The sequence below is a fragment of the Corvus kubaryi genome, unplaced genomic scaffold (genome assembly GCF_017639235.1).
Source record: "Corvus kubaryi isolate FWS band 111438036 unplaced genomic scaffold, C.kubaryi_AGA036_p1.0 37334, whole genome shotgun sequence".
NCBI lineage: Eukaryota > Metazoa > Chordata > Aves > Passeriformes > Corvidae > Corvus > Corvus kubaryi.
The window spans coordinates 16872188-16942397 of NW_024581108.1; the positions used below are offsets into that span (position 1 = coordinate 16872188).

Here is a 70210-nt window from a genome sequence, read left to right on the forward strand (position 1 = left end):
TGAAACATTAAGACAGGATAAATCTTAACACACAGCATCAGCCCCAGTGACTCTGTGACTCACAGTAGTGGTGGTCCAACAGACCACACACGCTGAAGATGGAACTGGGGGTATAAATGTAGACTAACATCTAGTAGCTCCCAGTGCTAGGCAATAACTAGCCCTGCCCAGAGCTGGGAAGATCCACAAATGTTTCCAAGAAGTTGTAAAGGTTTCATTGCCCACTCCTCACTCACACAGCACATGTCCATCTGCTCAAGGACCTCCAGCTCTTGGTACCCAGTTTCTACACTGCCCTAGGGCAAACACTTTTCCTGCTCACCTGAAACCTCCATGTCCCTTCCCACGGACGGGGGAAGGGAGCAGAGCCTGGCACTGCCATGCCTCCTACTGCTTTAACCTCTGCAGTCTGGAAGATGAACTTGGCCCTGAGGGCAGATCTCCACGAGAACTAGAATAAATTAGTTGTAATACTGGCTTTCAGGGGTAAACTGAAGCTCAAAGAGCCTGGGAGAACAGCTGCCAGGCCACCAGCATGCTGGATGCAGAACTAAAAGAACAAAAGGGAAGCAGACAGCTCCCACCCACTGTGAGGGAGCAGCTTCCCCAGCAGTCACTGCTGTACAAGAGGTGCCAGGAACCACAGGAACTCAGATTTTGTGTAATGTAGAAACGTGGGAGTCCCTTTGGAAGCACCCATAGTCCTGCTGTGCAGGTCTGTTGTGACACCTGGTGGCCAAAGGCACCCCTGCAGCACCTACCACCAGCCTGCCCCATTCTTCTTAATCCTAGATGAATGATCTAATTTCCATTGACCTCATGTGAGAGCAGGAACAAGGCAAAGGAGCGTGGTCAGGACACACTGAGCATCTTGGCCACCCCACAGTCTCAGCAGCAGCTCTCAGTTCTCTGTCCTGTGCTGTAAGCTGCTGTGCAACTTTATCTCCTTACCCCACTTTTGTTTGAGCAGAGTGCAGCCTGGCAGGAGCGAGCATTGTGGAGCTACAAGAAGACGTGGAGAAGAAACTCATTACAAAAGCCTACCAGACCCTTCTGATACATGAGAGCTTGGCCAGGGTTCCATCACCGCAACCACATGTACAATCCAAGCTAGGTCCCACCCTGCTGAATACCCAACCCTCCATGTTCACTGTCGGGAGCCAGGCTTCACACATCTATATATTTATTATATATACACATCCCGTGGGGACAAGGGAACTCTTCCCACTGCATGGTTTTCTTGAACAATTATCCATGCTGCTTGGTCAGGCTGTGACATCACTCTTCCCACGGACTCATATCTGTGTCAATGGCCACGCAGTTATAGGCAGCATAGCGCAACTTCTCTTCACATACCTTGGCTCTAGGGATGGCAGGAAGGAAAAAAAAAATATAAGGAGGAGCTGCCATTGCTGCATTGGCCAGTTGAGAGGACAAGATGTTTTCTGACATGGAGGATATGCTTCACCAGGGGCTCACACAGAGAAACCCAGCAGCCACGTGGGACAGGCAGGGGACATAAGTGTGGCAAAGTGATGGGGCCTCATGGGTCAGCTCCAAGGTTAAGAAGAGAGCCCAGACACAGAGTCCCCCAGACACAGGGAAGCACCAAAACTTACGTGGCATAGTTGGGCAAGAAGAGAGTGCTGGAGCAGGTGGATGACTCTGGCAAAGCGTCTGTTGTCTCTGAGCTGTGGAGAAGGTGACAGACTGGTTAGAACCAGCAGGCCAGCAAGGTGGGGAGCCCAGACAACACACCCCTGTGGTGTGGGATCTGTTAGCCTTGCAGCGTACAGAAGAATGGACTTACCCCATCTTGTCTGGATAGATGTAGATCCGTGCTGGAAGGCGGCTTCTGCCAGTGACAAATCTGAGGAAGCGGCTGCGATCCTCTGTGAAGGAAAAGCAAAGACATCAGCAAACCCTAGAGGGATGTGAGACGCAGTACAGCCGCTTTCAGGTATCTCCAGCATTAGCAAGCAGTCCCTTCAGCCTAGCTCCTTGCTTTCGTTGAGTGGTTTGCTTCCCAGCCAGCAGACAGGAGCTGTCATGGCACAAGATATGCAGGGACAGAGCAAATTGCTCACCATTGGTGAAGTTGTTGAGTGCTTCCCAGAAGTACTGAACACGGGTGTCCTGTGGCTCAAAGTCCTCAAACCGGGCTGTCAGGATACAGAAAAGGAGTTTAATAAAGATCTGAGCTCCTCCCTCTTTGGCAGTGCAGAAAGAAACCCCTGGGTGCCTGCAGGATGTGACCACATAGACCCCAAGGTCCAAGCAACATACATAGTCAGGCCCCTCCCAGGAAGCACAGCCAGATACGCATCTCGGCTCCACAGGGGCTCAGATACTGGTGGCCTAGGGATGCCCCAGCCTCTACTCTGAGGCCCAGCATGGAGTCAAGGGACACTCCTACCCCCATCAGCACCCAGCTAAAGGCAAGAAGTACACAGGCCCATATTCTCATTGTAAGAGGCCTCGCACACTTCTTGTGCCAGCACAGACAGAAGACAGTCTTGTTTTCAGGAAGAGAGTTTTCAGCAAAGCCCTTCACTTACTGAGCCTCTTCAGGGCATCAACTGTGACTTCAGGGTCTCCACAGACCTTTTTTTCCAGCTCCTGCCATGTAAGGAGGTCAAGAACAGCTTGGGGTACCACCTTCAGCAGCCCAGCCTGCATGGCCATGATCTGAAAAGGAGACAAGACAGGTAAGCAGCATGTCTTGCCCATTTCCCGGACTCATGGTTGAGCCTAGGGACTCTTCTGGATTCAAGCCATGTGACTGCTCAGCACATGCTCCAAGGAACCTGAAGAAAGGGGACACAATCCCAGAGAGTTGCATCCCTGATCATTCAGAAAGCCTGCGTCAGAGCCGTGAGTAAAACTCCCTATCACCCATGCTACTAAAGCCACTTTGCTTCTCAACAACTCCATAGGCTCCAGGACATCACCGAAAGGGTTGGATACCATTGCCCTAATGAGCACAGGGACACTAACCATGGTGCATTTTACCAGAAACAGGCTGTGGGCATGTCTCTGGGAGCCAATGACCACCCACACGGTGGGACAGTGTCACCTGCTCCTTGCTCTCCTCCAGCCGAGCCTTTTGCACCAGGCGGATGAACTCCTTGCGGTCCTCGTAGCGCACAGCGGTGTTGCTGCCGTTGGGGATCAGCTCCACCATGCGCTGGTCACTCAGCACTGTCGTGTAGGTCAGCTCATTCCCAAATTTGAACTCAAAGGTGTCTTTGTCCATGACTTCCATCACCTCCAGCAGCTTCACCTGTCCAGGCCCCAAGTAAGTGCATGTTAGAGAGATGGCCAGTGAGCAGTGATGTGCCCAAGTCCTCATGTTCTCCCTTCCCAGACAAGTGACAGTGACACAACATGGGATATGCTGCCCTAACGCTGTTTAGCAGACCCTGGGCCATTGCATGCTTGAAGCAGCAGTCAGCATGGCTGTATCTCTATAACAGCATTTGGTGCGTCCTACAGCTAAAAGTTGCCCTTTGTTGTGTTTATTTGACATATCATAGGAGGAAGCCAGTACTTGAGGACAGGGACACAAATCACTGCCTTGCTGAGTGCCACAAGGAATAGCATAGGCACAGCCTCCCAGTCCTCCTCACCAACACTGAGTCCACAGCAGGGAAGTCTTTGCTCCAGCTGACCTCTTCCCCTGTTAATTGTTTCCATACAAAGCCAGGAAGAGCCAGGACCTGAAGAAAACCAGACATTTTATTGAATTTGTGTCAAAATGAGACATCCCAAAGATGGAGATAAGACTCAACAATGCAGACACAAAGGATCTTCCCTACTTCCTCCTCCACATGCAGAGCTCATTGTAGCTGAGTAAAGACCAGACACTATCTCCCAAGCTCTCAGCAGCATCCCCCAAAACTTAGGCTGTGAGTTCTTCAAACTTCTTGGCCCCAAATACCTCTTGTCCCAGTGTGTGACCACGGAGCTTTCCCATGCTCCTGCTGGGACAGGCTGCAGAAGAGAGCTAACAACTCCCTTTGTAGCAAATCTCCTCACAAGGACAGGGTTGAAAACTTACCAGAAACTCCTTGCCCCTCAGAGCTGCTCCCATGATCTGCCCGATCCACTCATACTTCGGGAAGTCCTTACAGGAGGGGTTGGGGACATACATGTCCCTGGCTTCTCCAGTGCCGTTACCCTGCAGGAGTGGGAGGCAAAACTCCAAGTCATAATTTCAGCACAGCATGAAACACCACAGATCACTCCTGCCATGCCCCTGGGCACTTCTCACAGCAGAAGTGGGCTAAACCCCCATCCCCCTTGGCAGTATTCCCAGTGAGAGACCAGTATCCAGGCACTTATCAGCATATTCTAAAATGAAATGCCACAAAGCAAACTACCCACCCCTCACAAAGAAAAGCTCTGGACTCACAGAAGTAGGTATGTCCCTGGCATGCAAGGGGACAGGGACAACACTGCATTGCCAGGCATGCAAGGGTTTGCCCCAAACATCCCGATACACAGCACCTGGTTGGACGTGCGCACAAAGAAGGGCAGAGGCACAGGGGTGTCTGCTGAGCTGGGGCACAGCTCCTCTGACATGTCCGCCAGGCTGTCCCGAAAACCACCACCTGCAATCCCAAAAGAAGGGCATTTTTAGTGATGTGAACTCCCCATGTGCTGATCCTCAGAGATATGGAGCAAAGATGAGGAATTCTGGCCCAACCTGGGCCTGGATTGAGCAGAAGGCTTCTGTTAGAGCCTTATGGCACTGGAAAAAGTAAGACAGGAGAAATAACATCACTGCTTGGCCTGTGGAGAACAGCCAGAAGGGTCAACGGCACTGGTAAAACTGCTGTTAGTGACTAATGGAGGTTTAGTCCACCTCCCACCAAACAGCACTCCTTATCTGGGACATAACCAGGGGTGGCAGGACAAGGCAACCTGCCTTTCCTCTCTCCTCCATGGGAATTAACACTGGGACCAAACAAGAGCCCCTAGAGCAACAGTCACCTCATCAACCCCCGACTGCTCCAGAGGAGCCCTGGCCCCCCGCAGCCCCTACCTTGGTCGATGATGCCCTCTGCGATAAATTTGCACTCCCACCACTGGTCATAACGCAACGGCCACCTGTGGAGAACCAGGCATCGCCTGAGGTGCTGCTCAAAGCCAAGGAGGTGCTGGGACAGGCACAGCAGGAACACCAAGGGACTACGGCGGAGCAGCCTGGCCTCAAAGCAGGACAAGATCTCAATCTCCAGAGACAGCTGCATCCTCAGTAGGAAGGTGACACCTTGGGGAATGGGCCCTGATCCCATGGCTGAGCTGGCTCCTGTCCTACAAAACCCTCTCCAGAATATAGGACGTAGGCTTCCCAAACACCCTGCTGTGACAGGACATAGCTCCCAACACTGCATGGTGCCTTCCCTCGCCCAGACACTCCTTACCTGTAATCTAGAGGCTTTTCAAACTTGTCTGAGGGTTTCAGGCCTTCATATACCTGCAACAAGCAGAGACAATCAAGGTTGGTATCCCCTCTACAGGGGAACTAGTGCCAGGTGAAGGCAGGTACACCAAGCCTCACAGCAGTTTGGGGTGCTTGTGCACACACAGAACCCCAGATGTCTCGGAAGTGGGGAGAGAATGCACACAGGAAGATCAGCACTGCTGTAAAACCACAACACAGGACTTGTATGCAGCTACTTGATTGTTGTCACACAAGAATTCTTTGCTGCCTTTTCAGTGCAACAAGATTGTTACACTCTCCATTAACAACATGCCACAGAGAGCATCCAGGACAGAGTACAGATTTCAACTCAGAGATCCCAAATCCCTCCTGGATGTTATTCCTGGATATGGGACCATCAGCACATGTAATTATGGAGCCTGTGAGTCATGTGAAGAGGCCTTGAAGGCTTGGGCTATCTCCAGGTCCAAGCTGTCCCTTCCACCCATCTTTACGCAGATCATTTTGATTTTGGGATGCCCCACTCTCCCCAGAGCAGCAGGGACCCTTGCAGGAGGGACAGTACCTGGGTGAAGACAGCATTCTTGCAGCTGGGGTCCAGGGCAGGGTTGTCCCGGTGCTCCATGGCCAGGCGTCGGTTAATGTAGAGCCTTGGCATAAAGTTGGGCTTGCTGGTCTCCGAGTCCTTCAGACACTGGGTAATGAGAGCTGTGCGCTTCTTGGACAGCAGCAAGAACTGCTTGATGTGCTGCCAACAGGGATGCATAAAACATGTCACCTGCTTCCTGCTGAAGCCATTGCACCTCCAGGTTTCCCCCTCTCCCAGGGCCTTCCCACACAGACACATTCTCATTGACAGTATTTGCTCCCCCTCTGCCTCTGAAAGACTCTGCATTCTGGCTTAAGGCAGATAACAAGCTCAGCCCTCAATCCACCAGCTGTCATCTGATGCTCACACTCCAGTATTGCTTAGACTCTCCTTTACCCTCACTCTTACCAGAACACTGATCTTACTATCCCTTTTAGTTGTAATCAAAGCCAGCTCCTCTAAACAAACAAGAATCCTCAAATGCTTTGGGTCACATGTTGACCAGGCACAGGAATTACAGTGCTTTCTGACACTAGGCCTGGAAACACACAGAATGGGTCTATCCCAAAAAAATCCAGCATGTGCATTCTTGGAGAGGATGTAAGGAAAACAGACAACTGGAGGGATGAACTCAGCACTATGCAAAGGATGAAAAGCAAAAGCTTATTAAAGCCAGGAAAAATGTTACTGATAAAAGCCTTGATGTTTGGACAAGCCAGCTCAAAGCTGCTGGCAGGAAGTGCAGGAGCAGAGTGTCCTGGGCTGAGATCTCGGAGGGGATGTGCGTCCAGCTTGCATGCCCAGTGCTGCTATGGTCCAAGTCCCTTTGAGGGTGAAATGCTCTGGTTTGAGTCCACTTGTTAGCCCACAGCTACATGCTTCCACATCACCAGTTTAGCAGGAAAATAAACAATGTCACCTTCCACAGTGTTAATGACCTGAGCTCAGACAGGTATTTCTCTCCAGCTGCCTCCCTTGCCACAGCCCGAGCATCATCATCCTGCCAGACTGAGGCCCCAACGAGACATAGAGCCAACTGTTCACCTTGAGTTTGCTGAATGTGCCAACAGTGTGGTCCCAGGCTGGCACCAAGTGATGCAGGACACTGTCCAAGAGCTTGATGAACCTAAATCCCAAAGAAGAAGGTATTGCAACAAGGAACGATGGGGATCTGCACAAGTCTATTCCAGACCACACACCCCTGAACACAAGCAGAAGAATAACTGATCCAAACCAAACCCAGCACAGTTTTTTACATCATGGAGTCTTTGGTACTAAATTCCCACTCCCTGCACTGAAGGGATCTTGCACCCTTCACAACACACTCTGCATGTACCTGCCCCCCACACTGCACAGATATGTTGTGCTTTTGACACACAAGACACTGTGAACCTGAGCTACAGATCTCCTCTGAAAGCATAGGGGAGCTACCCTAGAGAGCTCACTTTGTTCCCAAATGACTGCTATTTTCTCCAGTGTCCAGGATGTCTGTCTCAAGGGAAGTGTCACAGTTTTACGGCTTCCAGTCATGTACATGCTGGAGATGGCATCAATCCCTGCAGGCAAAAGCACCTGTCTGCTCCCCTCCACACAGTACCTTTGAATGAGCACAGCCCGTCGGTACAGCAGGTCAGGGTCAGTCCCTTCCAGGCGAGGGTAACGCACCAAATTGGGCAACTGGAACATGTCAGCACTGAGCCCCAAGTCCCTCTGCCGGGAGGATTTGATTTTGATGCCTCGGATACGAACATCAATCCCATCATCTGCCAAGGAAGACCATGGATGATACGCTAAGATCACAAGAAAGAAAGCCTTAAATAAAGTGGGGGAAGTCTATTAAGCAGAAACAGTAGGAATGTACCAGCTCCACAAGCTCTGGGGCTGGGCACCAAAAGCCTCAAATACCTCTGTGAAGAAGAAGCGGGGCATACAGGAAAAAAATAATTAAACAACTGAAGGCAGAGAAAGATAGGATGAAAGCTGAGAACCTGCAAAACTTCAGATCTCCCAGGAGTTTCCCACGGTTCTTTTGCATCTCATCTAAAACAGCCCACACGGAGAAGAAGTACAAGTCACAGAATAAACCCTTAGTGTACAGTATCTTACAGGTGCATTATGGATGGGGCCACAAGAGCCAGCCCTACCTCTGCACTCCACAATCCTGATCTCGATGACAGGCAGGTGTGTTGTCATGTCCTCAAGGATGCACACATCCCCAATATAGCTCCTGTAAACACAGCACAGATGAGGACTGATGGGCTGCTCCCTCACTCTTCTTGCCAAAATGCACTCAGACACTTGTAAGAGAAGAGGGTTTGCATCCTTTGAAATGGGAGCCTATGGCAAGAACTCAGACCGATTGCTTACAACACAGGTGAATGCCTGAACCTCCTGGTGACTTCGGTTCAGGTACCATGATTCTGATGTGTCCCACAATCGAATCAGGAGAGCCCTGACGACTGGACCATGCCATTTTGGGCAGAGTGAACCTGCATCCCAGAGAGCCTGGCTGGTGCTGCATGACTGCTTAAGGCCAGTGTTCAGCACCTTGGGCCCCTGCAAGAGCCATGACACTTTGTGCACCTCCACACACTCACTCATCAATGCCGACGTCATTCAGTTTCTTCAGATTGTCCCCCTCGCCCCCATACACAGCGACCCGCTTGGGCATGAAGTTCTCATCAGTGGTATCCACTGTCAGCAGCAACTTCCTGCAAAAGGAAGCAAGACATGAGAAGGCAACTGCATCTGAACACCTATCACTACTCCCCCTCATCACCTGGTCACACTGTTACCAAGCTGGGATTCCCAGATACCTGTGACAATGCTAAGACCCCTTCAAGCCCAGAGCAAGAGTAAGGGCTGAGGGGCAGGGAGCACAGGGCAAATTTGGGCCATGACACTCACGCAGAGAGGGAGAGGCAAAGCTTGCCCCAGTCACAAGCTAGCATGTACAGCAGAGATGACTCACTTGACAATGGTGCCTTTCTTCATGTTGAGCCGCACCCAGTGCTGGCCCTGGGATCCATCACTCTCCCAGTATGTGTCAGCATGGCTGTCGGTCAGGCATGACACATTGAAGTCCTCCTGGAAGAGGGCAAGTGAATGAAAGAAAGATCAGATGGGGGTATGATTAACTTCTCTTTAGTGGTTATTTTTATCATGAATCTTAGTGTCAGAGGACGTCACATTGGCTCGTTCCCCTTGCTGGGCTGTGGGTAGACACTGGGAGCGCAGAGCACATAGGACACTGGGGCTGACCTTCTGAGGTGCTCTGGGGTCTCACACACACAGCACAGAGTATCAAACCCGCCCCAAAATCAGCTTAGCAGCTAATATTAGTATTGGCTTCTCAAAACACTGTCATTCCAGGGGTTACACTGCACAGCATGCTGCATGATGTTCCCCAGGCTCTTTTCCCATATCCTCAGAGTCCAGTCCAGGCAAGAGCAGCACAGCAAGCACTATCCACGCTCTCCAGCCCCACGGCACAGTGGGGCTGATGCAGCCTCATCCCTTTAACCCACCGTGTAGGACGAGACATCGATGCTGTCCACATACTGCTTAACGCTGCCCAAGTTCTCATCCTCCTTCCCAATGTGGTCATACAGGAAATGTACCAGGTCTTCATCACATTCGTAAGTCCATGTTGGGGGCACAAACCTAGCAGGGAAAAGAGATTACTGGGTCTGGAGAGCCAGAAGTAGCCAGGCTAATGGGAGAAAAAAGGGAGGTCCACATTGTCTTGCTCTGTTTACTGCTTTTTGCAGGCATATCTAGGACAAGACTGTGCTAGATATGCTTAGGAAGACAGAGTTGCCTGTCTTACCTCCTCTCCCCCATGTCTGCAGGAGACGGCTGTCTGGGCAGCCAAAGAGAGAGAGCAGCTTGTCCCCCACCATAGCAGAAGCCAGGACACAGTTCATACCGAAGCTTCTCTACTGCGGCTTCATCCTGCTCCATGGGTCTGGGCTTTGCTCCAAGGCGCAGGGAGTATGTCAGATCCACCACCTGTTCCCATCTGAAACAACGGAGAAGTGGAAGGAATGAGGAACAAGAAGCTGGTGATCGAGGAGTAGCTGTAAGGGGAAGATTTGGGTTTAAGACCCCACCGTGCTCCATCCTCCATCGCCTCCAGCATCATCCGCTGCCCTTTCCTTTCCAACCATATCTACTCTTTCCACACCCCGATGGGCATGTGACAAGCACAGCGCCCGAGCCAAACTCGGTTCACTCCACATCCGGCATGCCTCTTGCCTCACTTCCATGAAACCTGTCCAAGCAGGCCGGGGGTTCCCCAGCCTAAGGCAGGAGGGGCCGTGGGGCAGCATCCCGAGCCCGTATAGGGGCGAGCACCTCCGCGCTCCCGGGGACCCAGCGGGACACCGCGGCGGCCCCGTACCTGATGACTGGTTTGTAGTCCACCCCAAACAGCTGCTGCTGCCGCTGGATCCGCTCCGTGGACTCCACGGGCACCAGCCGGTCCCCGCCGTCGGCGTGCTTGCACACCAGCACCCAGCCCTCCTCGAGATCGCAGCCGCTCCGGTACTCCTCCAGCTGCTCCTGTGGGGACAGCCGGCGGTCAGGCGGGGCCGGGCCGGGCCCTTCGCGGGCCGCCGCACCCGCGTTACCTTGCTGAGCTTGACCCAGAGCCCGGCGCCGTTGCAGTACTCCTCGCCGGTGGCGCGCAGGCAGCCGCCCTTCCGCACCTCGATCGTGGCCCGCGCCGCCCGCTTGCCGCCCCGCGCCGGCCCCGGGCTGTCCCACACGCTGAGCAGGCTGCGGGCGGCGGCGGCCGCGGCGGCCGAGGGGTCCTTGCAGATCTTGTACTGCACCTCCCGCGGCACGTAGCAGAGCGCGGCGGGCAGCGCCTGGGCGCGGCGGAAGCACTCGCTGCACTGCAGCAGGAACCGCAGCCGGCCCAGCACCTGGTGCGGCGCCTCCCCGCCTGCCCTCATCGCGCTCCGGGCACCGGCTCCGCGCCGCTCCGGTTTACGGCCGAACCCCGCCCGCCGACAGGCAAGATGGCGGCGCCCGGCGGGGCGGACGTAGGGCAAGATGGCGGCGCCCGTGTCACGTACGGAGGAACAAGGCGCCGAGCAAGATGGCAGCGTACGGAGGGGCGGGAAACGGGGCAGGGGGGCGGGGAGAGATGGCGGCGGGAGGAGAGGCGGGAGTACGTCGAGATGGCGGCGCCGGCGGGGCGGGACGGGGGCGGGACCGGGTGGACCGCGCCGCGTCGGGAGGCAACGGAGAGGCCGGGGAGCGGCGCAGGAGGATGGAGGGTGGCGAGCGGCTCCTGTGAGTAACCGGGACCGGGCAGGCCTGCGCTCCTTCCTAGTGTCGTGATGGGGGCAGGCACCGAGGCCTGCACGAGGGATACTGGTGTGGCTCTGGGAATGGCGATCTGGCACTATGGGGGCACTGGGTAGTGCTATGACCAGGATAGTGCTTTCGTGCTGAGATTCTGTACTGGGGACACTGGTGTGGCTCTGGGGACACTGCTGATGCACTGGAGTGGCCCTGGGGTTATGGTGCTGGCACAAGAGTCCGGTACTGGGTCACTGGAGAGGCTCTGGGCGGGTGTTGCTGATCCTGCACTGGGAGGGATCACCAAGGCCACCGGTGTGGTAGTTAAGTCACTGGTCCCAAGTGGAGATTTTGGGGACTTTGTTCCCATAGGCCCCGCGGTTGCCGGGGTCCCCCTCCCCGGGGCAGGCCGGGCTCCAGCAGCCCCGCGGCGGGGAGGCTGGGGACGAGGGAGCCTGGGGACGCGTTGTCTGGCACAGACGGGGGGAGAAATGCAGAACTGCCCGCCCCGCTCGTCCCAAATCTCTCCTGGCGGGAGCAACTGGTGGCCCTGATAACTTAATCTCGCGGGCCCTGGGCAGGGCATCGCCTCTTCCCGGGGTGGGGGGCCCGCTGTCCTTTGCAGGAAGAGGTCCCGGACTGTGGTGGGGAGAATTTATCACGTTTGTCACAGCTAGGCGCAAGCCTCTTCTGCGGTCAGGGAGTGGGGACGAGCCGCTGACGCTGGCACCCTCTGCCCCAGCCGTGGGGGCCTGGCAGGGCACCCAGAATCATGGGTGACAGTCTGTACCTGCTCTTTGCTCCACAGCCCCAAAGGCTTCCCCAAGCTGAAGAACGACACGTTCCTGCGCGCGGCGCGCGGGGAGGAGACAGAGCACGTCCCGGTGTGGTGCATGCGGCAGGCGGGGCGCTACCTGCCAGGTGAGCGATGGAGGTGTGCGGGGGGTGGCGAGAGGGCATCAGCAAGCAGCCGGTAACATTTGTGCTGATCCCTTGTAGAGTTTCGGGAGACACGGGCGTCACAGGATTTCTTTGCCACTTGCCGGAGCCCCAAATTGTGCTGTGAGCTGACGCTGCAGGTGAGCACCACTCGGGGGTCTGTGTGTCCCCTCTCCCTGCCCAGATGGGGAAAAACCTTGGTTCTGGCCATCCTGGGTGGTCTCAGGAAATTGTGCAGCCCCTGGGGACTCCAGTACCCCATGGGCTTGACCAGGTCTTCCATGGGGAGGGAGTCACAACCCCTCACTAACATTGCTTCTCCTGTGCAGCCACTAAGACGATTCCCCCTGGATGCTGCCATCATCTTCTCTGACATCTTGGTGGTGCCCCAGGTGAGAGCCATGGGGAACAGCAGCTGGTAATGGGGCAGAGTTCAGGGCTGCCCCATTCTCCATCTCCCCTGTCCCCAGGCGCTGGGCATGGAGGTTGCCATGGTCCCTGGCAAAGGACCGACGTTCACAGAGCCCCTGAAGGAGGTGGAGGATCTGCTGAAACTGCGACAGAAGGTGGATGTCACCGCGGAGTTAGGTTACGTCTTCCAGGCCATCACACTGACACGACACAGCCTGGAGGGCAAGGTGCCCCTCATCGGCTTCTCGGGGGCACCGGTAGGTAATGTGGCTCCTCCGTGTGGGTTCCCCTGATGGGCTCCTCTGCTTTCCTGGGGTGACACCAGCTATGGCACCCCCAGCTGTGGGTGCTACATGGGTGCGTTAGGGGGAGCATTCAGTGCAGGAGCAGCTGTGCCCCAGGCTCTGGGTTGCTCGCAGGTCCTACGTTCACCACTGTGACTGGGGCTTTGTGTCTTCTTTCATCTCCATCACCCTCCTCACTTCTCTCCTTCCCACAGTGGACGCTCATGTCCTACATGATTGAGGGTGGTGGCTCCACTACAATGGCCAAGGCCAAGAGCTGGCTCTACCGTCACCCCGAGGCAAGCCACCGGCTGCTGCAGCTGCTGGCCGATGTCATCATTGACTACCTGGTGGGGCAAGTGGCTGCTGGAGCGCAGGTGTGTCCTGGGGCATGGGTACAGGGCCAGGAAGGAGGGCAGGGACTGGACACAGGGACCAGAGAGGGTCCAGCATCTGGAACGAGGAGGAGAGACTGAGGTGCTGCTTTCCCAGTCCCATGGAAAAACGGTTGAATCACCATCCCTGGAGGTATTTAATAGACAAGTAGATGTGGCACTTGGGGACATGCTTTACTGGTGGATTTGGCAGTGCTGGGTTAACCTTCAGACTCAATAACCTTAAAGGTCTTCTCCAACCTAAAGGATTCTGTGTCCCTGACAGGCACTCCAGCTGTTTGAGTCCCATGCAGGGCACCTGGGCCCGGAGCTGTTTCAGGACTTCGCCCTGCCTTACATCCGAGATATTGCCCAGGCTGTCAAGAGCAAGCTGAAGGAGGAGGCACTGCCCCTGGTGCCCATGGTGAGTCAGGGCTGCCTGGATTGACCCTGACGTGTGGGGGCTGCTGGAGAGGGGTGCATCCCCTGGTACCTGCTTCCCTCAGTCCAGCCTGTGGAGAGGGGTCTGACTCAGAGCAGCTGCTGCCCATCTCCTCCCTCCCCAGATCATCTTTGCCAAGGATGCGCACTACGCCCTGTGTGACCTGGCCCACGCCGGTTATGAGGTGGTTGGTCTCGACTGGACCATCCGGCCCCAGGAAGCTCGGTAAGAGTCTGGCACAGGGCTCAGGTGTCTGGGCAGGACCCCAGGCCAGGTACTCTGGCCTCCCCCTCTGCCCTGAGCCATCCCAGGCCTGCACATTGCTGCTCTAAAGGTGGGGATAGTTGGGCTGCCATGCTACAGCCTCTAAGGGCTGCACTGAGGGGTCCTGGGTGTCCCGTGGTGGGGTCTGCAGGCACCAGGCTGTCCTCAGCCTCTGTAGCACATGCAACAACTCACCTGCTTCCTCCCTGCTGCAGTGCACAGATAGGAAAAGATGTCACCCTGCAAGGGAACTTGGATCCGTGTGCTCTCTATGCACCCAAGGTGAGCCATCGCCAGCAACCAGGGCTACTTCCAGCCTGTGTTAATGGCCTTCTGCCTCAGCTTCCCCACCTGCAGTGCTGGCTCATGTCCCAGCAGTCTCCCAGGCTGGCTGGGGGGGGGTACTAGTGGGGGTGAAATACCCTGGCCTGGATGGGACTGATGCATGGTTTCTTACCATACCTACAGGAGAAGATTGGCGAGCTGGTGAAGAAGATGCTGGAGGGTTTTGGGACCCAACGCTATATTGCCAACCTGGGCCATGGCCTCTACCCTGACATGAATCCTGAACATGTGGGTGCCTTTGTGGAGGCTGTGCATGCTCATTCCCGTCACATCAACAAGCACAGCTGAGCCTGGGATCTTGGGGACAAGACTCTGGTTTGGGCACAGTCATCCCTGTATTGTCACAGGGCTCACTCCAGGCGGGGTTGCAGCATTAAACCAGCACCTTCTCCACAGCAGCCGTGTGGCTCTGGCTGGGTGGATGGGGAACTGGATGGCCCTGAAGGAGATGGGCAGTCATGGCAGGCTGCTAGAGGAACAAGTGAGGTGAGGGGGAGCTCCTGAACCCCATCCTGCAGGTCAAAATGGGGAAACAGGGATGGCAGTCATTTGGGGGGGATGCCTCTCCCTGCCAGGCTGCACAGTGTCCATGCTTGAAACAGAGGATGTGAGCCCAGGGCACAGCAGCCATCTCCTGACGATTGATGTGCTCAGCTCTGCTAGGGAAAGTGAGCTGCCTGAGGCTGGCAGGGTCACAGCTTGGGAGCTTGGAGCTCACAACCCACCACTGGCAGAGGCTCAGCATCAGCTGTCCCACAGTCCTGCTCAGGTTGGAATGGCCAATGTGGCATAAACACAGGGTATGTGTTTATGTGTTTATCTCAAGGGGCTGGGAGACCCAGCAGGACTCACCTGGGGGAACAATTGGCAAAAGTGGCAGGAGAACCTCTGACACACCACCACCAGCACCCTGCCACACTGGCTGAGATGGCAGCAGAGGCACCATGGCACTCCTCCAGCTCCCAAAGCCTCTTTGGGACCATCCCGCTGGTCCTGGAGTGTTCCCCCATGGACACCTCCTCGTCTCCTCTGATCCTCAGAGCCAAGCTTGCCTGGGGATCAGCAAACCCTGCAAAAGGCAGCCCCAGAAGCCTGAGTTGCAACTCCTTGCCACCCCATCCCACACTGCAGCATGCTCACATGGGCACCAACACTGCTCTAGCTGGCATGGATAGGGCAGTGTCTCCAGCATGGGCAAGGACCTGCTAACGCTGTGTGTGGCAGGGAATTGCACTCAGAAGCAGGCAGGGTGCCTTGTCTCTGCTCTGTCCCCCTCCTTGGGGCACAGGAGCTGGGTACCACAGGGGACTGCAACACTGCTCTGTACAAGTGTGACCCCCTGACCTCAGAGAAAGGCAGGAGAGAAGCAGGCGATAATGTTCATCCCTTTTATTATTAAACATCAGATGAAGAGGTCGCACACACACATACACGCACGCACGCAAAAAAAAAAAAAAAAAAAAAAAAAAGGAAGGAAAAAAAGAGAGAAACAGACTGGTTGAAGACCACTATTTCGGTGGCAACAGAGACCGAGTACAATCGGGTTCCTGGCCGGAGCGCGGACACAAGTCACTTGCCAAAAAATTAAACCAGACAGCAGATAACTAGCGCACGTTCTCTAACTACAAGTCGCCGCCCAGACCGGCCCTGGTCCCCCCAGCCCTCCCAACCCGCTGGCAAAGAAATGAACCAAAACTGAGAGCCACTGGCCCGGGGCTGGAGTGTGCCCCCGGCGCGGGGCGAGCCGGGAAGGGCCGGGCGCTGGCTGCACCACAGAGCTGGGAACGGTGCGGGAAGGCGACGCGGCTGCCCCTCCCTCCCCCGGAGCCGGCAGCCCTGGTGCCCGCCCAGGCACTCGCACCCTGCACCCGCCCTGCGATGGGCTCGAGTCCTCCATCGCCAGCGTCCGCGTGTGTCCGAGCGAGCATCGCCCCGAGTTCCTTCCTTCGCTGTCCTCCAGCGCTGGGCAGCTGCTCCTCCATCCGTCTGTCCGTCCGTCCCAGGGCTGTGAGTCGAGTAGATGTTCGCCTCCCCCCCACACCCTTCTTGCTGCTGACGATGCCATGGGAACCTGAGAAATGTTCGCGTGCCTCCTCCTCTTTTTGTCTGTGGTTTTGTGTGGGTTTTTTAAATAATAGTTATAATAATAATAACAATAATAATAATAATAGCAATAATAAAAATAATCGCCCCAGCCCACAACAATTTCAAGTATCCCCCAAATAAAAGACAGAATTATAAATAATTATAACTTTACAATTTAATAATTGACACATATACTATAGTATTTACAGTATCATAAATGCTTTTTTTTGTGTTACTTTTAGTAAGCAATCCCTGAGAACAGTTACTTTTACTTGTTTTTATTGAAGTATCTTCACAAATAGAGGAGTTTGCATGTCTCGGGCGGGCAGGAGAAGCGCTCTGCAAAGCCATCGCTTTTGGTGACGCATGAGGTTCTAGTGTCGCAGGTTTCTTTGCTCGCTTTTTTTTTTTTCCTTTCTTTTTTTTTTTTTGTTAAATTCCCCACATAATTGTAAAGATTTTTCACTTTGCAACCTTCGTATCCCTCCAGCGACCACGTCCTTCAGGAAAGAGGTATTAGATTTCCAGGTTAGCTTTTGGTATTGGCAAGGGAGGGCAGGGGGCTGAGTGAACCATCCTTTTTCCCCGTGGTTGCCTTTTGGTTTGTGCCCAAGGAATCTCTGGATCCTCTCAGTGTGTGAAATGGTTAAATCCAAGAAAGAGTAACACTAAAAGAAAAAAAAAAAAAAGAAAGAAAACAAACAAAAAAAAGAAACAGAAGACCAGAACAGAGCAGCCTCTGCCGATGGGGGGGAAGGTGATCTCCACTTTCCTTCCTTCTTCTCTCCCGAGTCCCCGTGCTGCGGCCAGACCCTGCCAGTGAGCATGGCAGGAGCCGGGGCTCACCCAAACCGTTCCCGCACCAGCAGCATCAGTTTTTTCTTGCCTTTGTAGATTTGTTTAAGATTGTCAATGAACTGGGCAAACTGTATGTGCCCATCCTGCGCCAGGAGGAAGGTCTCCCTGGCCTTGCTGAGGAACTCGATGAACTCCCCATAGTGCCGTGGGCTGATGTGGGTGAGCCGGGAGTGGGTGGTGTTGATGTAGGCGCTTATCGTCGCATCCAGCAGCTGCCGCAGGGGGGCTTTGTCGGTGGACATCAGCTTCCCCGAGTTCCTGCGCCCAGGGATGCCGGCCAGCCCTGGTGCCGTCATGGTGCAGCGGCGAAGGATGTCCGAGAGCACCGTGGCACAGTGCACACTCTTCACCACCAGTGGGATGATGGCTGCCAGCTCGTTTTTGCCCAGAGAGTGGCTCAAGGCGCAGGCCCAGAGCACATCATTGATGGCCGGGTGCGTGTCCTGGTTGTAGGCCAGGTTGAGATGTGTCATGGCCAACGAGGCCAGTTTGAAGGCTCGGAGTGGGTAGCCCCGGTGTTCCATGTAGCGGGCGATGGTGAAGAGCTGGGTGTAGGTCATGCCGGTGGAGGCGGCGTCAATGACAATCTGGTAGGCAGTCTCGAAGGCGATGTGGTCCTTCTCGCAGAGGGTCAGGGCGGACAGGGCGCAGTTCTGGGGGTCCTTCATGGCACACTGCAGGGCCAGGGTGCGGGCACAGCTGGCCAGCTCTTCCCGCTGTGGGTAGTCCAGGCTCAGGCGCAGGATGGTGTTGTGGGACATCACTGTGGCTGCCACAATGCTGGTGGCTTCCGTGGGAGTGAACAGTGAGTACCAGCTTTGCAGGATGCTCACCAGGGCCCTCACTCCTGCAAGAAAACACAGGGGTCACAGCACAGCCCTGGAACCTGGCTCAGTTCACGGGGCTCCTCTGAGACCCGGAGACAGGGCAAAACCAGCCCACAGCACTGCTGAGCTGTTGCCTCTCCCCCAAGAGGGACAGGGCAGAGGGGGACAGGCAGAGGCTAACCTGCTGCAGGGCACAGAGAGCACCACTGGCCTGGCACAGGTACAGGGCACCCATCCCAGTCTCAAAACCAGCCACTGCTCCAGTCCCAACCCTGCCAGCTGGTGCTCTGAGGTGAATTCAGTTACCCAGGAAGAAATGAGACACCCAGGAGAACTCAGATGCTCAGGGCTAGGCATGAGCCAGGGATATCCATGCCCAATCCCGCTCCCACTGCATGCAGGCCAGATCCCCCCAGCGCACATGGAACTCACCCACTTCGGTAGCACACGTCACCAGCCACCTCACCATCTCCCGCCGCCGCCAGTTGAGGGTGGACAGGGTCATGCGCATCACCTGCAAGGCAAACTTGGGGTGACTGGCTGCCCTGCAGGGCTCTAGTGAGGCCACCCAAGAGAGCAGTGCTCCCCAAAAATCCCTCTGGTTCAACTGGCTACCAACTCCCTGGCACTGCCCCACCTCCACCCAAACCACAGTGAGCACAGGCGCTTCCCAGGGCTGAGGTCCCCTGCTCAGGACCACACAGGGATCAATCTACTCCTTCCATGGGGGACACCCTGCTTGGTGGAATACCATCACCAGCACCACTGCCACAGAGTGGGGGGCAGAAGGGCCACCAGCAACCCCCGCATCACCCCATACCTGGAGCCCCAGTTCCAGGGCCACATTGAGCAGTGTCGTGTCAGAGTTGCTGTCGGCTGGCGTGGCAATCTTGAATGCGTCCTGAGCCAGCTTGAAGATCAAGGAGGAGGAGTGGATGTTCTTCTGGATGGCCTCCAGCACCGTGCGTAGGCGCAGCATGTCCCCTGGGCACAGGCAAGAACAGTCAGATGGCTCAGGCATCCCCCCAACTTGCCCTGGAGCCCCATCTCTTGCCTGCCCTTCACCATGGCCAGCCCCTCTGGACACACACAAGGACACACAGCAATGTTGGATCAGGTCCTGCAGTCCAACAGTTGAAAATGGAGCACCCTCCCCAGGAAGTGATACACCCTACAGCATCCGGCCTCACTCAAGTTCATCCTCTCAGAGAGGACAAACAAACCTGAGTGATCCCAGACACGTCCTGTCTTTAGCAGACATCTCCAGGCACCTGGATGTTCCACCCTGGCCTCAAGTTTGACAGCTGTACAGCAGCCTCTTCCCAGAAAAGGAGGGGCTTGGGGAGATGCCTAGTACTGAATGGCTGCAGAAACATCAGTCTTCATCCAAGAACATTAGGAAGAAGAGGAAAGGCTGTTTGCTGCACACGCTGCCTTGCCCAGCAAGTCCCTTCTGCAGGACTGGGCTGGGGTCACCCAGACTTGCTGCACCTTGGTCCTCGATGTCCCAGGTCAGGCACACAGCACTCACAACCAAGACAGGCTGAGCTATCCCCAAAGAAGGGGGTTCATGGCACAACACCCAGGCATATTAATATCATGATCCTGCATCTAAGTTGGGAAATCCTCCTATCAGTCCCTGTGGGACACAGTGTGGGGAGTGGGACCTTTGAGGTGTGTGCAGACCACAGGTGCCAACATGCCACATTAGGTTCCAGCTTTGTTTCTACTCCCAGTCACAGACTGAGCAGATGAACTTCATCCAAAGACAACCAAATCGTGCACAGCCGTGTGAAAAACCCAGTGCTGCACCTGGACACACGGAGACATCTCGGGTGACTCATAGCTAAAGATAACACCTGCCACCCACCGCAGCCGCTTGCACTGCCACCAAAATCCAAGCCTCCCTAAAATGGCTCGTGGGGGCGTGGACAAGAGAGGCTGCAGGATCACACTGGGACGTGCTGCAGCAGGGGAACACCTGAGGAAGGGGACGGTGGGAAAAACAGATGCAATCCAACAGCCCTACATCCCCAGCATAAAAATCTCATCCCATTAGGCACTGGAAGGGAGAAAAAGACCTAAAGGATAAGCCAAGTGCCAGCTCCTCATCAGGGCACTGCAAATCAGGGGCAGGACATCATCAGCCCTGGTAAAGCAGCCTAGAGGAAGAGAATGGAAGGAGAGGAGAGGAGAGGCCGCCAAGGCAGCAAGGCTGGAGCTTTCTGACAGCTCATTTTCCTTCCCTCTCACTGGGAAAGAAAAACCTTCTCTGCCAGGCTGGCAGTACCAGGACATCAGAGGGTAGTGGCAACTGCTTGGCTCACTGACCCTCACGGGACACAAGACCCTTGCCATCCTGCTGGGGTTGGTTTCTGGTCAGGGGGATGTTTAATGAAAAGCCTGTGCTCGCCTTCATAATAATGCCTGGGCAGGAACCAAAGAGGCCCAAGAGACCAGTGAGGTGTTTCACAAGCCCCCTGCAGCTGGGACCAAAGTGTCCCACCCAGCACTGCTGATCCCATCTCCCACAAAAGCCACTTGTGGTTTGGTGCACAGGGAGGTCTTCTCCCTCCCACAGCCCATGCAGGATCATTACTACAGGGCTGGAAGAGACAAAGCAGAGGTGAAAGGATAAACAGCTTCAAACTAAACCATGGCATGACCCCACGACATGCCTGGCATGGACTGCTGACCTGGCAGCTGGCTGTGGTGCAGGGCAGGCATGGTCCTGCATCACCCAGGGCACTACCCAGGACCTGCAGCACCATGGCTGCAAGGCCTGCCTGCACCGCATGGGAAATTCCCATCCTGCCCTGCTGGACCATGAGCCCTTTGGGACAAGAATTCCAGAAACTCCAGATTCTCAAGGCCAGCTCACCGTGCCCTGCCCACAGCAGGCTGTCAGTGGGGCACCCAGCCAGTCACCTCTGCCAGTGCTTGAGGGAGCAGAAGCAACAGCTCCCTCTTTTCTCCAGGAAAAACCCTTCAATGCTCTTGTGCAGCATCGTCCCATCAACCCTGCCCCAGAACTGCCCTGCCACCGACCTTTGGCTGCTGTGAGCATGGTGGAGGCCAGCTCGCACTGCTGTGACTCCAGGTGCCCCAGGGTGAACCAGCGTGGGTACCTGCTGGGGACCACTGAGACCAGGTGGTGAGGGTGAGTCACATCGCCGGACGGTGCTGTGGTCTCCAGGACAGGCAACCTGAAGGGAAAGCAGGAGGAGGCAACATCAGACCCAGCCCAGCCCAAGCTTCACCCCGTCTCCCTGAGGTGCTGCCAAGGCGAGGCAGGGGCTGCCTGCAGGCAGCTGCCTGCAGCAATGCCTTTGAACACATCCTGCTGCTGTGCATGTGTGGGGCTCCCAAGGCTGCGTGCTCAACACATGGGCACGGGGATCAATCTCAGACTGACTTGAAAGGGGGAGAAAGATCCGTGGAGTGATTCATAAACTTGCAAGGAAAAGCACAGACCTCAGAGAAAACAAAAAGGAAGAAAAAAATAAAATCCCTCCTCCCCTCCTGCTCCTTTCATGTCAAAGCACCCAGCAGAACTCCTGACTGTATCATCTGGTTCTTCTTAAAACGCTTGGCTATGATCAGAAGCAGCAGCACATTTCCCCAGGGCCAATGCAGCCAGGTTAGGTTGCCTGATTTTGTGGGCATATCTAAAAGCCTGGAAAACCTGGGGGAGAAGCAAGCCTAAAGAAAGGGAGCAGGAGTCTCAACATCACCAGCCTGAACTCCTGAGTTGGTGCTGTTGTTGCTAACTTGATGGCTAATTATGCAGGAGGGAAACTGCCCTGGACATGAAGAGCATCCAAGTGTCTCTGCTCTCCCTGCTTGCAGGCTTGAGGTAACCACAAGGCAGCAGAAGCCCAACCTTTCCAGCCCTGGACATAGATACCCCAACACAGGGAATCCTAGCTGGGAGCAGGGGATGGCTACTAACAGATGGCATCCCTAGGGCCCTTGGTCTTGTTTGATGGCCAGAGGTCTCAGGTCTGGCAGAACACGGTGTCTCCACAGACCACAGGAGCCCTTGGCTTCTTACTAGGGCTGAGCAGCTCTTCCCAGGATAGGGGGATTTCAAACTTTCCCCCAGTGTTGGGGAGAGATGACCCATGTCACTGCAGAAATGCTGCAAAAAAGGTGATGCTCTGGGCCAGGACTTTTAACAGTGGTAGAGGGAGAGAGCACTGGGATGCTCTGGAGTTGAACAGTCCTCCAAGCATTGACTTGTTGGGGAAACTCCAGCCTTTCCAGAACCCATCCCTGTCAAAACAGTGCAGTACATGAGCTGATGTCTGAAGTGCGTCATGCACAGGGGAGGGAGATGGGACAGCTCTCAGCATCAGCTGTGTTCCCAGTCCCAGAGACAGAGATGCATTTTAATGGAGAGCAGAGTGCAACTGTGTTCTCCACCTGGCTCTGCGACACCCTGGAGCCTGGGGCAAACCATCCGCCCATCTGTGCCAGGGTAACAGCCCGTCTTGCAGGCAGGGAGGGCTGCAGGGTGCCCGAGGCCTGGCAGACAGAAGGCAGATGACAGCTCTGTGTGTGCCTGGGACCCGCAGGCAGAGGATGCCTGTCACAGGGACAGGCAAGTGGTGGTCCAGCCTGGAGCGAGGGGGCCAGCAGACATTATTGGACCCATGCAAATCCATACGGATGGAGCTGATAAACTAGGAATCATCCAAATGGAAAGCAGGAACCTCTTTGCACTGCTGCTGTGCCCAGTGGCCCTACACACTGCACAAGATCCCATGGATGGCAAGCTCCAAGCCTGTCTCCACTCTCATCCCTGCTCTAAAGTTGCAAAGCATCCCAGATTCCCACCAAGCATAGGAAAGAGACAAAAAGGGGGGCAGAGACAGAATTAAACATGCACCAACCTCATGGCCCGCAAAGCCAGCTTGTATGCCAGGTCAGCATCATGGGGCAGCAGGGCAGAGAACAGGTATTTGGCAAAGGTGTGCATGGGGACGCTCTCCCGGTGGATGACTTCTCCCAAGCCGCTGAAGGGACCACCTAGGTAGAAGCAGAGCCCATCAGCCATAATTAGCACAGCAGGATCTGTGGCTGGGGTTTGCACCACCCCAAAGCTCTGAGGATCTGCTGTTCAGCTCCCTGGCATGTTACTCAAGTTGGACCCAGGGCTGCTCTTTCCTTTTCTAAAAGAAAATAAGAAACTGAGCCCATGTGCTTAGCACCCTTCTCCATATTGCCTCTGAGTTGGTCTTTTTCTAGGGATGCCAGTAAAGGCTTGCTTTGCCAGGCGATGGGGCAGAGTAGCCATGCTAGAGTCTCTGCACCACATCCAGAGAGGAAGAAGCACGATGGGCATAAATTTTGAAAAGGGCACCTCAGGGATGTTACCAACACTTGGCTAAGACACAAAAGTCAGCTAGATGAACCAGGTCCCCACCTTCCAGCAGCAAGATGCACTGCTTCCGCAGGGTCTGCACCAGCACCGGGTCCAGCTCCAGGTCCTGCAGCCGGGCAATGATCTGCTCCTCATTGCGGCACACCTTGTCCTGGGCATAGAGACCTTCAGGCATCACCCTCTGCTGACCCATCCCCATCAGGGCTACCTCTAAGGCCAGGGACAGGTAGGACTCGCCACTGTCTTGGCTGCCGGTCACAACGGGCACATGTTGATACACTGGGGGTTTGGAGTCCCCAGCATCTGAAAGGAGGGAGAGGAGATACAGTGGGGTTAGAAGAGTCTTCCCAGATAGCAGAATCATTGCAGAGAAAAACCTCTCACTTCAGAAGACCTACACTTCTCTTCCTGCCTGCTTTCAGTTACCCAGAAACAATGGATGAAAGTTCTCTGAGGGAGATACGGGCTTCACCCTCCCTTCCTGCTCTCACTAGGAGATGCAGGAGACCCAAGACATGTGCAACAGAGTGCACAGCTGACACCAGAGCCTTCCCCTGGACCAGCATGCCTCATCCCTGCTCTGCTCTGGCTGCGAACCCCGGGGGCTGGGAAAACTCTATTTCTTTCTACTCACTGCCTTCCTTGCCTGCACTGCAGCTCTGCCCTGGCTGCTCCTGCCAGGGCAGAGAGGGGGGACTCAGAGCCCAGGTGTCCAGAGCCCCAGATCTGCACCCACCTCAGCCACAGCCATCAGGAAGAGATCCAGGAGGAGCACTTGGTACCTGAAATTTCAAGGCAATTTTCCTCTTCTAATCTACAAGCTTCAGTCAGGGTGAGAAAGAGGCAGCCGATGGGGTTCAGAGGGTGGCCTACCCAGCCCTCCAGGTTGGTGATGGTTGTTGCTCCTCGCTGCAGCAGCTCTGGATAAAATAGAACAGGACAATGGTAAAAGTAAGGAATTTAAAGACAAGTTCCGCACCCAGAGAGGCTTCTGAGACCAGAGGACTTTTCTTATCCCACAACTTGGGTCACAGGGACCTCCAGGGCCAACTCTGGCATGGTAGTTCACAAGGGCAAGGAGTAGCAAGGAGCAGCCACCCTGCACAGATAACTGAGGGAGCAGGCACACACACAAAAAAAGGTGTCCCTAAGGCCACATAAGATGCAGCAACTCATTCTCTGTTCCAAGAGGACATGAGGGTCAGCAGAGTCCCTCTATAGGTCCGTAATGCCAGACCTGCAGCTCATGGACTGATTTGCAGTGGTAACCTGAATGTTTTGGAAACACAAGCAGAAATCTCTCCTGAGATGACAAAGACTTCCAGTGATTCTTAAAAACTCCATCTTTTGGTGATCTCAAGCTGGCTGAGCTGGCAAGGACCAGAAGTCGCTGACCTTCAGCAGTGCTGCAGTAACTGACCCCGGCTCCCTGCCAATTGCAACTGCAAAAGGAGGAACACTGGGCTTGTCTCCTGGAACATCTACTCAGGAAATGCAAGGCGGAAGTAGCACACACAGCCAGTTACTGCTGCTCTGCAGTCAGGCAGCTCCTCTTTAATGCAGGCAGCACTTGCCTGGGCAACCCTTACAGGCAACCAGACACAGTGACAGTGGGAACAAGAACATCCCTACTCCAGCAGCCTGAAGACAGCATGTGGGCAGCTCTGTCCTTAGCATGGGGGTGTCAACCCAGCTTGGCTCAAGCAACTCAGTTTGTCTTCCTAGGACATGAGCAATCCTCTACAGGGCTGCCCACCCTCCACTTCTGCCACTCTGAATGGGGCAGCACAATTCTTGGAGGTGGAAAAGACTTTTCCAACCAACCAAGACACCCCAGCCAGACATCCCAAGACACTTCTCACGTAGCTCTACTCATACCTTTCTTCTGATGCTTATATATTTCCAGCTGCCTTTGCTGCTGCAGTCGCAGGGTGTTGATTATGGCAACAGTTAGTCGGAGAGCTTCTCTAGGATAACCGTGGGAGCGCAGCGCATCCACCCGGGCACAGGCTGTCGGGACGTGTTCTGCAAGGCAAGGAACAGGGGCACGGCTGAGCCAGAGGAGCACAGGCATTTACAGGATGGTACTCACGGGGCCTCTTCTACTCATCTTCCCCACACCCCAGCTAAACTCTTGAATTCATCCATTTCTCCCTGCTCCTGGAAAGGATGCCTACCAGGAATACTAACGGGACTCCTGCCACATTCAACCCACATCAGCCACGTCAATACCTAAATCCCCACCTCCGCAAAGATTCTCTAATGGAAGCCGTTCCAACACACCATTGCTGCAATACGACAGCTCCAGCACAGGCTGTTACAACCTTGACATTCATTTCTCCTAAAATCTGCATGGCTTATCCCAACTTCTCTCACTGCTCTGCCCCCAAACACTTCTTGCTGTCCTGTTCCACATCTCTCTCTGCTCTCATGGCACAGGTGATGATACACAGGGTGAGGCTGGGCATCCAGCACTGTGCTGGAGGCACTGGAAGACTTGGGGTGATGCTTTGAACTGATTCCTTAACACCTCCATGGAGCGAGCTCTGCAGACATCCTGTCTCTTCTGCAGTTCTCCTACCTGGTGTTTTATTATTAGGAACAGTTGCACGAAACCCCCTCCCAAGACTCACAGTTGCTTAGGAATTCATCTGCTCCTCCTGCTTATTGCTCACCTGAAATCACAAGCAACTGTGGAGAGGATTATGACTGAGTGAGAAATTAGCAGGAGCAGATGACATGACATGCTGCATAACAAGCAGCAAAAATCCCATTTTCTTTCAAAATGTCCTACCAAGGGGAGAAAAAAACCCAGGCAAACACAGAAGATCTGAAGGTATGGTAGAGGGATAATTTCTACTCCTGGAAGAACTCAGAAAGCTCTGAAAATGCAGACAACCACCTCCACAAATGGGGTATCCACATCCCAAAGGTCACCCACAAGGAATACATGAGGAAGAGATTTCAGAACAAACACATCTGTAAAAGAGCTTCTTGTTGCTCCCTCTTTTCATTTGCTAAATGGATGAAATATTCATCTTCTCGCTGAATTCATCACTGGAAGTTGCTGACAAATCACACTCCTCTCCCAGCACTGAGTCCCTGAAGAGGTGCCAAGAAAGCAAAAGCGCAAAATCCAAAAATCATGGCAAATACATCAGAAAAATAACATGCACCAACCAGGTGGGGAAAAGGGCCCACCAGAATCCAGATTAGGCTCAGGACGGGGGAGCTGTGGCCACCATGTCCATTCTAGATGGAGTCCATGGATGTGCTAACCCAGCACTGCTGTCTGTGGCTGTGTGGGAAGGAGATTTGCTGCCTGCAGCTGCCCAGAACTCTTCCCAGAGCAGAAATATCCTCTCCTGCTTCAGCTAAGGTGTCCCAGCAGCCTTCATATGGGCCCTTCCTATCTCCTGGCATTAACAGCAACTTAGTGCCTGCTACTCCAGAAACTACATCTCTAGACAACTTTAAATATTCTCTTTCCTGGTGGCAGACCCCAGCTTCTGGAGTGGATGACAGTGCAGTGGTGGGCTTTGACCTGTTCTGTGTTCATATATTCAACTCTTTAACTGTAGGGTAATCCCCCTTCCTGAAGGTGAGTGGGGACTTGTGTCTCCCATTCTGGGGTCTGAGGGCTGACAGCCACACCAGGATCCCCCCAAAGCCCTTCATGACACTCGTTCTCATCCCAGACAAGGAACTGTTGAGGGTCTGCAGATCTGCCCAGGGTCATGACTTTGCAGGAGAGAATTTGTGTGGCTTGAGGTACTTGGGCTAAAAGTCTTCAACACGGGAGGGCTCTGGGCTTGCCTGGCCCAGCATGCCTTAAGCTCACACGAGGCTTAACTGTATTGACGGCTAATTGCCTTTCAGGGAAGACTAACAAGAGGGTGAGAGCAGGAAAGAGAAAATCCAGAGGATAAAGCTGTGCTTTGCAGTCAACTTTCAAAAGACTTTAAGTGCCCAGACCCCCAGTACTGGAAACAGTGAGAGCTTGCTCTGGGGACAGCTAAACACTGGCAGGATGAAAAGGGACATGATGAGCTTGGTCCAAGCTGCCCAAGAGAAGCCCAGACTGTAAATATGTGGAGATTGCTCTAAGGACTGTGGCTGGGGTTTGGGTGGGCATCAAATTCTTCTGCTCATCCCACTCCTCAGGCCAAGGGCCAGAGCAGCAATTTCAGTCTAGGATGCAGAAACTTGCAACGACCCAGGGTAGCCTCGGGTGACTCCTCTCCACGAGCAACCCTACTCACACAGGCCATGCGAGGGGCCGCTGGTTTGGATGCTCACCCAGCCACAGTGGCTGTCCCTGGGAGTTGAAGAGGAGGCTCTCGCCCTCCCGCTGGTAGGAGGGGGACATGTAGAAGTCACTGCTGATAATGCGCTGCAGGTGGCTGTCCTGCCAGTGGAGGTCACAGCCCTCGATCGCCCGGGTGAACACCGTTCGTCTAGGCCTGGCCAGCGAGTCTGCAAAGAGAAAAACCATCAGTGCCCTGCTGGGGCAGGGGCAGCCTGTTCCTCCTCCCAGATACGACCTCCCTGGGCAGAGCTCTGCTTTTACAATGAAAGCAAAACCTGGTCTCACCTCAGTCATTTCCGAGATGGACATGAGCTCTGGCTTTGGATCCCTGTACTGCCTACCCCATCCCTGAGGGAGACTAATGTCTCCTCAGACAGCATTGCTAAGTAACTTGCTAGAACAGCTGACTTGGTCAGAGAGGTGAGAAAAGAGGCAGGGACCACCCATCCATTTGCTTTGTGACCGCAATCCACTGTCACACACAAGGCTGATGCCTTGAAACCTGGCACTGCATTCCCTTCCCTGTGACACTGAGCACGCAGGCAGCTGCCCCAGGGTCAGGACTGGGCTCCCTCGGCATTACAGCCCTGCCAGCACCATGAGCTCTCCTCCTCTGCTCCAACACAGTCTCAGCTTCACTGAACTGCAGCTTCTTAGATCAGCAGCACATGAAGCCACAAAGGGAACCACATGAGTGTGTCTGATCTACCTCCGGGTGATGGGGGGAACCATCATCTTCCAGCAACCTTTGTGGGCTGCGTGAGAGGGCTGGAAGGGAGGAGACAGCATCATCTGAAACCCCACTGCTGCCTTGCACAGGATGTCTGCTCTCCTCTTCAGAGCTGCTCTGTAACTTCATGGACATTTCTGAAGCTACCAAATGCTGGATTAGCATTTCACCCCATCCAGATTGATCAAGACAAGTGGTTTGTCATGAGGAAAAAGCCTGTCCAGAGCAACCCCACTATCACTCCAGCCACATTGGATCATGAAGGCCAAACACAGCTGGCAGGCTGCAAAACAGGAAGCCCCAAAGGGGGTGCAACACTCCATGTTAGGTCCTGCAACCCGCAAGAGGGGCCGAGTTAAATGCATTCAAGGGTGGAAAACAAAAGGCACTGTTCAAAGCTGATCCAGGGAGGCTGGGTAAACATGCTCAGGAAACGATGGCAACAAGCAATTAGCCGGAATGCTGCAGGCACCCTGAGGTGGAGAGAAATTAAACAGGTGGTTGTATGTTGAGAACCAAGCCTGCTCACTTTACCAGGAAGGATTTCAAGAATCAGCTGTTCTTCAGTAATAAAAGAGGCTGGCAACAATCCGGAGCAGTATTTGCATATGCACAAACATGAACCCCGGGACACCTCCAGGACCCATGCTGCTTTCAGTCCCCTTCTTGGAGAAGCAGGAGCACAGGGAGAAGGGGACAACCCTGGCATGTGCCTTGGGAACTCCCTGCAAGTCTAAAAAAAGTGACCTGTTCAGCCCCAGCAACCTTCCCCAAATGCCAGAGCAAATCCTTGGGAGAGCTGGGAACACCACGGGGATAGTCCATGGTGCAGGACACAGAGCAGTGCCAGGTTTAAATTAAGCTGCTCCCTGAGGAAGAGCATAGGGAGGCCGGGCATGCAGTCCTGGCCATGGCTGGAGTGGCTGGAAGGACAGTCACGCTCCCAAACTGCTGCTGAGGGACTAATCCCACCCAGAAGAATGAAGTTTCCCCTGTGGTACGGCTGCTGTCCCCCTCTCCTCCATCCACTTTGGCCATGCATAATACACCAAAGAGCAATTCCAGTGCAGCAGACAGAGGCATGTGAAGAGCAATAACTTTCAATTAATGTCTACTTCAGGCAAAAGGAAGGAGAAAGAGTGCTTAAATTTAAAGGGATCAAATGCTTTGTCAGCGGTTGAAAAACTATTTTAGCACTAAGGAACAACCCCATAACTACATTGCTCTGTCTGTGCTCTGCACTTGAACTGCGTTAACATTCCTGGCTAATGACTTCCCTGTCACCTGAATCACAGCCTTTAAGTGAGGCTCAAGGGCTGGGAAAGGGGCTCTGCACCATCTCCAGCTCCTCACTCTCACATTACAGCCAGGACTTCTGAGCTCAGCTCTGCTCTGTTGCAAGCAGTACCGTTTCGCTGTATTACCCCATGCCCAAACCTGGACACACTGTAGGGGTCTAAACTCCCCCAAAGTCAAATTGCTTTAAAATGGTCTCTAATTTGATACTCAAAACACGGGCGACTTTGCCCTGTAGCAAAGAAGTGAACATTTATATAGAAAACAAGAGACTGGGAAGAGAAATATTTTGTATTCCTATGACTCCCAGAAACATCAACAGCAGCTGAAGCAAGTTCTCTTAGCTTTGGGGTGAGTTTTAACCTGGACCCAACCCCTGTGGCTGTCAGCTGGATTTCCACTCCCTGCCCAGACTCACCTTGGCTGTGACCGGAGCTCTGCGTAAGCGCATTAGTGATGTTGGGAAGCTCGTTACCATAATTGCCATCTTCCAGGGGACAGATGTCCATCTCACCCCACTTGCGCAGCTGCCGGAGCCAGCAGGATTTCTCTTCCAGCTTGCAGTGCGGGTTTAACACCACACACACCCACAGCGCCCCTAAACAAAGCCAAGAAATCACGGAGGTGCCACCGCCATACACACAGGGCAAAGCTCTCCAGCCACCGTGCTCGCCCTGAGAGCCTGCAAGGTTCCATCGAGGTTTGTAAACTCATTTCAGCACAATGCATGGACCCAGGAGGGGGATTTACACGGCTTTTAAATAAGACGGAAATTAACTCTATCCCAGCTGAAACCAGGACAAAGTAAAACTCCTCCGTAATGAAGCTAAATTATAATCTCATGAGATGGGGGACAGTGGGGAGGAGGGAAGGAGAGAGCGGCTGTGTATGAATTTGTGAGTGCTTCTGTCTGCCAGGACAAATCTAGTGTTTGAACTACACATCAAAGCATGCTTAAAAACACCCTGGCAAGCTGCAGTGTCTGTATCTCCAAAGACTAACCTGATTTTGATCCTACCCACGTTCCAAGTGCTTTAAAACCCGCTCTGAATGCTATTTCATCTGCCATTGTTCTTCAGGCCATTTGCATTCAACTACTTAAAAAGGAGATTTGGTGTATTTTCTTTCTTTTTTTTTTTCCTTTTTCAATCCCTAGTAGCCCCCAGCCTTCAGAGGAGGCAGCAGAGGAACCTGGAGCTTGGCTTGATGTCTTGCAGGCAAGAGCCCTCCCAGATGTGAGTCCTTCGGATCTTGCAAGCCAAGTTGCCCACCAGTAGGACACCCACACTGACACTCTCTGGGTCAACCATGGGACCTCACATGATGCTGATGATGCTGTCTGCTGTGTGAGAGGCAAAACCAGGACCAAGGACATCTGTGATCATTAAGATCCAGCTCATCCTTTCATAACACAGGGCTCACACTGCTGCTGCTACCTGAGCCTTGCAGACTATTCCGGGTCACTCACTGCTCTGACAAGGGCTACAGAAACCTAAGTAAGTGCAAACCCACGAATTCTTCTTTAGCTAATTCCATTTCTACCCAAATTTCCCTGCAAGGCTGCCAAGATGCAGCATGTCCCCTCCCTTGTGCCTCCCTGCGGGGTGGGATGGCTGTGGGCTGCCACAGCTGCAATGTGAGGTATCCCCAGGGATCCCTTTGGGCTGAGCAGTCCCTGCTGCTCCTCTCTCTGCCCATGTCAAATCCTGTCACACACGTGGGACAGCTCAGCCTCCTGCAGAAACACCCTCCCTGCCTCTCCTCCATGAGCTCAGCAGAGACCTGGAGCACCTTCCTTCTCCCTGCCCAGCCTGCTGCTCTCCCTCACCTCTCCATCACTCCCAGAGCCGAAGTTCCCATCCCAAAGTGACAGCCAGTGGCAGGACAACATCACCCAACATGCCTCCACTGCGCAACAAGGAGATTCCTCCACAAGCCCAAGCCACCTCCCTCGCTGGCTGTGTTTTGAGCAGCAGTTCCCCAGCTGCACAGCCCTGCCATTGAGCCAAACAGCCCCAAGCGAGGCTGCAGTTCCGACAGGAGCCAGAGCAGCCGGTCCCCTTGCCAGACAACACGAGGCAAAACCAGGCTGAGCAGCAATGTCCTGGCCCTGGCTCCACTCTGGTGTCTCTCCGCTCCTCTGCGTTAACGCTGAGCTTTGGTGGTGCTTTTTGGGGTGCATGTCCCCAGACCAATCCTTTGCCAGCTGGAACTTGTGGACATGTCTGGTTCAAAACATTATTAAGGCATGGTGGCTGTGCATGTCTGGCTCCTTGGAGCCGCCAGGCTTGGCAGGAGAGACGTCACCGCGTCACAGCGCAGATGGTGGCAGCAGCATCGCATCCAGGAATGGGCACAGGAAAAGCAATTGCAGGCATTGATCATCAGCAAATGTCCAAAGCAGCCCTTGCCCAGTTCAGCTCCAGCTCTGCTTCCAGGACATCCCACCAAAACCCCACTTCTTTCTGATGAACTGGGGGGGCGGGGCGTGTTAAGATTTTTGTGCTGCATCATCAGCAATTAATTAATGTGTAAAAGAGGTACCTCCTTAGGGGCCCATCCTTCCCAGGGTAGGTCCATGTCACTCACTCCCAGGCTCCTGCAGGCTCCACAGGGGACACACAGACATGGCATGTTTTTAAAAATCAGATCTCGGCTCCAGAAAATGAGTCTTCCTTAAGGAACGGGATAAAACTTCCCACCTCCTTGGGTGGCCATGAGATAAAACCTGCACTCCACTCTGAGTGTCGGGCATTCCCTTCCCATCAGCACTCCTGCCTGTTGTCGTTGCTCTTCTTCACCCACTTTGGGGCTGCTTGTGTGAAAAGCAGCCTCAGGCAGTTTCAACTCAGCGCGTCTGAGGGTGCACAGAACTTGGCTGATAGGCAGTAACAAGGCTTGGTGCTCCAGCTTCACCGCCCCCAGGAATGGGATGCACCCACTGGATTTTTGGCTCCCATAGCTCCGCTAATACGCGTTCCTCGGAAGCCTCATGACTTTGCTGCCTATTTTTGGGAGCCCTCCGAGGCATCCTTTGCATGCCAAAACATTATGCCCCTGGGCTCTCCTGCAGAAGGAACTATGTGCTGAGGAGATGGGAAGCAGGAGGGAAGTGAGATTTGCATCTCTCTCGGTCATGATAATTATCTGGGAGATATAATAGAGTAGTTTTCTGAGCCCTGTGGTCAAGTGACATCAGCTGACAGCACAAGTGACTCCTGTCCTGAGCCGAAATGCCACGCCAAGTCAGACTCCATGTCTCTTCACATGCTGCAGAAACCTTCATCTGAACTTTCTGATAGCAGGAGGTTAAGTGGGGAACAAAGCGGCAGATCACGATTAAGCTAAGCCTCTAAACAAAAATGCTTTTCAATGACGGGGCTGGGTGCAGGGACAGGGGGGTCAGAGCCTTCCCAGACCAGTGGTCCTGGCTGCCGGCCCCAGAGAAGACAGGCACTCCGATCCCACGCCCAAGTTTCCAAACCATCAAAGAAATTCTCCCGTTTCCCACAGGGTCGCTCCCCAGCTTAATCTGCTGAAATTCCCCACTGTAAACAAGTGGCCGAGATAAATAAACCCGTCTCCAGGCAGATTAAGGTCAGGCTGCACTTCAGCTGGTTTTTCATCTATTTTTTGTAATTAGGCTTTAATCGTAAGTACTAATGCGCCAGGGCAAATACTCCCACGCCGCTGAGCTCTCCATCCAGCAGGTCCTTCCTCTGGCTCCCCAGCAGACGGGGCAATAGAGGTTCAGTTGGCAGCACATGCACAAGCGAATGATCCCGTTTTTATTTTAATTTTGGGGGTTTTTTTATAACTCTGAAATCCTGCAAAATCCTTTACATTTTCCCCAGCATAAATCCACAATCTTCTTTAAGGCTGATCTTCTTCCAATCCCACGCAAGTCTGTGATGCAGTCTTTGCTAAAATCGATGATTAATTATTAAACACGTGCCCAAAATAATTTCCAAAAGGCCCATTTTTTGCTTCTAAGTGGTGGAGGATTGTGGTCTGTGCCAGGGCTTCCCATGGCAGCTGGCAACAGGCCCCTCATCTCTCCCTTCAGCAGCAATGGTAATGCTGGCAGCTTTGGCAGTGGTTAAACGTGGTGCTTCCACTGCCCCACGTGCCCTGGCTACTGTTACCCACCCACAGGTAGTTTGGGACACCACTCTGCATTCCTGATGTCTGTTACTGGCGAACACCCCCAACTCAGAGCAGCTCTGGTCTCTCTGTGCCTCCACAACTCCTTCAGAGAGATGCTCTGCTCCTACAGTAAACACTGCCCAAGGCACACACTGCCCAACATAGAAGGCTTCTGTAAAATGGAGAATAATCCCTGCTTTGAGTGTAGTCCATGCCCATCTTGTCCTGGAGCTGCTTCTTGGAACATCATCGTGTCCTCTACAGGAGCTTCTCTTCAGCATGGAGATGCTCAGACCCTCATGTGTGACATGCCTACGCCAGGTGAGCTGCTCTGACGTGTGTTGGCTGGCACTACGCTTCCCCTGCTGTCGTGTTGATCCAGCACTGGTAGGGCCCTGACATTCCCCAGCCACTTTGCCATCTGCCAACGGGGACATGCTGCCACCTCCTCCCACTCTGCTGACCAAAACTGTGTGCACCAACCTGGTCCTTGTACAGTTAAGCCAGGACTGAAACCCAACCACTCTCCCCTCGCCTGTGCAGGAAGGGAGGGAGGGCTCTCGGCTTGGATAGCAGCTTGGAAATCTGGCCAAATTATCTGTAATTCTGAGCAAATTGCTTCCTGCGTCCAGACCTACCCACACACCCATCCATTCATATATCACCAATGTGTTTGCTTTTTTCCATGTGGAAATTCTGGCTTGGTGGACTTGGCCACCTCTCCAGGATCCTTGCATATCCAATTGTCTAGCTGCAGCATCCCAAAATCCTGGAAATATCTTCTTGGCAAGCAAGCATAGATGAGCTCTCCAGAGCTGGTGTGGTTATTTCCATCCAGGAAATTTCATACAGAAGCAAGACATCCCACCCCTGCCCAGATCTTGTCTGCATAGCTTGGCCAGAGTCCCCAGGCTCATTTCTGTTTGCACTTGTTGGGCACTTGGTAGGTGGGTCTGCAGTCTCAGATGCTCCAAATCCCAGATCATCCTAATCCTTCTTCCTGGTCTACCATATCTCTTTGGTGCCAGACCATCAGCCCTTGCCCTTGCATAGTATCTCCTACCAGCAGGCTGCACAGGAGCTCAAACTTACTCATCAAACTATGGCTCAAGTCAAACTATTCACCCAAGATCCCATATGTCCAGGAAGAGCCCAGAACTGCAGGGTTAACTTCACCACACAACCAACCTCCCCAAGCCCACGTCATCTAAATGTTTTATTCTAATGATATTACAGGGTCAGCCAGCTGAGCTGGTGTCTAAGGTGCTTAGCTAGAATTACCCAGAACTGCATTTTCCTTACAGCCAGGCTCTGTGCTGCCCATCCTGCCCCCCTCACCCTGGAAACGTGCACCACAACAGGCAGAATCTGTGAGATGTGATGAGACTTGAGAACCTGCCTTTCCCTCTCTGGATCACAGTTCCTCCAGGAACAGCACTTCCACATCCAGGCTACAGCCAGCCCCTAGGGCTAACCAGCCCTATGTCCTCCCTTGAAAAGGCTTTGGGGCAGCTCACCAAGCACCAGCCTGCTGGAAGTATGGGACCAGCCGCACACAGCACACCCGTCATCCTTGATCCCTGTGCAGGAGAGGGGCCGGTTTAAAGTGTTGAACTGTGTGGTTTGGGCCTGATCCAGGGCCTCTGTAATGATGTCCCCATTGGACCAGCAGCCCAGGTAACTCTGCTCCTCTCTGCAAGGCAGTGACCCTTACCCAGCTCATCCCAGAGCTGCCGGCACTTCTCTGTTATGCCCGTCCCCTGCTGCCTCCAGAGGGAGAGCCGAGGATCAGCCATGAACTGCTCTGTTATCAACGTCAGCATCCTGGCCCCGTTGGAGTCCCTCATGCGCAGCATCTCCCGGACCTGGGAAGGACAAAGAGAAAGTCTTCAGTGAGACAAACCATGGCTCCTCAGAGGTGTTTAAGACATTTTCATGTGGCTGGCAACCCACAGCTCCTTTAGCCTGAGGGTCCAAACTGTAAATACATACATATATGACACATATGTGTGTGTATGTATAATGTGTAGCCATAAATTATAACCCTCATGCAATGGCTGTGATGAGGTTAGTTGGAGCTCAGTTGAGTAGCAGATACAGCCAGGCTGTGAAGGGGACCGAGATTAAGAACATGTAAACAAGGCCCTTCTGCAAAGAAAGAGAAAAGCCCATAGGTTGGTGGGACTTGTGGGTTATGATCCCACCTTCCCATGGTCTTAGTAAGCTCTGCAGGATTGGCTTTTTCCCCACTGTGCTGAAGGGGAGATGGGGGAATGCCCTTCCTTGCACAGGGATCAATGGCACTCATGGGAGGAAGGAACCTGCCAGGGCAGCAGGTGAGACAATCCAGGCCTGACCCAGAGCCTGGATTACAACCGCCTGCTCCCGCGACAGGGCGAGAAGGCACTGGAGCAGAGATTCCCAGCTGTGATGGGCACTCTGCCAGGGCAGCCAGCGACTGCCAGCTATGTGACACGCCGAGCAGAGATGGGAGAGAGCAGCCGGCTCCTCACCTTGGCAAACATGGAGTTGAGCTGCTTCCCCGAGCCGTAGTACCCTCCCTGAGATAGGAACAGCTTCACCTGCTCTCGGACTTGCTCCTCGTCCAAGTGCCAGCAGTTCTCGTCGTCGATGCTGGCCCCAGCAGTGGGGTCAGGAGCGCCTGAGAGGATGGGAGGGGAGGAGAAGAGAGACAACCATGTTCATGGCAGCAGGGTCAGCAGCCCCACTAGCAAGGAGTGGACCTACCTCAATTTTATAGGGACCCACCTTTATCATCTCAGTGACAGAAAACCAGCTTGATTCCTTGTGACCGATAGATAAAGCTTTGTAAAGGGAAGGCCTGGTAAAATCATGGCTCTGGCCTGTTACTTAGCCTGAGTAGAAATGGACTGTGGGAGAATGACTCAGCTAGAATAGAGGAAGTGAGGCATGCTGCATGAACCCCTCATGCCTGCACCGTGGTGTACGGTGGTTGGTTAAATTTGGTTTGTTGTGCCTTAAAACTATGTAAACTAACAACCAACTAACGGCATAAAAAGGCCGGGTTTTTTGTAAATAAAGTTCCTCCTTTGCACCTGCCTGGGGACTCCTCGCTGCTCCATAGCGTTACAATTCCTAGGCAGTGAGCCCCAGCTGGCAGCACTGTGCTGTCCTGTAACAGCGGTGGCAGCAGCCATAAGGAGGCACCCTGACCACAGGGCTAATGCTTGTACGGCCCCTCACCCTCTCCACCCCATGTGAAGTGAGGCTGAGGAAGACCAGGGACCTGCCTTCCTCCAAAGCCCCAGGAGTGTGGGCAGCACAGCTGCAGAGCCCGGAGCGCTCCATGGCTCCAGGGATTGCCCAGGGTGCTCCTGCTCCACATCACCGGTTTGTTAAAACATCAGTAAAGCTCCAATTCCTGCAAGCCCTTCCCCATGTTTGGAACAGCGTAACAAAGGTGACTACAGCATATGGGCTCCAGAGCCCTGGGTTAAACACCTGATCCTGCCCCTCGTTTGCTTTAGGACAGGAGACAAGTCCCTGGGCACCAATATACCTGCCTGGGAGAGACCCTCCACAGGAAAGAAAAAAGGATCAATAATCCTTCAAAGAGCAAACTGTGACCAGAGCAGGGCTTTTGGCAGGCACACATATGCATTCACAGGCTGCATTTCATCTTCCAGAGAACAAAAGAAAACCCGCAATTGATTTAAACAAGTTGGACCAAATTTCCCTTGCCTTGCCCCTTTCGATTCCCATTTTCCCCCCCAAGCACTACCCTACCTCCCCCAGTCATGGGTTCCAGGGCTCACAGGACAGGCAGCAGCACAACTCCAGCGAGCAGCCAAGAGCACAAAATGGAACCGAAACTTGGATTTTCAGCTGTCTGCTTTTGGGTCCTGCTCTACAAAAGCTCCTGAGGGAAAACCAGTGCCAAGGAGGGACTGCTGCAGCTGGAGGATGCTCCACTCCACTTTCGTCTGCTTCTCTCATCTCATCTCCCTCTCAAGAGGGGAAGAGGGTCAGCACAGGAAGAGCAAGGCGCTGCATGAGGAGCCATGGGATGGTGTAGCTGACACATTCCCAATTAAATCTTCATGATGTCTTTTCCACAACTGGGATCTGGTTGGGGAGCAGACATCACTTTCCTCCAGAGGCAGCCTGGGACGCTGTGCACACCCCAGCCTTGTGTGTTGCTGAACCAGGAGCTCAAATACAATTCATGAAAATCGTGCTCCAGGATGCCTGTTCAGCAGGGCAAGTGTCTGTTCCTGGCTTGTAAGCAAGACAACATCAACCTCAGGGGTTCTGCTCCTCCAGCAAAGGCTGAGAACACTCCTGACCTGGTAAGACACAGTTATTTGTATTTAATGTCCTTTACAAAATTACTTTTATTTCTCCTAACACTCACTGCCTGAGAGAAGTTCCAGCAAGCTCTAGGCATGCTGAAGGGACAGGATGCTCCTGCTCCCTCTGCAGAATAATTTATAGTCGACACAATCACATAATTGGGACGAGAGCTGAAGCAGCAGAAAGGAAATCACAGCTCCTGGAGGAGCATGAGGACTTTTGTCACACATGCCCTGATCCTGATCCCACTCCCACTCCTCTGCCATAGGCCTGGAGACGCAGTTAAACCCTGAGCCCTCAGCGAGGGGCGAATCCTGCTCAGAGGGTACCATCAGAGTCAGCTCAGAGTCCTGCCATAAGGCACGAGGGACAATCACAGCCAGGGACAGTCCATGCTGGCCCTCTGAGCTTTTCTGTGCCTTCTCCTTCCCTCCCCCAGCCTCATCCTTATCTCGAAGATAAAGAGCAGACAAGCCAGCGATTATCCCCTATCAGGAACCGATGACTAATCTGTCTACCATGAGCGCTTATCCGGCCCCATCACTAGGTATCCCAGACGCTTGCACTCTTAATATCCTCCTCCCCACCATCCTGCCCGCCACTCCCAGCTGCAGCTATCCAGAGCAGCCTCGACTGCCTCTATAGGGTCACCTGTCTGCATCTACAGGGACCAGGAGGGCATGGACGCCTGGGGTGACTCAACCCACCAAAGCTCAGCTCATCCCTGATCCCTCACCGTGGCCGCTGTGACAGATTAAGGAGAAGGAGGTCGCAAGGTGCAAAAAGTAGGTGCGTTTCTTTGGGGTTCCCGGGGCTACCCCTCAGTGCCTGCTGCTCACACATAGCGTTAGCGACGGAAAGCCTGAGCAGCGAGGAAGGGAGCGTGCAGCTAAATAAAACCTCCTCCTCCCACGCAACACATTGAGCACTTCACACGTTGGGGTTCGGGCCGCAGCCAAATTAGCAACGCGCCTCCCGCGCCTCCAAATAAAGCCCAAATTTGCTTGTAAATGTATTTTGCTCTCCTATAAAAGATTCAGAGAGGGCTGTAATAGCAAATTCCCACACGTGCAGCACAACCCGGCAGATAACGGGCTGCCCAATTACGCTGGGGAGCTGGATAAACATTTAAGAGCAAACAACGGGATTTGTGCTGGGTTTAAATATTAATGGCAGGATTTGTCCACTTCCCCTTGCCAACGTTCACACTGTGGGGGCTTCGGCAGCGGCATGCCGTGACGCAGCTGATGAGTGATTCCATGTCTCAGCTCCAAAGGAGCTGGGAACGGCATGTAAAACAGCCCAGCGCCTGCATAACACATTTCTCATATAGCAGCATTCGTGCTCCAAAGAGCCCTGTTTCAGATGTGCTGGATCTTGGTCCTGCCGGATTCAGATCTAAGGAAACACCATTGCACATCTTGAGTGGAAAGAGTATTTCACCAGCCCATTTACACTGGCTGTAGAAACTGAGATAAAAATGCAATCCATCACACCCAGAGCTGGGCTCCCGCCTCATTGGGAGCTCAGGGGTTTAACTGTTTGACAGCCAAGTAGACTTGGCAAATACAAAGACCGAGAAATAAGGACTGGAAAAATCTACAAATTAAAAAGCAGAGTGAAGTCAGGCATGGAAAACTCAACTCCTTGCTCAGAATTTAGCTGCCCAACATGAAGAAAACAAAAAGGGCTCCTGGACTGGAAAGCTGCAGGTTTCCAGGGCTGAGGAGGCAGTAGGACCTTATAGGTCACAACAAGGCATTGGCACATCCCAAACCCAAGCTCCAGAACCCAAGAAGGGGAGATACATCAGCTAAGTAGTGTGGAAAGCACTCCCACAGCATCTGACCTGAAGCAGGATTGGTGATACAAAGAAAAAGGGATGATTATTATTTTTAACCAGTACCCAGAGCTGATAAACTGATGCTAAAAGCCACCCAGGGATAAAGGTGGCTGCTCCAGCATCTCCACCATGGTTGTTTTACCCGACTGTGCCCAGCACCCTTCGGTGGTTCAGGGCCTGACCGTGTCAGCCCCAGGGTCAGTGATGCCTGGAGCAGGGCTGGCCATCGTGGTGGCCATTCACAAGGGCCATCTCATGACTGCACATGGTGGTGTTGCTGAATGCCTCCAGGCTCCTCTCAGGCGTCCAGAGAGAAAACAGATGTGAAGGATCAGCTCAGGGCGGGGGGTGGGGAGGACATGGACAAATAAGCAAATGGCAGAAAACCTCGAAGAGAAAATAACCAGGCACCAGAAAGGAAATGAACTCTAATAAGGGATTAAAAATAGCAGCAAAGCAAGGAATCCAGCTCTGCCAAGACTCCCGGTTTGTTTTCAAGTGGAGGCAAGTCAGAAGGAGCTGCCAGGGCAGCCTGAAGATTCACATACACCTGACAGCAACAGGGCAAGTGAATCCAGACTGGCTCCCAGCATGGTGGACAGGAGCAATGTGGTCCAGCTGGTACCAGTATCTGGGGCAGCTCACTTTGGAAGATGCTTGTCAAGCACCACTCATGTGCTCTGGAGTAATTTGGCAACCTCAGTCTCGCTGCAAAACAAGGGAAGAGCTGCCTTTCTCTCCAGCACTCAGGTGTGGTTTTTTCCCTTAAATCCCCATCAGCTCAGCAAACAGGAACACGAATGCCCTGGAGATCTGACCTTCTCCTCCTCCCCTGTGGGAAGGCAGAATTTCAAATAGATTTACTGGTGCTGCCCTCCAGACACTGTCTCGGGATGACCTGAAAGTCAAAGAGCACCCAAAGACTCCTCAAACATCAGCCTTGGCTCTGTGCAACAGGACAGGCAGGGACCTCCTGCACACTGACCTGGCAGCTGACTTCCTGTGCAGAAGGAGCAAGATGGGACAGTGGGTGAAGGACAGTATTAGCCCAGGAGTTGAATGAAAGCTCAAGGTGGTCAAGAATGCATGTGGGACAAAAGGGGATGGATAAGGCAGCAGGCTTCTTATGGCTTTGCATAAGCAGATCCACTTTTCCCATGCCAAAGCCTGAGGAACATTGCCTCTACAAGTTTTCCAAAAGTCCTCTCCTCCAAGGAAGGTCCTGAGACCCTGCAGGACTACAGAGGCCCCTTGGTGATTCACGTGGCTCGTCCTCAGAGGGTGCTGCCCCTGCACCGTGCAACCGCAGAGGTTTTGTGGCTTTTCCCACTTCTGGTTGAGAAGAGCACCCCAAGCCCTTTGATCGCACCAGCTGAGCACCACACAGTGTCATCCACTGGCATTTCCCTGGGCCAGACAGAGCACCCCAGCCACAACTCCTGGACTGAGGGCAGCAGCACCCTCTGCCATGTCCACGTGCTGCTCAAGGTGGGTGAGTCACAGAGCTGAAAACACACGGTCTGCCAAAATCTCCTGCCCCTTACGCATGGAAGGGGGAGAATTCATCCATGATGCATGAAGGATACCTCTAAGCCCCAAATCTTCTGGGCCCACAGGCACTGTCCCATCTTTCAGCTTCTAATTACAGATTTTAATGACCACTTTGTCTGGTCCTGCTGTGGTTTCCATCAGCCTCCTCTCCTTGGCCACAGACTGCTTTTGCCTTCAGGAAGAATCCAGTGTTTGCTTCCAAAGCCTATATATCCCAACCAAGCTCAAAGAATGTATCTGAGACACAGCTTTCCTTCTGTACACCCCACACTGACCCAGTCCTCCTCTTAAAAGAAATTCAAATCATTCCCTACAATCATGAACCAAAATACCAGGAGATGAATGCCACCTCCCAAGTCTGCTGGATGGCTTGGATCGTGTGCACTGGCTGCTGATGGGTGCTGGATCCACGCCACGAGAGCAGGAAACCCAGCACTGCTGTCAGGACTTACTGGTGCTTCTGAGTTCCTCTGCTTTCACACTGCTTGCTTTTGCCCCACATCTCCCTCTCTGCCTATCCATTCCAGCTCCCATTCCCATTCCAGCTTTTTCTCAGCCTTGACCTCTCCAATACCTCCTGGCCCTCTCTGTAGTACCTTACTGCACCAAAACAATCACTCTACACCCACACCTCAGGAAGACATTCTTCCCAGGTTTCATGGATCCCCCCAACATCAGAGCTGCACCAATCCCATCTAACCCCAGCATGTCCCACCATGCCTGGTAGCTCTGAGCTACTTTCTCAGCTTTCATTTTCTGTAGGCCAGGCTGGCACCATGGCAAGCCCTGGGCTGATGCTCTCGGAAGATCGGAGGGAACAAGGTACCAAAGTGGCCACCACCAGATGATCCTTACTCCCTTGGAGTTCTGGCTGTTGGATCCAAGCTCTCCAGCTGCAGCTTCTGGCTGCCCCCAGCATTCTACCCACCAGGAAAGACCAAGCAGCCACAAGTCACTTTTGCTGGTGCAATGACACCCTTGCAGCCTTGCTCTGCACCAGGCAGCACACTGCTGGCTTTGTCCCCTTGGGGAGGAGCACTGAAACCCACCCTGATCTCCTCCCTCCAGCTGCCGCTCCAGACGCCAAGCATGGAGGTGCCAGACACACGGGATGCTCTCGCTGGCACACGCTGCCCTTTGCAGCCGAGCCACAGGAGCAGAAACGTGACCCACTTCAGCAGGCGGAGGTCAAGTGGGGAGCAGAGCGGCAGGCACACCTAGGCTCTGCTTGGACTGAATCCTTTGGGAACACGCGAGCGCCTTGGCTGCGCTCCAAGACTCCATCATTACTGGATAGTTTGCATTTCCTTCTAGGAAGACAGCCGGGAAGATCGGCACGCGGTGCACAGCCTGCGGCTACAGACTCCTGCAAGGAACAAAGCTCCGATGCCCAGAGCCGAGTGTGCCAGACAATGGCCGGTAATTTTCTCTGCCATTCAGGCTCTGCAGGAGGAGAAGGAGCACCCCTGAAAGCCTTATTTTACAAAACCAGACAACGCCCTTGCACAAGGGGCATTCCCCAGCCAGCCTGGTGCGGAATCAGCTCCTTAATCCTACATGCTCACCATATAAACATGGAAAGAGGAACCCTTTGGGTGACCAGAGGCAGGTGAGGAAGACCTGATGTTGATATGAAGCTCAACAGACCTCTCCTCAAAAGAAGAAGGGGCAGGGGAAAAAAAAAGGGATTTCCAGAGGGACCATTCTTGCTCCATGGTGTAATAACCTCAGGTGTCCAATGCACACACTGGGTTACTGTTTGGGTTGCAGAGGCTGGCCTGCCAAAAGCCACCTTGTCCCCAGCCTCGAGGTGAATGAAGGCGTGACCCAAGGGTCTGAACTAAACACGGTCAAGAAATGCACATAAAACTCTATGTAAAGCACAACTTGAAGAATTACAAATCCCAGGATCAGTGATCCACTATGAATGCACGAACCACGGCTGGGAAGGGCAAGATGGGGGACAAATTTGGATCCACTTCAACTGGAGACCCCAGGATTCCTCTCCCACAAACAGACTCCCATAGCTGCAGCCCTTCCTCCCCCTGCAGTCAAGTAGGTCTGCCGTGTAGCTGGTTGCACTGTGGCTGTGCTTCTGGCAGGACCAGGAGGCCGAAACTTGCAACACTGTCCAGGATCAAGAATCAAAGCCCTGGACAGCATCACTATGAACTTGAATGTGAGGGTTTGGAGCCTTTCTTTTCAGAGGATGCAACATTTATGAGTTACAGATCACCTTAAGATCATGTCATCATATGTAGGCTGATCTGCATCCTCCCCCAGGGTGAGACAAGGCTGCTCTCCTGCTTGCAGAGGTATTTACTCACTTGTGACCAGCTAGGTAGCCACAGGGGTGTCAGATAGGTGCCACCCGCTGTGGGGTGACCAACATGTCTCTGTTGGCTCAAAATCACACACTGGAGTGCGTGAACTTGCACAAGTCTGAAGGGAGTGAGAATTTTTGCTTTGTTTTTTTTTATAAACCACTTGTAAAAACAAGAAGCAGATATTGAACTGGAGCCAACATCTGTATCTTTGTAAGACTCTCAATCACAAGCCTTTTGCTGACTCTAGAGCAATAAATATTCAGAGCCTTAAAAGCTTTACTTCAATCTGCTTAGGAGAAAGCAGCCTCAAACAATGGCCAAGAAGGGATCTTGCCCAGCCTCAGCTTCAGTAGATCAGCTCAGAGAGGGAATGGCATTCACCAGATCCTTGCAGCATCACAGCTCCTCATTCTTTTGTAGTGCCAAAAACTGAGGGACCCCCTACAAAAGCCAGTTACTTAGAGCACAACCACCCATGTGGCCCAGCAGAGGAGACAAAGGCCTCTCCCAAGGCAGGAGCAGGAACGAACAGATAGAGAGAAATGAACACATCTAAGATCAGAGCTGCCATCACCCCTATGGTGACAGTGAACCTCTGGCCTTACTTCTCTACATGTGGATTCAGCTAGTTCAGATGGTATTTTAGGCTGCATATGGGGCTTTTCATCTTTGGAGCACTTAACAGGCACGTGTTAATCCCTGCAACGCCCTTCCGTGGCAGATAAGTGTTCATTATCTCTGCTCACCAGCTGGTGGGACTGGCACGGTGGGGAGCAGCTCATTGTTGCAGACCTTGGGCAACCTCAGCTCCTGGGCTCCTTGAAAAGACACAGCAGGAGATCCTCTGGAGCCTGGGCCACATCCTGGGCCAGTAGAGCAGGGCTGGGCCAGGCACTGTCCCCCAGATTTCCAGGGGAGGAAGTCAAAAGCATCTTCCAAGCACAAAGCCCCAGGACGCATCTCCACTGCCTTTGTGCAGTAGGTCAGAACAGTGGCGCTCATTTATTATGGGCAAATTAACGCCCACGGAGATTAAAGCTGTATCTCCCGCTGGCTCAGCCACATCTGACTTAGTGCAGGGCTCAGGCTGACACTGTGTCCCCACATGCTGGAGGAGCCACATCCCCACTGCACTTCCCGCTCCACAGGGACCCAGCACCACATCCTTGGCTTCTCCATTCTACTCTGAGCTGTGCCTTGCGCACCGCCAGCCTGTCAGCTCTGCCTCTTCCTGCCTGTTGAAGCCAGTGTTGGATAGATAAACACATAAAGAGCAGAAGGCAGGATGGGGACACCCCAGCCATGTGGTCCCAACACCCATGCATTAATGTCAGTGTGACACTGCCAGCTCTCTCTGTGCAGCAGTAGACAAAAGCAAAGGAAGGACATCACCATGGGTACTAAAACCACCACCCCAGCCCAAACACAGAGTCAGGGTCACCTAGGGAGGAGGGAGGAATTACCGTGCACTTGGTTGATCTCCGAGTTGGATGACAGGATCTCATCAGCCAACTTTTGGGCAGTGGGCAGCACCTCGGTGTGGTGTGCTGTGATCAAATACTGAACAAACTTCTGGAGCTGGTCCCTGTTCATCTGGAAAAGGGTCTCTGAGATGGGAAGACGGAGTTTGACCTGGTCTGGCTTGCGGATCCTGTACAGTGAAAGCGCCACGACGTGAGCGCAGTAGAAAATGTCCTTGTTCCCACAGCCGCACGTCACTGAGGTGATTTTGCAGCGGTCAAAGCTGATGGCCACCTTGTAGGTCATCTCTGGTTCTGTCGCAGTCGCTGGCTCTGTTACTGTTCCGCTGAGGTGGAACCCTGGAGAGGGAAAGAAGAAGAGAGAAGGGTCAGGTTAGCTTCCCTCTGACCACAACCACCCATGCCAGCTCTGGAAGGAGGGAAGGCCAGTCAAGGCTGCTTGTGCGTCTCTCTCATATACCAAGGAGTGCAGCACCCAGCACAGCCCATGTCCGTGGCTTACACCCAGCAACACCCAGCCCGTGTATACAAACACACTTCTGCACCAACACACACACAGAGCCAGACTCATCGGCGAGTTTATTTAACAGCCAAACCCCCAGGGGAAGAGCAAAGCTGCTCAGTTCCCATTTGTTTAAGTATCTCAGACTGTTTCTCTCCTGGGAGTCATTTCCATCCACGCCTCCCTCTCTCTGAATTTGCAACTCACATGAGTGAGGGCTGGTAGGAAAAGGCCATGTCTGCTTTTCTTTGATGAGGCAGACAAAAAAACCCACAAACTAAATGCAAAGCAATTCCAACTTTAGTGTCTCAACCAGGTAGAGTGCTTCAGGGCATGGTCACAGCTCTGAGCTTCACACAGCGGAAACAAGGAGAAAGGACAGAAACAATGAACAGTCCAAACCATGGCTGGGGAAAAACAGTTCCCTGAATTCCACAAATCGCTCACACCAATGTTATGGTGCTCCTGATAGTCCCCACCATGCAGAAAGGGGGTGCAGTGCCTTCAGGCACAAAGTGTGAAGAAAAGCCCCAGAAGTCCCAAGCATGGGTGAGGAACATGAAATGGGCTCAGAAAGTCCTGTGGGTCCAAAGAAAGGTGGATGTACCAAGCAAGTGAGGGACGAAGTCAGTCAGATAAGACTGACTGATGGATGCCTATCAACTTCACTCTTAATTGGAGCCTCAGGGAGTCCTTCTCACTATCCAGCTGCTTAGTGGGTCCAACACCAACACTTTGCACTTGCTCAGCTACCTGGAAAAGGGATATTCTTGTTTCCCACACTCATCTGCCTTGTTCCTCCAAAGAGAATGACGCTGCACCAGGAGGTTAATTAACATGGCCAGGGCCATCCGGTGTCCCCCTGTCAGAACATGGTGTGGGACCTGGCACCCCACACCGCCCATCCCAGTCCTCCTCCCCGAAGAGGATGCTCACTTTTCTCCATGCCAGTGCAACCTTATTAAGCCTGTGTATGTACAGGTCCCTGCAGAGCCTGCCATCCCCCCAGAGAAGGCAGCAGACAACTGAGAGCTCTACAATTAGCGACAGAAAAGGAGGAGTGGGGGGGGGGTGAAGATTAAAATACATTAACTGCATCAAACCCTTGTGTGTTTGCCAGCTCTTACAAAGGCTTTCGGAGACAAATTCTACCAGAGGTTTTTAATAAATGGCATCAAAACCAGCTATTCACTGCCAGTCTCTTTAAAGCCATGCCAAAAACCACATTCAAATCTGATTAAGCATCAAGGAGGTCTGCTTTTACTTTAGTGCTGGGGCGGGGGAAAAGCAGACCTGTTCTGCTGCCATCACCCAAAAGCCACCCCATGTGGCCAGCAGAGCAGGAGGGGAGGGATGGACAGCCCTGCACTTCCCTGCTGCTCGCAGGCTGCCGGGAGCAGGAGCACGGCTGTGGAGGTGCTGGGCTCGGCGCCGCAGGAGCAGCACGGCCAGGGGCTGACGAGCCTCCCCCTCCACACAAGCCCGTCCCCCGGCAGCCAAACTATATAAATCCTGAGGATAAACTCCAAAGTGTTTATGTTTTACCACTTCTCTGGTTTGCAATGCTTGGCAGGCAGCTCCGACTCACTGCCAGTTTCTCCCTAGTTTACTTTTTGAACAAGTTAAAAGGATTGGAAACTGCGTTCCTGAGCAAGTATGTATGTATATCCTCGTATGCACGCCTGCAGGCACACACACACATATATAAAACACTCTAGGACAAATTACCGGCCATAAACACTGCCTTGAAATGCTTACTTTACAGGACCATGGGCCAGACCCCACTTGGGGCTAACTGGTGTAAGGCTGGAAGAACTCATTTAACCAAATGACCTGTTTCAGACAGGTATAAGTCTGAAAATATATCAACTGAGGTCTGATCCAGCCTCCCAAGAGAGGAAATTTGTCCAGATACTTCTCAGGCTATTTTCAGGCATCCCAAAAGCTGTGCTCTCCCATCTGCTGCAAGAGCAGGTCTTCGCAACTCAGAGCTGGTCCGCACATCAAACAGGGCCATTCAGTATGTCAACAACTGCCAAGTTCATCTGGCACTCGAGCCCCAAGTCAAGTGTTGGTTTAGATTTTAGCTGTGGTGACAGCAGGTCTATTTAAGATAAACTAGGAACTTTACAAAACATTTATCAAAAGTTGAGTCAGAAATTAAACATGGGGGTATGGGAGAGAGAGGAGCTGGCAGGAACAGAGGCATTATTTGTGAATATTTACATTAATGTGAGGTCAGACTGCAGCTACCACACTGCAGCCAGTTCTGCAGCACAGCACCCATGGCTGCTGAGCACAGCAGCTCAGCAGTGATGGGTATCACTGTCCCAGAGAAGAGTGGTGGCTAAAAGGTGGGTTTTGGTGTGGTTTCGCCATCATCCATTGAAGCACACACTCCTGCTCCACAAAAACCCCTGATGCTATCACTGAAAAGCTACGGGTAACCCTGGAAAAGTACAGCTGTCACTTTACCCTCCTCTCTATTCATCCCACATCCTAGAAGAAAGAAGTGTCCTAGGAGCTGTGATACCAGCACTCCAGTACAGAGAAACAGTCCTGATCACTGACACAGGGTCTGCACAGCACCGAGAGCAAAGACATACTCTCCTCTGTGTCCTCGCTGTACATTTCAATTTAAGACACTCCTACAGCCCAGTGCTTATCTAGGACTTCATCTTCTGTTCTTAACATAAGCTAACTTGGTGTTTGAATTGCTGCCAGAAAAGTGACAGTGCCAAGGCTTGAAAACCATGGAAAAGAAATAATAAAATACCATCTTTGTAACTACGGACTCATTATGCCCCTCTGGAGTCTAGCTTTGTCCCAAGAACAACGTCGCCTTCTCCCTGCCCCAGAACACCCTCTCCTACTTTTACCACAGAAGCCTCCCAGTGGATGTCTCTTTGATCGAGGTTGCAAAAGGAGCTGAGTGTTCATAACTGCCCCAGAAAGAGCACAGAAAGGTGCCATGAATGTTCATGGGCACACAGGGCACGATGAGCTCATCTCTTTCTAATCCCAGCCATCCAACCCATCAGATGGGGACAAAACACTGGAGCGAGGACCTTCCTTGTATTACTGTCGCAAGACACAGCACCTCTGATTTAAATTAAAACAGACCCTAGAATTGTTTTCCAGAAGTTTTTGAGCTCCACACTGGTGAGACTTATAAATTTATCAGCTGGGCAGCACTCTCCTCTTTGGAGCTCATAAACCCTGCAGGCTGGGAGGAGGATGGATCCACAAAAAAAAAAAAAAAAAAAAAAAAAAAAAAAAAAAAAAAAAAAAAAAATTCCCGGGAAACAGTTATGAAGGATCAAGCCTTTAGCAGGGGCCCCAGCGCGGGAGACTTCGCTATTAGGACAACAGCATTAATACCTCAAAAGAAGCATCTTTAGCCAAGATGGAGAATTCTTTGATCTCTAAACCTACCTGACCAAAAGGAATTGTGCAAACTCTTCCAGTTCTGTAAGAGCAAAGAGTCTTTCAACTGGACATCTTTAACCCAGATATCCACATGCCAACCATCAGGAGAAACCACTAGCCTGTCCTGCAGCTCAAACCCACCATGAGACCAGCTGCAAAGACTCCTTGTCTTGTGTCCTCCAGCAAATCACTGAAGGTAAAGCCAACATTTAGGCTGGTTACATTGAAATACCTGGAGTCTGGAGACAGGCAGACCCCCAAATGGAAATTTAAACCCCAGAAACAAGCAAAACCAAGGCACAGCCCCCTCCCTTCTCCTAACTGTGGCACCAACACCTGCAAGAGAGAGGAGGACTCCACAGCTACCACACTATCTGGGAACCTGAGTGCTCAGCCCTGCTCCCTCTGGCAGTTGCTGCTCACAGTCATCCCTCAGATTTCACACTGCAGCCCAGACAGAAGTCACAGTTGTCATTCACTAAGTTGTGCCATTCGGAAAAAATGAGCTCTTTCTTCCCAGGTGTGGCGGTCGCCTGCCTTTCCCAGAGTGCTGGCACAGTCCTGCAGGGGTGGAAAGCACCACAGAGCAGTGGCCATCTGCAGGACCTAACCCTGAGGATGCCGCACTGGCACTGCTGTGTGAGAGGATGGGGGTCAGTAACGCAGGGATAACATGGGGAGCATTTCTTCACGGCACTGCGGTTCTTCCATCTCCTCCACAGGCTTTTCTTTGTCTTTGTGGAAATCTTGAAGGGGGGCAAGGAATGGCTCAGCAGAGGGAAACATGCACCACATCCATGCCCTGAGCATGGACCGCTGGTGGGATGTGCCTGGATACTGTACATAAAGAACTCACACCCACACCTGGCTGTCAAAACCTCAAGTAACCTCCTAGTACCTGAGGCTGATATTTTGGGCAGCCTCTGTTAGGAGCAACATAATGGGAAGTCCATCCACGCAGCTTCCTGAAGGCACCACCCACATCCCCTTGCATCACAGCCAGAGATGGGCAGCTGCAGCAGAGAGCAGCTTGGCTGCTCACTGCTCTTGTACTCCGTTCTCAGCTCCCAAGATTCTCCACCTCTAGCCAGGCTAACCCCACTCCAAATCTGTGTTTGGGGAGCTCTATCTTCAGGCAGGCAGGAGCTCCGTGAAACCAAATGGGAATGAATACATGGATATTTATGGGGCTCAGCAGATGTGGAGGAGGTAAACTGAAATTCTCAGAGCAAGTTGTATACACTAGGTTAACATGACCCAAATATATTTTTTTTAAATTTCCAAACCACAGCGGAAAGTTATTTTAAACTAAAGTGATTCCAAGCTCTTTAGTGATTAAACGGACTGCAGCTCCAGCTCCTAGTGGAAAAACCATTTGTTTTTCCACTGTGTGAAAGCCATAACTAGCAATGAATAATAATTGCCACACCGAGTGTTATTTATAAGCCATTCTCCGTCACATTTCCATGCCTCGAAACAGCAGTTTTCTAAACATGAACTTAAAATCGGTCAATATTTGTAATGTAGACAACACCCACGGGAGGAAGGTGTCAGTGTACTCGGGCGGTGGGAAGCGGAGGTTAGTAAAATCTCCCAAAGCTTTCCGGCTTCTAGATCAATTCCTCCAGCCGGCTGATGCTGACAATTGCTCAGTCCCTGACCTTGCAGTTGGAAAGGAGATGGGCTCATGAACTCATTTGCACATGACAATGCTCCAGCAAAGTGAATCATCTGCCTCCGATAGTAACAAGAGTACGGCTGCCCCAGCCCTCCCGGGCTCCATTTAACCAGCACAGGGCTGGCCTTTTGTGCTGCCAGTGCAAGAAAGACTCTGCTGAAGATGTGTGCAATTAAACCCACTTTTCTTGTTGCTCTTTTGATTCAGCGGCTCAATGAGAGGCACCCTAGGCAGGTGTTGTCACACACAGATAAAATGTGCCTTTTCAGAGCACTGGCAGACAAAAAGAAAGAGGGTAAGGCTGAATCAATTGCCATTTCTCCCTTGCAAAATAGGGAACCCGGGCTAGCAGCGAGTCAATGAGCAGAGCTGCTATGAGTTTCCATCCTCCCTCCTCCCCAAAGCTATTCTGTTTTGTGACCGCAGGCAAAGGTGCTGCTGTTGAGACAGACCTTGGCAGGGATGAAGGAGGCAGGCAACGGCTGGCCAGGAGGATGCTGCCCCAGCAGAACGCAGCCACGCTCCTGATGCTAAACGTTTTCCCCCTGCAGCCCTCCTCCCTGTCCCCACCATGCTCCTGTCCTTGCCCAGTCATTATCATCCTGGAAAAGCACCTCTACTCTCACAGAGCTAACAAAGACCATTAATATCACCCCAGGAAGGAGCCATGCCCGCAGCTGAGCTGCCGCAGGAGGAGTCGAAACAAAGGGATATGGATGAGTTGGAGAGTATGCACCATGTCTGCAAGGGTCCCCACACATACCTACAGCCTTGGGAACCAATTACCACAGGTTTAGGAGAAATACTCTTCTATCACCTCTCCGGGTAGGCCAGGGAAGAAGTAAGAGCTGCAGCTGTAGAGAGAGGAGATGCAATGGGGCTGTTTGTGCTGGAGGGAGCCGTAAGCTCCTCTGAGCAGCTGAGTAAGCTGGAGGGACGCTCTCTCTGCCATCTGCTCTGATCCCACAACACCTCCTGCAAATGAAGAGTCAATCCGCTGGTTTCTATCCGTGTTAACCTCTAATCATCCAAGAGGACTGGCCTCTGCCTTGCTCTTTATCTGAGCCAGCTAATGCGTGAAGCACACTGCGCTTCCCATCTGCTCCAGCATTACTAGAGTTAAAGGACAAAGCCATTTCCCTGTCCTGAGCATTCACTTACACAGATGCCCTTGTATTAACTCAATTTCCCAGTGATTTCCATTATTACCCTTACGAGATTTCTGGTGTTTGTTTATCTAGGAGCCTGAAATGGAGGTTTTTCCCCTCCCCCTACCCAGCTCAGGGGGTTGGCTGGCCCAAGGCCATGCTCCAGACAACTAGTCCCAATCTGTGACCCAAAAATATTCCAAAATGTTCTCTATTTTCTCCCCAGCCTGGAGTGCTCTTTGTTGCCCATCCAATTCTTAAGAACCAGGTTTTTTGGGTCTTTGTTGCCAGCCCCAAAGCCAAGACCACCCTTTCCAGCCTCACCTTCCACAACCTTCCAACACCTGCCCGCAAATGGGTTTTTAATCTATCCAGACGTGCAACCCTTGCTCTGAAGACATACGGTTTGGGCAAAAAAGGAGAAAATACAACTGGTTTTAAAGCTTGGACTGATTTCCTCTGCTAAGGTGTAGCCTTGCAAGCTGCATTCCTCTGCTAGCAGGTCAGATCCAACTCAAACCAATCCAAATGATGCTCCTGAAACAACAGAAAGGGGCTTGAAGAGACGATGAGTTCACTGCATCTTGGCTAACATGTGCTGCCCACGCAATAACTAACGGCAAAATGCCATCAAGTCTCTGCTCTTTACTGCTACAGTATAACTTATAGCCATCTTGAATATAAAGACTTTTCTTACAACAATCAGAAATGTGAGAAAGATGATGATGTGCAGTACACTTTTTGGTAGAAACAGTGAGTGCAGCATCCCTACAGTCAAGAGAGAAAAAGTAACACACTTCTGTGACCATCCCCAAAGCATCCAGCCCTCTTTTCTCTGTGCTCACAAGTGGCTATATCTGAACAAGGAGCAACATGGTTCCTTGTTACAGCTCAGGTGTTTGCTCAACAGACGCAGGGTTGTTTTCAAGCATGAAAGAAAGTATCCACAGGGAGGAAATTCGCTTTTGCCAGAGCTTCCGGGCTCGTGCGTGCCATCAGTTGAGGCTGCCACAGAGCAAACCCGGCCCCGTGCTGTCACCACCTCGGCTGCCTCAAGGAAACTGATGGGAGATGCCAGAACTCACACACGAGGCTCAGCTGGGGTCATCTCCTGACTTCAATGAAGCCACCCAGATTTCCAACAGCTGGGAAATGGATTCTAGCACATGAAAGGGTTTTAATTAGGAACTGCCTCTTATCCCTTCTTGCAAGTGTCACCATGATGGGATCACTGAACTTCATCACAGTCAAAAACAAGCGGAGCAGTGCTCTTCCCTTCATTGCCTTTTTTATGTGGTGATTCACAGAGCCCTTAGCTCCACAAAAACATAATCCCAACCCTTAAAGCTCTTATGCCAGAGCCCTTAACCTGTTGCTCCTGGCTTAAGGGCTCCTTCCTGAGTGCCCTCTGCTTGTGGAAGAAGTTGATCCAGAGTCATGGACATCCTTTTCTCTCAAGGTATCTGCTCGCCTTGCTGACCTGCTTTTCTGAGACATAACCTCCCTCCTGAATTGGCAGCTTTTCCAGGACTTAGCCTGAGGCTGGGGAGCAGCTTTGGATTTTGTCTCCATATACACAAAGATAAATTGCATTCAATGCATATTTTACCATTTAAAGCTGCCTCAGGAGGGGGCCATCTTCAAATCAAAACACAAACTCAATTTACCAATATAAAAAAAAAAAGCAAAACCAAGCCTGAGAACCTCCTAACTTGTTTTCTTCCCACATTTTGGTTTTGCATAGGGCAGGACGAGCTTAGCAAGGACCAGAATCAAACGAGGGCATCACACAGCAATGGAGGGAAGCAGGACACCACCCTGATCCTCCCTGAGACACCAGACCTTAAAATAGCAGCTCTACAATTTATAGGGAAGTTATTAGTTATGATTTTCCTGGCCCTCAGATGCCTTCCAAGGGAATGAGGCAGCCTATAGCTCTTTCATTTTTAAGAGAGCATAAAGTCTGACTTTCTAAATCACTGGCAGTGTTGTTAAATGAACATTGTATTTACAAAGCACTTCGACAGCATTTGTGGTAATGGTCTCAGTAGCAAATTTGCTGAAAACTTCCTTCTGAGAACTTCACTTCTAAGGATAGAAAAGGGCTCTGCATTGAAATTGCTTCCCCAAAGTGGAAAAAACTCTAAGGTGACACCATTTTTCTATTTCTGCTCTCCATCCTCCATTCAGGAGCTGGGCACAGACCCCAGGAGAAGGCACCAGAATGACTCCCCTCTTCTGTTGACATTTACAGCCATTATTTAGAATAAACCCACCCTTTTTTTCTTTTCCTTTTACATATATATATATTGAATTTCACTACGGAGACCACAGACACACACTTTATATTGTAGAAATATTATTACACTTAAACAGCTTAGCTCACTTCAGTAACTTCACAAAAACTTAGCGGTTTCCTCCCCTTTCTGGCCCCCAAACCAATAAAGCTTAAATTTCGGAGCTTATTTGGGCTGCTCCATATAGGGAAATTATCTACTCATTGCAGAATAAATTATTCAGCAATTGCTATTCCAGATCAGCCTCCTCTGCTGACATTTTACTCCAGAATAATTTTTGGAAACTCTATGAGTACATTTCTGAAGAAAGGGACCTCAATTCCAGGACAGGGAGTTATCCAAATACCTGCTGGCACACCAGTGGCTGGGCCCTGACCAGAGCCATCTCAGAAGAGGTGGTGAAGGGTGGTGTCAAGTTTGGGAAGACTGACTGCTGTATTTCAACACCCAGCAAAAATTGAGGTGAAGGAAATGCACAGACCTTGATTTTGTGTAGAAATAAATGTTTTTCCAGCTTTCTTTCAACTCAGAAGTTGCAAAGCGAAAGGAACCGTCCAGCAAGAGGCTGGAGGACTTTGCATCACAAGGTGTAACATTTAGAGGGTGGCACGGCTTTTATCCATCATGCCCATAAAGTGTGTTGAGGGTATTTGAGAAGCACCAACTCCGACAATGGAGAGCCCTTACAGAGCATCCACACGTGCTGGGGCAGTTCCCAAGCCCAACTCAACCTGCTGGTGGATGTTTTACGCCTCTTTCACATCGACCAGATGTTTTTTGGGTATCCTCCAGTTCCAACAAATTATGCATCACATCCAGCACTATGCAGACAGCTACAAAGTCAGCTCCACGGAGCCCAGAGGCCATGTCTGAGCAGCCAGACTCACAGCCATTTCCTGGGCATGGCCACTTCCCCAGGCCCCACAAATGATTCCCTGGTACAAACACCACCACGCACAAACCTCAACACACTTCAGAGGGCAACAGCAGAGCGTGTGTTCATGCACTGTAAGGAAAATCAAAGAGGGATAAGACCAACCCAAGCAAGGCAACCATATAAAAGTCCTCAGTTGCCAGTATGCCCTCTCTGGTGAGACCCCGCAGTGAAGTTCTGGTTCATGGCTGCCAAGCAGTCAAATTTCTCGATTCTGCATGACCAAAACCCTCTGCAGAACAGTCAACACGCTTTAAATAACACTTTAAAAACCCTTTTGATCACGTCAGTCTTCACATGACCTTTCTGAGAAGTCAGGAAGGCAGCAGGAGGTCTGCAGAGCAGAGACTTCCCCAGCAGCCCTCCTCGCTTGAAAGGAATGTGGTTGGGAGACAGATGCCCGACAAAGATGCTCTCCTGCATCACCAATTTTCACCATCTTTAGCATGCAGGCATTTCAGGAAAAGCAGATTCCCGTGCAGTGATTTTAAGCCCCTCAGTACTCCCCTTTCTCCTTCCAGACACACACTGTCCCCAGCATCTCCCAGCCACACATCACCAACCTCTGCTTTAGCAAGGAGCATGCAACTGGAAAGTTGTCCCAGAAGATCCACCATGCACAGGAAAACATGAGCCCTCCAGCTTTTCAAGTCCAAGATGACTCCACAACTTCACAGCCTTCAGAAACACAAAGGGCCACAAAAGCTGATACCCAGGGAGATGGGAGCCATCGCTCTGCTGGCTCGGGAGCGGTGTACAGGCTGCCTCTGCGAAACTCATGTTTCTCATTAAAAACTTCACAGATTTTTTTTTTTTTCTCCTGGAAAAACATTGTTATTCAACCCACAGCCTAGACTGCAGGCTCCTCCGTTTGCTTTTGATGCAGTGCAAACATCTAAAATGACACCGTGTAATGACAAGACCTGTCATCAGGATGGCTGGGGCTACAGTAGAAAGAAAAACAAAGGGACAATCCTTTTTTTCTCCCTAGAATTCAACACAATTAAAACAAAAGGAAACCTATATTGTGCAGTTAATGCTAAATATACAGGATTGGACAGAAGAGGGAAAAGTGTGATGTGAAACATTTAGTGGTGGTTTTCTCCCATTATGTGCCATGAGGCCGTTTTGGCAGTGGATGGAGTCTCCAGCTCGTCTAAACACAGATCTATCTCACTAATTAAGTTCTCTTACAAAAAGGAAGAGTGAGAGGGAAAGGGAGAAGGAGAGAGAGAGGGAGTGGGAGAGGGAAAGGGAAAGGGCTGCAACATCCCAGGTAACTATCTACTGGCTGGCTGAAATACAACCTGAAAGCCTCGCTGGGGTGAAATTCCACCTCTGCAGCCTCCTGAAGCTCCTGGTTAGCCCCCATCCTCTGTGGGACAAGCCAGACACTGCTCTCCAGCAGCGGACACAGCATGTGCCAAAGGGTTATCAGCACATTTATCTCAATTTGGAACTGGAAGCAACCAAAAATGCACTGAGTTCAGCATAATGGGATAGAAATAAAGTAAAAAGCAAAACCAGATGAGCAACTAGGAGTTGACTTCTCTCTTCCTTTTGAAAAGGGAAGCCAGTAATTTGAGAGAAGGTGGTTTTACCCACAATCTCAGCAAAGGGTTTTAGGAGTTGCCCAAATTACCACATAACCCAAGTATTACACAGTACTCCCACTTAAGAGATGAGGAAGCATTGTGGGGAAATCTTCCCCTGACCCTTGAAAGCAGGTCCATAGGCACCCCCGGAAAAGGAGGAGCAGCCACACACTGGGAGTGACGTGTCCTGGCTTGGAGTTGGTCTCTCTCCCGGTCAGATGGCAGAGTGCACCTGGGGAGCTGCACCCTGCTGTTTTCCCTGCTCCGTGCTGAGTAGGAGCAGAGTCCCTCTTCCCCTGTCTGGGAAACCAAGGCAGAGGCGTCTGGCAGCAAATCAAGGGCCAGGGGAACTGTGGTTGGAAAGTAGTGAACAAGTATGCAAGGAGCCCATGCTCCACTGCTGTCTCTCCATGAAGGAAATCTCCAGCCCTGCCTTACTCCCAGACAACCTTCTAGGGCTCAACATGTAGTATCTGCAAGGTTTGGGGTAAACTCCCATGTTTGGGCTTTCCAGGAACCACAGCCACTGACTAAATATGGTGCTCCACTGCAAAATAAATTGCTCAGATTAGAGTGGTCAGGGCTGACCTCACTAAGATGACACCTGCAAATGTATCTGTGCAGATGGACTCCATACTGTCCCGATGCTGGATACTGCTCACTCCACCTCCACAGCTGCTTAGCAACTCCCACAGTTTGCTGCACCAACTGTCTGTCAGGCATTACGTACCCTCACACTCAGGTTTTGCACTTGAGGAACAGACAGGAGATAACACAGAGGCCATTTTCTCCTCCAGGAGGTGCCACCTCAGCCTCTGCTGGGCTCTTGCAAGTCCCTGCCAGGATGCCAACCTGCAGCGCACGCCATTGAACAACCACGACCAAACCATTTGCAGTGGAAAAGCCCCAGTCTGTGGAGGCACATGAGAAGCCTGGTTATCACAGGCACTTCGAGAAGATGCAAGCATGATCTTGAAACCCCCAAGGTACAGAAATTAAACTCAGTTTTCTTTCCAAAGCACTTTTGTCATGGCTCATGGCTTCTGAGTTACTCAAGTTGCTCAGTGAAGTTAACGTCAGCCTGATGCACAGCCAGACTCCACCGTCATCTCCACATTCCCACAGAAGGGGTATGCATGACACTTAGGCCGAGGTCACCTCCAAGCTGAACACAGCATCACCTCTGGTGGGTGTCTGAAGGAAGCAGCTGTGGGTTTCTGCCATATACAGGGGGCTGAGACCTGACTGGCACCACACACCAATGATGATGCTTGCCTGGAAGAGCAACACTGAGATTACCCAGTGATGCACAGGGAAGATGTGTCTGTCCAGTTGTGCTGGGTTTCAAATTTACCCAGAGCTAAAGGAGATGAGAACCTCAAAGTTCCCAGCAAGACCAATTTAATCTCCCTGAGCCCTTGCTCAGAGACCTACTTGCTAAACTTTACACCCAACACTTGTGTGCACAGGGAATAGTCAACCTTTATGGGCTCTGACACCAATGCACTCACCTCAACAGCAAACAGTCCTTCAACACAACACACACCAAATTAAAATGATTCCAACCCTCAGCAGCCTCTCTCTCTGAGGAGCAACTGCCATTACTTATTAATTTGCTTCCTCAAGATAAACAAGAAATTTATTAAAATCTGAAACAGACCAGGAGTGCACAAGGCAGCAGAGGGGTAGGGGGTTGCCACTTGTCTTTAAAAAATAAATACCTCTATGCTAGATTACACTTTCCACTTGCTGTTTCCCCCAGGAACCAGTTTCCACGCTGTGCGTTTCCACTGCAGGAGATGGAAACCCCCCAGACTTCTATGTTATGTTGAGGGCTCAGTCCTTTTTGAGGGGTGGAAGCACCAGATTTTGGACCTAGCAGGTGAAATGCAAATAAAAATAGACATTTTAAAATAAAAGTTAAATGCACCTGAGTGATGAGTGCATCTGTCTACAGGCTGCTCTCACAGATCATGACCTTGATATCTTGCAGAGGAGGTGTAATCTTTTAAAATCAATGCAGTTCCTTGTTCAGAGAAACTGCTCCATTAAACCTAGAGATGAACTCAGTACGAATGGAGAGACCAACACTTCCCAGGAGAGCTGAAAGCAGAGTCTCACTCCATTCAGTCAACAAGCAGGTGATGCTCGTGGGTGGAACTGGAAGAACAAAACTCTTCAGTACAGTTTCCTACGTCATCTACAGTGAGGAGAAATGGTTGGAAGGATGACGAGGAGCAGAGTTCCCTTCATGCTCACAATGTACACTTGCAAAGGCAAAACATCATCTGTGGATTTTCCACCCATGCAACAGCCGCTCCAACAGCCTTGCTTTCATACATCCCCCCTTGTTTCTCCAGTCACAAGGAAAGAACTAAAAATGGCTGTTTCCAGCCCAGTAAGAGTTATCAATTGCATCAGCACACTGGCCCAAAGGAGAGGTAAATTATGTCCATGCTATATCCAGCATTTATGCAGACAGAGTGCGTGAGAGATAAAAGGGAAAGAAAACTCACAGCAGATAATCAGGACACCTAAAATACAAGTGGCAGGTCTGCAGTCATGGCTGCCTTCAGCCCTGATGGTTTGCTAAAAATCAACCTGATTTTCAAGTGAGCAATGCAGAGCAACAGCACTGAGGATGCCTCTGGGGCAGTCGCAATCTTGGGGCCTCTAGGATGCCATGAAGCCCTTATTTCTCAGCTTTCCCCTTAATGAAGGTGTGAAACCTCACATTAGCATACTCATCATCTCCAACCACACTACTGTAAGAACCACAGCTTTGAGAGCTGTGTGTCACCAAGAGACATTGCTGGATTTGGGCAATGGGTATGAAGTGTGTTGGGGTGAGACAGCCCCAGACCCATAAGTCTGAGTAAACTAAACTAGAAAGAAATGAAAACCAAATCCACTGCGACCATCACAGATTCTGCTACGCTCAGCCAATCCCAACTGTTGTTCCCTTCTCCTACTGACCCCTGGACCGCAGCAGACATGTGGGGCTGCCCTGGTCACACCTTTGCAACCCTCAAGCCACATGCTTGGGAAATGCTATCTCAGTTCAACACCCCTGGGAGACGTGATGACTGAAGGGTCACCAGTTGACACCTCCAGGCTGTCCTGCAGCAAGCAGACAGATGAAACAGCACGGTGAAAGCTGGCACAAGTAACAAAGTCAGAGTGGGGCAGTCCAGCCTCCTGCTACTCTCCACCTACCAATGTTCACCCAGCTCCTCCACACCCGGGGTGGGCTGCAGACATCACCCAGTATCCAAGGCAGATACCAGATCCAGCTACTGCCACTGAAGATACCAATTAAACTCACCTTGAAATTTTTGGCTTCCTGTATCTGCGTCAACTGGATAGTTAAGCTGACACCTTTGCCCATTCTCTTTGCCAACAGATCAATCTGCCTCAAATACAGGAGACCTCTTTTTAACACTCCAAAGCTAATGAAAAAAATCCCCTCTGGTGAAAGGAAAACACTGGATCAGAGAAGTTTTATTAGCCCTTAACCATGCAAAGTTGGAAGCTCGTCTCCTGTTTAATTCTAATACTCCAACTCTGTTAAACATTAACTGTATAAATAATCAAATACTTCACATGACAGAGTCATACTTCCAATATGGGGCAAATAACCCAGAGGGTAATGAAGGGTGTAGTCTTCTGGTCTGAAGCATTTCCAGTGCTCTCCAAAAAGCAGAACAAAGACAGTCCCTTCCCCCTCCTGTGCCTTCAAAGCAAAAGCTCTGATTGACTTAGGGAGACCACATCAAGCCAGAGCAGAGGCATGCAAGTGGCATGTATCTCATCATTCCTCTCTGCTCCAGAGACACATGTGAAACCACCAGCCACTGTGTGGTCTCAGCCTTGTCAAACAATCTGCATCCACTCCTAAAACACCCAACTCTCCCTGACCCCGCTGGCTGGCAAGCTCTGAGCATCCTTCGCACCCTTGTTCCATGCTGCTGGGGAGGTGATGCAGCACCAACCACCCAGCCCACATCACTCCCACACGCAGATCCTTCCACCAAACCGTGACATTGCTTCTTCAAGATGAGTGTTCTCCTGGCAAGCAGCACTTGAACAAGACAGGAGCTCCAGCTCTCCAAAAGCCCGTGCTCTTCCACCTGGCTCAGAGGGGCCACAGACTCACTCAAGTCCACTGAAAATATACCTGGTTTCCATTGCTTGGATCACAACTGCCTGGCACTTTTGAAACTAAGCTCTCACTCTCTTTGGGCTTTGGTTTCCCTGACTGCAAAGCTGGGATCATGTCCCTTCTGGGACTCACAGGGGTATTTTAAGGAGCAGGCTGAAGTTCGGCTCATTAGGAGATGACTGGTGCATTTGCAAAATGCTGTGGAAGAAAAGATCTATGAAGGAAAAAAGACTGTTTGAAAGACGTTAAAAATTAAAAGCTGCATTAAAAATATATAAATGTGAGGCTGGCCATTCCCCTCGTCCAAGGTCAAGCTAAGGTAATTTTTTGAAATACGTAATCATCTGATGTCCAGGACGGCCTCAGTTTAGACTGATGCTCTCACTTTAATGCTGACTGAAAAGCTTCAAGTGATGTTTGACAATCAAAGCAGCAAGAGCCAAATGGAGAAAAGTTTGACCCACCACCCTGCCTAAAACTGCACTTTCAGTACTTCTGAGCTGACTTCGAAAAACCAGTATTGGCTTTGGCAGAACCCAGGAGAGCCATTGTGCATTAATTATCGTGCTCGCTCTGCAGACAGACATACAAAAGATAAAGACAACTGTGAGGCTTGTTCAGAACAAGGGATCCAGCACCATCTCAGCACAAGCATTTTCTCCTTCAAGTGTTATTCAACCACCCAGATCCTGAAGACAGCCCTTGACTGAAGGCCCTTTACCTACACTGTAAGGTAAAGCACGGACTCACCACAACCCATGTGATTTTTGTCCACATTGATAAGTTTAGGTTCAGCACACCACCTGAGCTATACAAAAAAATCACCTCTACCAAGCACAGTCACTACACCAAAACCTGCACTGTTGAAGGAGTCAGCAGGACTCCTCCTATGAGCTCCATGGACAAGAAAGGACCCACCTCCACCACTGCATACCCAGCCATACAGCTGAGCAGAGCTGTATAGTCCATCATGACATCTGTATAATATTTAGGCCAAAATCATACTGTGCTGGGCTTCCCCCAGCAAGACCCTGATTTATCTCCTCCTCCTGCTGGGATCTACAAGCACAGAGAAAGGCTCTTGGTTTCTAGAACATCAGCTGTGGGGCTGGGGGTAACCAGGTGTTGCATTCCTGGGGAAATGCTTTCCCTGGTCAGCCCATCACTTTCCATTTGCTCCTCTCAGCACCCCCAAGAAGCACACAGAGCATGTACAAGAGCTTAAGACACCTCTCAGAGGCCCCCATCCTACCAGCACTGACTGGAATAGCTCAGGCTTAAGCCCAGATCTTTGCAGACACAGCTCACCCCACACGCACAGAGCTTGAGAATATAGAGATTGAACATGAAGGGGAGAAGAGTCCCAGATCCTTGGAACTTGGTCCCTTCAGGAAGCCACATTAGGAAGGGCTTACCATGACTTTACAACACCTGTAAGCAGGTTTTAGCAAGTAACTCAGATGTCATTCAAACTACTGGTGCAGCACCAGAGGAAGGACCCTCTGTGAGCATTGGACATGAGCGTCTCAGTCCCTCCTGACTCCTTCACCCACGCTGACACACTTCACAGGCAAGCTGCCCACGCCTGGAACAAGCAGTCTGCTCCAGGGCCGATTCCCACTGCATCTCCCATCCTTATTTAAAACGGGAGCTAGCTGGTTTCCCTGTTGTACATGGTGCAATGCCAGCCACGCTGAACAGCCTTCATGTAAAACACAGCCCACTGCCTTTCCAAGCCAAGGGGAAGACATTCTCCCAGTCTGCAGACAGCAACTTCAGACACCCTTAAAGCCAAGCTCTTGGTCTTGCTTTCCTTTATGAAGCAAAGGTAGAAAAAGAACCACAACTCCCTGACTCCTGCTTTTTCTGCCAGCTCCTTCAGCAAGATGGAGCTGTATACAGACCTCCTCCATCTCTGCAGCAAAATCTTCTAAACAAGTCACACCAAACAGGGACATGGAGATGCCAGGGACATTTCTGAAGGACAGCAGCCATTGATAAAAGTCAGTGTTCAGCAGATTTCCTATCAGAAAGGTTAAACCTTGAAGATCACTCCCTGAAACACTCATCCCAAAGGGAAAGATAGGTTTTAAGGTCAAACAAAAGAAGGAAATTCACCCAAGTTGCCATGTCCTGGCCTGTGGTGCCATGACTTACATAGCACCCAATGGAGCAGCACAGCCCTCCAGCCGCTGCTTGTCCCATCCCTCTCCATTCCTGCAGTAAAAGCACAGAGAACCCAGGAAAAGCAGGTAAGGCTCCTGAGGAGAAGCAACCCCATTCCTCATGGAGCTGATGGAAAAGCTCTGCCAGGACTACGTCCAATGGCAAGAGAGCTCACACTGAGGGCTTAGGGGCAGCATTTATGTAAGCTTTTCTTGCATGTATGCTCTCCCCAAGACACCTACCATCACTTCCCTTGGAGACACTCAGGTCACAGAGCAGGTGAAAGAAGCCCCAAAGAAAGGCAGAGTCAGCAGCATCACATTGCACACCTCTGAGATGCAGGAACCTAGAGGCTGGAGGCACCAAGGCAGAGCTGCTGCCGCCAACATCCTCCTGCACCAGCCACCCACTGCTCCAGCACCACTGGCAACAGGCAGCCCAGACCTGGAGGTGAAGCCAAGAACCACAGCAGGAGAAGGGCGGATGCGGAGACAGGAGAACCAAGGGCTCTTTGCCTCCCACACAACCACGTAACTGCAGCCAGAAAGCCTTTTGGACTTATGGTTCCTTATGCTGACAGAAAATTCAGAGCTGAGTTTTACTCCTGACTTGCAAATCCTAAAGAGGAGGAGGAGGAAAAGGGATTAAAAAAAAGCCAGGCCATCTGCTCAAGGGCCCTGCAGCAGAGAAGAGGGCTGCACACGGTGATTCTCCAGGCAGAGCCCTGGTACGACTTTCAGGTTGACTTGGCCATTTGATTTCTTTAGTTCAATCCCAGACCCAGATGTTTCATAACACACACTATCAAGTGTGTACATGTGAGGAAACTACCTCCGATTTGAATATCCCTGAGACCACATTGCTCTTATTAAACACACTCTGCAGAGCTATTGCTCCATGCGGCATTAACAGTACAAGATGTTCTGGTAGACTACAAAAATTGGCCCATAAAAAATAAACACTTCTGTCTTACTAAGGGCATCTGGAAATGACCCAGAGAGCTTGTCTATTTTCATTGGTAGCATTTTTGTACAACAGAAGATAGAAACTGGTTGGGAGTTTTGAGCAAATGTTCCTCAAATGCTTACGAGGAATCCCTGAAAACACCGGAAAACACGCCACCCACCCAGCTCCCCACAGACAGAGCTGGAAGACCACACTGCGGTCCCATTTCATGCAGGCTTTACCCCACTAACTATCCTTCCTGTTGTCTCTCAGTAAATCACATCCTTGAGGAAAGAAACTTGTCTCAGACACAGGACCCACCCACTCCCACAAGCATCCAACTCCACCACAGCACACACGTGGTAGGGAAAGACAGGCCAAAGGAATGGGCAGGCTGCCCTTTACTGGGATGCTCCTTTAAGAGCAAACTTCGGTTCTGAAAGAAAAACCCAGTAACATCATTTGAAGTTAATGCATTGATATCTTTGCACTCCCCAGGGCTACAAACTTCCACCCTGGCAGCTGGACACACATCAGCTCAAATACAAGAAGCATGTCAATCCTTGGCATTTAGGGACGCAAAGCTGAAACCTCCCTTTGTGTGCCAGAGGTCTGTGGTCATTTTTGGAGCTTCAGCCCATCTGCAGACAGCAGCATGACTTGCCATGCTGCCATCACAGCACATCAGTTGGGAAGCAGGAGGTCCAAGAGCTCTGCTAACCTGCTTGCTCTGCTGCAGAAACCAACCAGAAACACTCGCATCCCATCAGAGATGGGGTCCCGAAAGAGCAGACAGGAATAAACCACAAAGAGATAGCATCTTCTTCAGCAGCTTCTTGTCTGGAGACACATTGCTGGTGACTGGTTTCTCAGGGCTCTCCAAATTCCTGCTCCAAGCTTAGAGGACTGGAAACAGGAATGGTGGAGTCATCCATTCCAGATCTTACCCAGGGACTGTTCTGATGACTGCCTGGCTCCTTCCTTCTCAGCAGAACACTCCAAAAATGAACCAAAACAAACTCTAGAGTCATGACACTTCTCACAAGGCAGACTCCAGGCTCTCCAGCCAGGCCCAACTGCAGACGCCACAGAAGTGTATTTATTTTAAAGACTATTTGAGCTGGAGTTTGTGAGAGAAATGATCCTCTTTTTAAAGAACTTGTGGTTTTTGTAAAAACCGATTTTAGCAACAGTCACATTTCAGGCTCTCTTTAGAGAAACCATCTGCTGATCATCTGCAAGCATTTCTGCAGCCCTCTGCAAGGACCGTGCACAGGAGACATGGCATCCGGTGGAGGGCTCTGACTCCAGCTGCACAGTTAGGAAATTTCAGAGTGACACAAACTGACCTGGTGTGTCCCTCTTGCACAATGCCATCCCATGCTTCCTCCTGACCCTGGGAAGTCTCCCTCCTCCAGCCACTGTGCCATTTTCTACCTTTGCCTAGAGCACCTCTGTATTCCAATGTCCCCTGCCAGGCCCAGTCTCACCTGCCTGCCCTGCTGTGATTAGGGACACATTCCCCACTCCGTGTCTGCTCCCCAAAGCAGCTATTAGAGGACAAGACACTCTAGTGACAGGAGTCACTGGCTGGGGATGGCTGGAATCCAGCCCTGCCTCCCTGGGGAGCCATGTGGGAAGGAGCTTTGTCCATTGTGAAGGCACTTGGGTAATTACCAGCTGCCGGAATCAAAAAAGCCTCTGCTGAGCGCATGCAAATTCCAACTTTTCTTGGATTTGACCACGTTTGCAGAGAGACAGCAAAGACATCTTGCAAAATGGGCACCTCCTCCCCATTCCCCTTGCACTGAGCGTCACAGCAAGCTCTAGGAAAAGCTCCCCTGACTTCTTCAACAGGATGAACACAACATTTTTCTCCAAGCTTACTCTCCAAAATGGCAGGACCACTTTATAATCTATTTTTTTTTCTCTCCCCAAAAATCAAACCATTTGAGGTTGACATCCAGCACGGAAATTGAAAGCGTGGATGTTTAAAACGCTGAGAAAATTACAAGCAAATCGGAGGACAGGATCTTATCTCATGAACTGTTGGACAAAGCTTCATAATAGCTGGTACCACCAACCCTACCTCCAGTAATCCCCATCCTGAGGCAAACCACTCCCAGACACCTGCTTGACAGCACAACAGTGCCCATCTCCACTCGTGCCTCACCTCTGCCGACGCTGAAACTGAAGCAAACTGGCAGCAGGATAATTCAGGGGAAAATTACATTTTCTGTATAGCTTTCATACGTGACTATATTTAGCAGATGGAGAAACAAAGTGCATGTATTCAGTAAATATATATTTTTATAGCTGTAAAATTATAAACACATATGTATGTTCCAAGGAGATCTGAAGTCTATTTTAAGAAGCTCTTCACATGCGGATCATTAAAGCCTACAATACAGTTCCTTTGCCATATTATAATAAATATGGAAAGCGAATACACACTTCTCAACTCTTGTAGGTCACGAGAGACCTAAAGATGATCTCGTTTCTCTTCTGGTCGCTCTCTTTAGTGCTGCTTCAAAGGGAAATTGGTCTCATATGTGGGTTGACTGTACCTCACAGCATCATTTTGCCTGCAAACCTAATTTAGGGAGCTGCTGAAACACTGTTACATAGGCAAGCATCAATTCCAGACCTCGGAAACCCACAGGGTCAACACTGGAAACTAATTCCTCACCTGACAGGCTGCTAGTCTTGCAAGAGCAGCAAAACTAGCATCTTGCCACCTCTTGCATTCAGGAGGTATTAATCACACTCGCATCATTCTAGCTACTGGAATTTCTGATCCAAGTTGATTAATTTCCTCCCCATGCCCATTTCAAGCTACTCACAAGCTCAGGGCTCTGCCTTTGGGGAGGGATGCTGAATTTCTCTTCCTGCTCCCCGCATGGCCAAAGCCAGGAAACAGGACAACTTTCTCCACCTTATTTCCTCAAGACTTCTGCCCCTGGGGAGTCAACAAGGTTTTAATCAGCACCTGGCACTGTATCTATCAGATATGCTAATAAGATTCCTTACCTTAACAAACACCCTCAAGAGCAGACTCATCTATCTTAATTGGTAAACGCTTCATTAATAATGCAGCTGAGGAGTCTCAGAGCTAGAAATATAAATAGCAAGTTCTGATGCAAGGGCTTTTTTTTGTTCTCCAAGTACAGATTCAGAAGGAAGGTCTCTGTCGTGCCCTGCTGCAGACACAAGAGCCCTTTGCAGCGTGCACAAAAAGCCTCTTTTCTCTCTCTGAGGGGTCCAAGTTCAGAGCATCCCTTTCCAAAGGAGAAAGGCAGGCATGCTGGAAGGCATTCCTGGGCTGGGAGGCACTCAGGAGGATGGGAACCCATCAAGCACCAACACAGAGGTCAATGTGGACACGCTACCAAGACAGTGGCTTCCAGCCACTGATCGATGACAGGAAAAGCATTAAAACGCCTCTTTGGTTAAGTCACAAATTCCAGCCCTATGATTAATGCTGCTCTTAGCCAGGGAGCAAAGCAAAGGCTCAAACACCACAACCAGAAGGGACATCTGAAGAAAAAGATCTACTGTGTCTGAGACTATACATTCTGCAAAGAGATGACCCCAGGCCCACCATGCTAATCTCCAGATCTCCATTTTAAGGACTTAGCCAAAACAAGGCAGAAGTCTCTGAAACCCAGCTCTACTCATGAATTCCAGGCATGTTGAAATAGTAGGCTTGGGTTCTCCTTTTTCTTACAAATTCATTCTGCAGACAAAAACCCAGACAATTAGGGATTTTAAGTATACTCAGTCCAGCCAAAGACTTGCTGATCTTAATCAAGTTTCTCAAAGCAATGGCCATAATTTCTACACAAAACCATTTTTATTGTCCTTTTTTTTTTAAAGCTCTTCTTATCAGTCCCTACAAAGTCTCAATGGATCAGACTGGGGGTTTAAATCTAAATGTAGAAGAAGAAATTACTGGGGTTTATGGATGTTGGATCTAGTAATTGTTGATAAATATCTTCCTCTGATGGCATTTGGAGGATTTAAATAACAACGAAGTGTTAAATCAAATCCCAGATAAACAAGTTTTGGCAAAAACTTAAATATTGCAAGCAAGGTGGTTTCGGACACTTTTCTTGGGAAAAAACTGCCAAAAAATTTTGTTCCAAATTCTACCACCATGTCCACGTCTTGATTTTTTCTAAGCAACCCTTCTCTGACCCCACCTCTGGTCTCCTTCTGCATTATTTATGGCATCTTTCTACAGCAAATGACTCTTCCAAACAGTAAGAGGCTTCTTTCAGAGGTTTTCAAAGTGCCAGGCTTGGAGAGCAAGGCTGCTGTGCAAGTCCAGCTCACAAACTTTCAATTTTACTTTGAGTCCTGTGCTTAAAGCTTCTTTGGAAATGGCTCCTGGGCACATGTTCTCAATTAGAACAAAAAGGCAGGCCAGAGATTATATTTCCAAAGGATCACAAACAGTCACACCTGGAAACACTGTTTTTCCCCAAATCCCATTTAGTGCTTGTGGAATAGCAAACTTAACTGGGTGCTTGCCAAAGGTATGTAACTCAGTTTTTGTACTCGTTTAGAGCAGCTCAGCAATACTCCCTGGGACAGCAGCATCAAGGTGGGAATTTGCAATGGGGTCTGCATGGACACAACATCCATGTATCCCTGCACTGATCCCAGGCAGAGGGGCCTAGCGTTCCCCATCCCACACAGTGCCTCTGGCTGGAAGTGCCTCATCCCAGACAAACCCACCATTGTGCAGGATGCTCTGCAGTGCCAGCCCGGCAGGACATCAAGGACATTGAAAACTGATTTCTCCAGCCAGCCTGAGCTCCCGCCCCACTGATTAATGGTTCTCTGCCACAGAAGCTAATAGGATCCTCTTTGAAATCCAAATAACCAGCATTAGTGACCTCAGAGCCCTGTCTGCTAACTGGACGTACAGCCTGCCTTTAATTCTCCTTATTTTCCACTGCATCTTCCCTAGCAAACCTTCCTTTCCCACAATTTTCTTTCCAAGCCTCTACACCCCTGTTCAGCTGAGTTCTGCTCCCTACCTGGCACCCTAGTTACACCCCTGTGTATGGCTGCATAGCAGCATCAGCCTGACCCAACACATCCTCCCCCTGACCCCCTACCCTAGGGAAGGGTCCAGGTTAGCTGCTGCAGCCCCACAGCGTGTCTGTACCCACACAGAGCCCAGGCAGCAGCAAACAGCTATCAAGTGTATCCCAGGGCTGGTTCTCAGCAGCCAGCAATTTAAAGGTAAAATTCACCAGGCTTCCCTGCCATTCCCACACCTAGCTCAGCAAAAGCCTGTCTGTAAGGGACTAACATTTAGGCTACCAGCTCTGACTACAGTAAATCTCCTTCATTCCTCTTCTTTTTTTTTTTTTTTTAATCCATAACCACCAGCTTTAAAGCTTTAAATCAATATCCCCTCTTGCGATCTGCATTCAGCAAGGAATTATTCACATTGAGAGCTTTAAAAATTAAGCTAAACCCTGCAGGGCCCAGGCCAAACTTGTATCACAGCAAAGCTTTAAACACTGGATCAGGGACACAGCATGAGCCATGTCCTGGTCTTAGATGCAAACTAAATGTAGAAAACAAAGCCGCCGTCACTGTGTTAAAAGGAAAAACCATAAATGGTCCACGCTGTGGCTTCTCCCAGGGACACAAGGGACAAGGACTCTCCTTCCACGAAGAGGGGTCAGCCCATTCCAACCAAACACCTCGCAGAGGAAAGAAACTAATTGTCCCTGCAAAGGAAAGAGACTTATTG

General features: G+C 51.5%; 3 protein-coding genes across 4 annotated transcripts; 1 reads left to right on the forward strand and 2 right to left on the reverse strand.

The window, feature by feature from the left end:
• Nucleotides 1-1166: 1166 nt before the first annotated feature.
• On the reverse strand, nt 1167-10996 carry LOC121665788 (E3 ubiquitin-protein ligase HECTD3-like). 2 transcript variants are annotated; one of them, XM_042030555.1, is made up of 21 exons: nt 10670-10996; nt 10441-10601; nt 9967-10059; nt 9566-9701; nt 9010-9125; nt 8636-8749; nt 8183-8265; nt 7636-7801; nt 7083-7164; nt 6015-6197; nt 5430-5482; nt 5048-5112; nt 4510-4613; nt 4061-4180; nt 3630-3719; nt 3077-3283; nt 2559-2688; nt 2088-2162; nt 1811-1892; nt 1620-1691; nt 1167-1363 (listed from the first exon to the last, which is right to left on the reverse strand). In XM_042030555.1, the coding sequence occupies exons 1-21, from the start codon at nt 10994-10996 to the stop codon at nt 1279-1281; spliced, it is 2544 nt and encodes an 847-aa protein (XP_041886489.1). In that variant the 3' UTR covers nt 1167-1278. The 2 variants fall into 2 exon arrangements, with proteins under 2 accessions (XP_041886489.1, XP_041886490.1); XM_042030556.1 differs by having other exon boundaries at nt 1303-1445.
• Nucleotides 10997-11096: 100 nt separating this feature from the next.
• On the forward strand, nt 11097-14802 carry UROD (uroporphyrinogen decarboxylase). Its single transcript, XM_042030558.1, is given in 11 exon segments — nt 11097-11228; nt 11230-11339; nt 12157-12269; nt 12348-12427; nt 12617-12679; nt 12758-12955; nt 13198-13359; nt 13643-13780; nt 13923-14023; nt 14278-14344; nt 14531-14802. Coding segments are annotated over 11 exon segments (1329 nt in total). The 3' UTR covers nt 14696-14802.
• A 979-nt stretch (nt 14803-15781) lies between these two features.
• ZSWIM5 (zinc finger SWIM-type containing 5) lies at nt 15782-45941 on the reverse strand. Its single transcript, XM_042030554.1, has 13 exons — nt 45564-45941; nt 36558-36706; nt 35759-35909; nt 30317-30496; nt 27863-28039; nt 25442-25588; nt 24346-24483; nt 23606-23866; nt 23073-23208; nt 21226-21383; nt 18998-19161; nt 18610-18691; nt 15782-18197 (listed from the first exon to the last, which is right to left on the reverse strand). Exons 1-13 carry the CDS (start codon nt 45865-45867, stop codon nt 17335-17337), a joined length of 2910 nt encoding a protein of 969 aa, XP_041886488.1. The 5' UTR covers nt 45868-45941; the 3' UTR covers nt 15782-17334.
• Nucleotides 45942-70210: the final 24269 nt, after the last annotated feature.

Excerpts from the sequence above, each read along its gene's own strand:
- LOC121665788 (XM_042030555.1), bottom strand. The coding sequence starts at position 10,996 with ATGAGGGCAGGCGGGGAGGCGCCGCACCAGGTGCTGGGCCGGCTGCGG. Across the intron at positions 4,614-5,047 it reads AGAGGGCATCATCGACCAAG|GTGGTGGTTTTCGGGACAGC; the intron begins GTAGGGGCTGCG and ends TTGGGATTGCAG. Across the intron at positions 1,364-1,619 it reads TTCTTGCCCAACTATGCCAC|AGCCAAGGTATGTGAAGAGA; the intron begins GTAAGTTTTGGT and ends TGCCATCCCTAG.
- ZSWIM5 (XM_042030554.1), bottom strand. The coding sequence starts at position 45,867 with ATGACCTACAAGGTGGCCATCAGCTTTGACCGCTGCAAAATCACCTCA. Across the intron at positions 35,910-36,557 it reads TCAACTCCATGTTTGCCAAG|GTCCGGGAGATGCTGCGCAT; the intron begins GTGAGGAGCCGG and ends TGTCCTTCCCAG. Across the intron at positions 18,692-18,997 it reads CCCTGGAACTGGGGCTCCAG|GTGATGCGCATGACCCTGTC; the intron begins GTATGGGGTGAT and ends TTTGCCTTGCAG.